The sequence below is a fragment of the Megalobrama amblycephala genome, linkage group LG2 (assembly GCF_018812025.1).
Source record: "Megalobrama amblycephala isolate DHTTF-2021 linkage group LG2, ASM1881202v1, whole genome shotgun sequence".
Classification (NCBI taxonomy): domain Eukaryota; kingdom Metazoa; phylum Chordata; class Actinopteri; order Cypriniformes; family Xenocyprididae; genus Megalobrama; species Megalobrama amblycephala.
The window spans coordinates 49,083,183-49,133,676 of record NC_063045.1 but is presented as its reverse complement, the minus strand read 5'-3'; the positions used below and the strand labels follow the sequence as shown (position 1 = coordinate 49,133,676).

At 36.4% G+C, this 50,494-nt stretch overlaps 8 protein-coding genes across 9 annotated transcripts; 6 read left to right on the top strand and 2 right to left on the bottom strand.

The window, feature by feature from the left end:
* Positions 1-5,268: 5,268 nt before the first annotated feature.
* On the bottom strand, positions 5,269-7,176 carry LOC125262911 (olfactory receptor 6N1-like). Its single transcript, XM_048181754.1, has one exon. It carries the CDS (start codon positions 6,567-6,569, stop codon positions 5,589-5,591), a length of 981 nt encoding a protein of 326 aa, XP_048037711.1. The 5' UTR covers positions 6,570-7,176; the 3' UTR covers positions 5,269-5,588.
* An 8,338-nt stretch (positions 7,177-15,514) lies between these two features.
* LOC125261198 (olfactory receptor 4D11-like) lies at positions 15,515-17,797 on the bottom strand. Its single transcript, XM_048179802.1, has one exon. The coding sequence runs from the start codon at positions 17,432-17,434 to the stop codon at positions 16,457-16,459; it is 978 nt and encodes a 325-aa protein (XP_048035759.1). The 5' UTR covers positions 17,435-17,797; the 3' UTR covers positions 15,515-16,456.
* A 487-nt stretch (positions 17,798-18,284) lies between these two features.
* LOC125261186 (olfactory receptor 13C2-like) lies at positions 18,285-21,706 on the top strand. Its single transcript, XM_048179798.1, has 2 exons — positions 18,285-19,612; positions 19,842-21,706. Exon 2 carries the CDS (start codon positions 19,847-19,849, stop codon positions 20,834-20,836), a length of 990 nt encoding a protein of 329 aa, XP_048035755.1. The 5' UTR covers positions 18,285-19,612; positions 19,842-19,846; the 3' UTR covers positions 20,837-21,706.
* A 2,171-nt stretch (positions 21,707-23,877) lies between these two features.
* LOC125262909 (olfactory receptor 1082-like) lies at positions 23,878-26,242 on the top strand. The gene is made up of 2 exons (XM_048181753.1): positions 23,878-24,286; positions 24,611-26,242. Exon 2 carries the CDS (start codon positions 24,646-24,648, stop codon positions 25,603-25,605), a length of 960 nt encoding a protein of 319 aa, XP_048037710.1. The 5' UTR covers positions 23,878-24,286; positions 24,611-24,645; the 3' UTR covers positions 25,606-26,242.
* A 1,398-nt stretch (positions 26,243-27,640) lies between these two features.
* LOC125262908 (olfactory receptor 1082-like) lies at positions 27,641-32,806 on the top strand. 2 transcript variants are annotated; one of them, XM_048181751.1, is made up of 2 exons: positions 27,641-30,913; positions 31,578-32,806. In XM_048181751.1, the coding sequence occupies exons 1-2, from the start codon at positions 30,575-30,577 to the stop codon at positions 32,556-32,558; spliced, it is 1,320 nt and encodes a 439-aa protein (XP_048037708.1). In that variant the 5' UTR covers positions 27,641-30,574; the 3' UTR covers positions 32,559-32,806. The 2 variants fall into 2 exon arrangements, with proteins under 2 accessions (XP_048037708.1, XP_048037709.1); XM_048181752.1 differs by lacking the exon at positions 27,641-30,913 and having other exon boundaries at positions 31,397-32,806.
* Positions 32,807-36,230: 3,424 nt separating this feature from the next.
* LOC125262907 (olfactory receptor 13C2-like) lies at positions 36,231-38,471 on the top strand. Its single transcript, XM_048181750.1, has 2 exons — positions 36,231-36,361; positions 37,386-38,471. Exon 2 carries the CDS (start codon positions 37,417-37,419, stop codon positions 38,374-38,376), a length of 960 nt encoding a protein of 319 aa, XP_048037707.1. The 5' UTR covers positions 36,231-36,361; positions 37,386-37,416; the 3' UTR covers positions 38,377-38,471.
* Positions 38,472-42,956: 4,485 nt separating this feature from the next.
* Positions 42,957-44,736, top strand: LOC125262906 (olfactory receptor 51E2-like). Its single transcript, XM_048181749.1, has 2 exons — positions 42,957-43,010; positions 43,204-44,736. The coding sequence occupies exon 2, from the start codon at positions 43,231-43,233 to the stop codon at positions 44,227-44,229; it is 999 nt and encodes a 332-aa protein (XP_048037706.1). The 5' UTR covers positions 42,957-43,010; positions 43,204-43,230; the 3' UTR covers positions 44,230-44,736.
* Positions 44,737-46,743: 2,007 nt separating this feature from the next.
* LOC125262905 (olfactory receptor 1496-like) lies at positions 46,744-49,144 on the top strand. Its single transcript, XM_048181748.1, has 2 exons — positions 46,744-46,787; positions 46,994-49,144. Exon 2 carries the CDS (start codon positions 47,021-47,023, stop codon positions 48,026-48,028), a length of 1,008 nt encoding a protein of 335 aa, XP_048037705.1. The 5' UTR covers positions 46,744-46,787; positions 46,994-47,020; the 3' UTR covers positions 48,029-49,144.
* The last annotated feature ends 1,350 nt before the right edge of the window (positions 49,145-50,494 follow it).

Sequence of the window (50,494 nt, the reverse complement as noted above, 5' to 3'; positions counted from 1 at the left end):
AAGAGAAAAACACGACAATGGACAGCGAACTTGACCAGCATTTGTGCGAAGAGATTAGAAAGTAACCACATTTGTACAATTCATGTTTGAAAGAGTACAAAGACGTGTTTAGGGCGGCAAATTCATGGAGGGGGATAAGTAAAATATGGGAAAGGATGCACTTCTTTTCTTCTCCGATCATGCCCAGTGAATGTCACGTTGATGACACGACTCAGTGCTGCTCTCCGATGTCTGGTAGAGCATAGAAAAAAACTGTACTGCGCATGTGATAAACGCGGTCATAAAGCGGTCATAAGTATACCCGCGGCTTAGTCAGAACTCAGCCTGTTTCTTGCTGGAGGAGAGGAGAGCGGTGCCAGTCGCAGGGGAGCCGTAAACGAGCAGCTCGTTAAGTGGTGACGTCGCTCTGAAAAGTTATGGAGTAAATGGATTGTGAAAAAAATGAGCTTGAAAACCTCGAAGTAGAAAATCGACAAAGGTTAGCAAAACGAGAAGCAGAAAATGCTGAAAAACTGAAAGCATTAGAACTGAAAAGAAGAGAGCTAGAACGTCTAGAAATTGTAAAGAAAATGAATGCTGCCAAAGCACGACTGAAAGTATATGAGTAAGAAATCAACTCAGACCTTCTACATGACAATGCTAAACAAAGAAAAGCTGCTCCTAAGCCAGTAATGCCTGAACTTCAGCTCACACCATCACAACCCACTGCAAAACTGCAACAGTTTTCTGCTCCACAACAGACCATAAGGTGGCAGCTTACAACCAATGCCACACAAGAAGATAGCACCACAGCACTGGCTAGAGCGTTAGCAGAGTCTATTAATATTAGCTGTCTACCAGTACCAGAGCCTACTGTTTTCAATGACGACCCTCTCAAGTACAAAGATTGGAAAATGGCCTTTCAGACACTAATAGACAGGAAAAATATTCCAGTGAATGAAAAGATTTACTATCTCCGCAAGTATGTTGGCGGACCAGCCAGAAGAGCTGTCGAGAGTTACTTGCTGGGTACGGATGCAGTGTTCTTGCGATGCAATGTTTTTGTCCGGAGACAGGAGTAACAACTGCAGATTATGAGTTACCTGCGGTGAGTCCTACATAATGAATCCACCAACACGATACAGCGAATGCCGGTGGTAAACACTCGTGTTCCAATACTCGTGCATGGGTTTTGGGAGGCCTTCCCTCGAAAGGAGGGGGGGTTGTTCTTACGCATGTGCTCATTTCAAAAACTCAGTAACAGTCTTTGGTTTCTTAGTCGACGAAAAGATCCTCTTTATCACCTTTAACAGCAAGATGGAATAGGAAAGTCATTGAGCAGCATGGTTCCTTTCCAACATTTAGTAACTTTGTCGAATTCGTCACGAGAAGCCAAGATAGCGTGCAACCCAGTAACGTCACTCCATGCACCCAAGGGAAGTGACTCAGAGAAGGTTAAGCCTACAAAGACTCGAAGTATCGGAGCTAAGGTGCTGGCAAACGGTGCAGAAGAGAAACCATATACAAAGAAATGTGTCTTCTGTGAAAGATTTAACCATAGTGTTCACACATGTCGACAGTTCATGGACAAGCCAATAACGGAACATATCAAGTTCATACAAACAAAAGGACTATGTTTTGGATGCCTTAACTCTGGACACTATTCAAAGAAATGTGGAAAGAGAAGTGTTTGTGACACATGCAAAGGAAAACACCCAACCTGTTTACATGAGGAACGGGACAAGGAAATCCGAAAGAACAAAGAAAGTCACAAGGAACAAAAGGAAAGCAAAAGCATAAAAGACACAAAGGAAATCAAACAAAGTAAAGAAGCACCAAATGAGACAATATCACACTGTGTAGTCCAAAACAACAGCAGTAACCTCACATCCACAATCAGTTCAGTTTGGTTATCCACAACAACCAACCCAGAAAACGAAATCCTGCTGTACGCCCTTTTAGACAGTAAGAGCGACACCACATTCATTCTACAAGAAAAGGTAGATGCTCTGGATTCTGAAAAGAGACATGTACAGTTAAAGCTTTCTACGCTGTCAACCAGAGATACAGTCATTCCAAGTGAAAAGCTGTCTGGGTTACAAGTCAGAGGCTTCTATTCCTCAAAGAGAATCCCTCTTCCTGTAACCTATACAAGAGAGTTTATTCCTGCCAATCTAAATCACATCTCCACTCCTAAGACAGCAAGAGCATGGCCCCACCTAGAGCACCTTGCTGAAGAGATCGCCCCTCTCATAGAATGCGATGTTGGCCTTCTCATAGGTTACAACTGCTCACAAGCACTGTTACCCAGAGAAGTTGTGTCAGGAAAAGACAATGAGCCATTCGCACAAAGAACAGACCTGGGCTGGACAATAGTCTGTGGTGCCGACCCTTGTGCTGATTATGGTGATGCTATTGGAAGCAGCCACAGGATTATTGTCAAGGAAGTGACACCCAGTCAGTCATCAGATCAGTTGCCAAATGAAGTCCATTACATTTGTTGCACACAAGTCAAAGAAGTAGTCACACTACCAGATGTGATTAAAGTCCTTGAGTCTGACTTCAACGAAAGAAAGGTGGAAGATTCTCACTTCTCCCAAGAAGATCTGCACTTCATTTCTATAATGGAAGAAGGAGTAAAAGTGAAAGCAGACGGACATTGTGAGTTACCTTTGCCATTTAAAGAGGACAGGCCAAGTCTGGCAAACAATAAGAGCTGTGCAGAACACCGATGTGTCTCAAGAAAAGACATGAAAGAGATAAACAATATCGTAATGACTATACAACATTCATGAACGAAACAATAGAGCGTGGAGATGCAGAAAAGGTCCCACCTGAAGAACTGAACAAAAGCCCTGCCTGGTACATTCCGCACAATGGGGTGTACCACCCCAAAATCCTGGGAAAATACGAGTAGTGTTTGATTGCTCAGCGAAGTATAAGGGCGTGTCATTAAACGATCACCTGCTCACAGGGCCAGAGCTAACCAACTCCCTGATAGGTATCTTGTGCCGGTTTCGCAAGGGTCTAGTGGCAGTGATGTGCGACATAGAACGTATGTTTCACCAGTTCAGAGTCAGAGCCGAAGATCAAGACTACCTCCGTTTTCTGTGGTGGGACAACGGAGATTTTCACTCAAGTCCATCAGTCTACTGAATGCGAGTTCATTTGTTCGGAGCCGCCTCTTTGCCGGCCTGCGCAAACTTTGGTCTCAAGTACATCGCGGCACAAAGTCAAGGCCAGTTCAGTGAAGCAACTATAAGATTCATCGAAAGAAACTTTTATGTGAATGATGGCCTTATCAGTTTCCACTCAGAAGAAGAGTAGCACCCACCAAGGTAACTACTGTGCCAAGACTGGAGTTGTCCGCAGCAGTAGTAGCAGTGCGCATAAGTGACATGCTCAAAGGAGAACTAGAGTTGGAAAACATTCAAGAATTCTTCTGGACGGATTCGCAAGTAGGATATATAAACAATGAAGCAAGGCGTTTTCATGTCTTTGTAGCGAACCGCATCCAGCGCATCAAGGAAAGTACTAAACCAAGACAATGGAAGTATGTCGCATCGGAAGACAACCCCGCCGACCAGGCGTCTCGAGGACTCAAAGCGAAAGAGCTCATTGCTTCCAACTGGTTTAGTGGTCCAAGTTTTCTCTGGCAAGATCAGCTTCCCAGTGGAGAGATTAAGGTGGGAGAACTTGACACAGAGGACCCAGAAATACGCAAGGTTCTTGTACACCACACCTTAACAACAGTGGATTCTCTGGCAGAATGTTTCCTGAAATTCTCCAGCTGGACAAGACTAGTTAAAGCTATTGCAAGACTTACCAGATTTGTAAAGGAGTTTAAAGGCTCAATAAAGAGAACCAACAAAGCTACAAGTCTCAAAGAAAGGCAAGAAGCTGAGCTTACAATCATTGTTACTGTATAAAGATTAGTCTTCTCCAAAGAAATCAAAGAACTTCAGTCCCAAAAGGAGTTAATTTCTAAAGACAACGCAAGCAGATCGTATCGACTCAATCCCTTCTTGGACCACAAGGGCATCCTCAGAGTGGGTAGATTAGAGCATGCAATTTTACATCCACACATCAAGCATCCAGTTATCTTACCAAAGACCAGCCATATCACCAAGTTACTGATTGATCACTATCATCAGCAAGTGAGACATCAAGGGCATGGCATGACCATAAACGAACTGAGATCTAATGGCATATAGATTCTTGGCTGTAGTCAAGCAGTATATATATAATTAGTTGAATTTACTTAGAAATTATTAAAGTCATCATGGTGGATAGTGTTTGCTTTAGTTGTGCTCTTGACCTTGACTTTTAATGTTAGTGTTTCTTTGATTGCTGTAATTCAGTGTTTATAAGACACAGCTGTTATGATGAAAAAAGAGAAATACTGGAAGTGATCTGTTTACTGATGATATCGTCAAATATCCACAGATTTCATCCCAAGGTTTATACTTGATTAAGAGTGTAGTTTATCATTAAAAACAAATAAATATTGTTTTATAAGCGCTGAAACTATAGCAAGAGACTGAGCACTGTTGAGGACAAATATTTTTAAAATCATTAGGCAAAAAACATTTTGAACTACTTCTATGGCTAGACACACAGAGACATCAAGAATCAGCATATAAATCTCAACAATGGTGACATGCTTAATTCTGCTATGCATGCTGGGAGCCAAACTCATCCATGACTCCCAGCATGCATTGCAATATTAAGCATGTCACTGTTGTTGAGATTTATATGCTGATTCTTGATGAGGTACTCTGGGTTTGGGCTGAATTCTGAGCTTGGAGTTCTATTCCAGGACAATATGCCAAATACACATATTTCATACCCTATCTGATTATATGTAAGTGAAAATTGCAATCGTGTCTATCATTCAAATCACTTGATTAATATGACAAGCTGTACACCAAAATACATTTTAAAACAGAAGCATTTCGGCCACTGTACTTCTTTGGAATTTGAAGTGTCAATCAGAATAAAGTATTCTGGAGATCTGTGTAATTTATTATGTATATATATTATTATGTATAAATATATTATGTATGTATATATAGGCCTATATATTGTGTCTTATAGCTAGCTACATTTAGTTAGTTAGCATAGCTTGCCCAATATTGGGACACATTTGCAATGTTTGTTCCTTACACAAGGGTCCTCATAATCATCCATTAGCTGAGCAGAAAAGTGGTTCAGATCCCAGTGCACAAATGTTTTAATAGAACCAGTATATAACTTGTTTGGACTCAGGGACAACATCATTTTTGATTATTATGATTACTGATATTGTTTATGCTTCACATACAAAGATGGGATATACAATGTATCTTCAAACAGTTTTGTTTAACAGGTATTTGTAAATGCATAGAAATGATTTCTATTTAACATTACATTTTAAATTTTTTGCCAATACTGTCATTTTAAAAATAAGCAGAGCTCCAAATATTTTCCCTATTTTACTTTTACTTTATTTGAAAACAAACAATTTAATATCAGCATGTCTATGCTTTGGTTTATAGTATCTAACATGAGCAACAGCATCACAAAACACATGATCAAAACAAGCAGCAGCAACATCATCACAATCAGAATTAAGATGATAAAGCTATTGATAATGACTTTAAATGATTTGGTACTATTTTTTTGCGCAAGAATATATCTGCTAATCGTTTCCTGATCTCTTTAGTTCTGGTGCAATAAACAGTGGGGTTTATTAAGGGAGGAACTAGAGAGGCTACAATCACAATGGCGTTTCGCTCTGTTAAATTTAGTACAACTCCTATTCGAGTTAGTAAGCTAGACACAATCTTTGGTGCATAAAAACTAAGCAGGACAATGAGGTGACTCAAACAAGTGTTGATCAGTTGCTTTCTGCTTGAGTTGTTAGAGAGTTTGGTCACACTGTAGGCCAAAACAGCATAAGTGCACAAAATAAAGGGAAATTGCCCAAATATTGGCCACAGACTTAACATTGCAGGTAAGAAAAAATAGGGTTCAGGATTGACACAAGCAGCTCTGATCATGGAAGCATAGTCACAAAACACATATCTGATGACAGGCTGACAATATGGGACACTGTCTACCACTGATATCACAAAACCCAAAACAGCAAAACCAGCGATCCAGGTCACAAAAATAAACAGAAATGTTCGTGAATTTGTTACAATGCTGTGATACCTTAAGGGAAGCTTAACTGCAATAAGTCGGTCTATGGCCATTAAAGTCAGAGCCATGACCTCTGTGAAATCACCAACATGATAGAAATACGTCCTTGAGATACAAGAGTAGTATGAGACAGTTTTAATCTCAGCCAGCAGCACTGAGATCATAGTTGTGCTGCAGGTAGAGGAGAACATTATGTCAACAACAGCTAGATTACAGATTAATATGTACATTGGTTTGTGTAAATGTCTGTCAGTCATGATGATACACAGATTGATGCTGTTCCCAAGCAATATGAGCATGTAGGTTATTAAGATAAAGAATCCAAGGAGCTTTTGGTTCTGCAGGTGATCAAATCCAGTGATTATAAAACTGTCTATCTTGTTCACAGTGAAATTTTCATTTGCCATTTTCAGTCACCCAGCTCCTAACATACACACACAAATATTTTAAAAAATACAGTTAATACAGATGAAAAGATGAATTCATTTATAGCCTGAATGTACTTATATAAGCAAAGAAAAAAAGCTCCTGTGAAGGAAAATGGCAGAAAGATGGAGACAGTGTCTGTAACATGCAGGTGATGAAAACTGAAATTATAAAAGTATAGCTTTAACAAAAGTATAAAAAGAGTTTCATTCATTCTTAATAGAAAATAGAGAAAATAAAAATATTATGTAAAACAATTTAAGCTTGTTTCCTATTTACGACTTTAAAAAAATTAGAATTCCAAACAGAGTAGTTTACAATTGCATATAATACACAATCTAAGATGTTCCTCTTATCCAGTTCCAGAGAAGTGTGTGATGTCCTGCTTTTTATATTTTTATTCTGACAGATCAGTCATAGTTTCATAGCAACCACGATCAAGACCTAAACATAGAATCCCTGTCCAATCCCCAGCCAACACAGCATGGTGGGGCCCAGTTGGGTGTCACCTGGGCTGCCTAACTGGGGCCCAGACATTTTTGTCCACAGTTTCCATGGAGGCCCCACATGGGTTAGCCCAGATGAAATGAACACTGCTCAGTGTGCACACTACAGGCTGTTAAATGTAACACAGAAACATGCTGGAGTTAATGAGATAATTAGGTGATAACGAGCAGAATCACCGAAAGACAGAGAAACAACAAGAACTACAACTTCAGCCACAGCCTTCGATGAAATCAACTGAAGATAAAAGACATTAAATCTCTCAAGATCTGATTAAACATCTCCACAAACAGCATTACCAGCTTCACTTATTACTAACAAGATTGACTTTATTTCTGACAAACATCTACAAAAGTTGTTATTGAGAATTACCAGAGGTTTAGATGTTGATAATTTGTTGAAAATAAGTTGGTTTTGATGTCACCGTGATCGAGGTCAGTGCTTACTTCAGTTAGGCAGTTTGACTCTTAACTGTTTTAATGTTAGTGTCTTTTTGGCTGCTCTTGCTATTTGTTGTGGCAAGACAAACAAGAGACAATGTGATCATCATTTAGTGGCTTAATTCACTGATCTAATGACTGAGTTTTTTATGAGCAAAATGTCTTTGACTTTGCATTGGATCTCTTTGCATTGGATAATAACAATAAAAATGCTTTAATGAGAACATTTGAACAACAAATTGTTCACTAAACTCTTCAAACCTCTGCAAGATTTACTTACACACAGACATCAAGAATCAGCCTATGAATCTCAACAATGGTGACATGCTTCATGCCGCAATGCATGCTACTCCACAAACCACCAACAGAGCATATAAAATACCAAAAATAAAAATCTTTTTTTCAAAACGTCGCCAAGTAAAACGCTGCGTTTATATAAAACTGTCTTTTTACCACCACAACAAACGGGAAACCAGACTCCCAGACGCGCATTCCGACTTCGCCTCAGCGCCAGGAGCAAGTCTAACGAGCGCGGAAAAGGTGCAGGTGACAACGAGTGAGCTTCAGTTGAACAACAGTGAACAGCGGTCAAATGAGATCTTATCAGGCTATGTCGGTAAACCTCAGAAAAATTAACATGCCTGTTCAATCAGCCGTTATACTGTGCTCGTGGCGCGCACTCAAGAATTGCATGCGCAAATGCGCCGGCGCGCGCTGCACAATTATTTGATTATAGCTTAAATAAAGCGCAAAAGAAACTACGAACAATGACCGTCGTTGTTCTAAGTTAAGTCATGAAATTACCAAACATGCGATTAAAGCTGCCTTAAAACTGTGCATGGCATGCATGTATTGGTTTTAAAGCTATTGTTATCCAATTTGTTGGCCTTAAAACGTCTTAAAAATGCACATATATGTACACCAGGGAAACTACATTTTCTGACCTCGGTAATTATGAAACCCTGCGTACGGTCCAGCTTATATTCTATCGAATAAAATCTCAGGTAAACGTGTATTTCTACAAATGTGCGCACTTTTGGACTAAAAGTTTGTATGTGTGTGCACTGTGATCACAAATAAATGGGACCAAACTCGATTGAATGTAAAGGTTTGTGTCTCGTTATTCTATTAATAACTACCGATTGATTTTGCATTTCTATCAGAAATTAAGAATTATTAGTGTCATTGTAGATAGTGGTGCAAATATTTAAGCTAATACTTCAAATCTTAAGGTTAAATCAGATGATTTTTTGTAAAAATGTTTCTGTAACAGCTGCCAAAAATAGTATATAGCTCCACTGTGTTTTTTATAAAAAATAAATAAATAAATAAAAACATCCTCCCTCTGTTTTTTTCACAAATCGCACCCTAGCTGGTCTTATGTATTATATGTGCTTGACAATTTAATGTATTAAACTGTTGATCTTGTTACCGATCTATTAATTAGTGTTTTCACAATAGTTGGATATTCATATCCGCTACAAGAGCTCATTACGGTCCGAGCGAATGAACGCTAAACAAGGTCTGCAAATAGATCGGTGGAATAGAAAGGTAATATTGGTCATGACTTTGGCATGTAATTATTAAAGAATAAAACAGTAAAACAACATGATAGTCACCACAGTGGTAGGCCTACTTAATGTGAACATGTATAACAAGAATCGGGTGAAATTTACAGTAAACAGTTTCATTTTATTTATTTTTTATGAATTAAAAAAATATTTTTAGCGACATTAAACACCTACCACGCAACCTCATGTAGAGGCGCAATACATTTTAAGCATAGATGGCGTGACCGCATACAGGTCGCGGGGCAGGCGCGTATAGCCATGGCAGGTCGAGTGACACGCGCGTATATCTGTGGCAGGTAGCGGGGCAGGCGCATAAATCTGTGATAGGTCGACTGACAGGCGTGTTTATCCGTGGCAGGTCGCGGGGCAGGCGCATATCTGTGACAGGTCGACTGACAGGCGCGTTTATCCGTGGCAGATCGCGGGGTAGGCGCATATATCTGTGACAGGTCGACTGACAGGCGTGTTTATCCTTGGTAGGTCGCGGGGCAGGCGCGTTTATCCGTGACAGGTCAACTGACAGGCGCGTATATCTGTGAAAGGTCGACTGACAGGCGTGTTTATCCGTGGCAGAGCGCGGGGCAGGCGCATATATCTGTGACAGGTCAACTGACAGGCGCGTTTATCCGTGGCAGCCAGGTCGCGGCGCAGGCGGGTATAGCCGTGGCAGGTCAAGTGACAGGCGCATATATCTGTGACAGGTCGAGTGGCAGCTGCCACTAGCGGTGGCAGGTCGAGTGACAGGTCTCAGTGGCAGCTGCCCCTGCCACGCAAAGATTTTACCCCTACTGTCAGGAGGAGTGATGAATCTGCCCGGGAAAATTCACCATAACTTTACTTTAAAGTTTCGAACACAGCCTCAGTTAGCTAGTGACTACAGAGATGATCACAAGCATGCTAATAAGTTCACAGGTATTAGCTAGCTTTTTAGTTGGCTAAAGTTAATGGCCAGCAGTAAATCGCCTTATGGCCAGAGATCCGTGGTGTTTGCGTATCCTGTGCACTTTCGTCATTGGCGGAGCAGTCGGTCAATCCCACCTTTCCAGTAAAGAAGACTTGTGATTGGACTGTACGTCAGCAGACAGCAAAGCATTGGCCAAGAGCAGATGGCCCTCAATCCAGGCTTTTTTTTTTAAGTTGCGAGGTTGCGAAGCTTCATTTTCGCTCAGTCTGAGTTTCAGAGTTTCAGAGCAGAGCTGCGTGACAACCAAGCGGCAGCCTCCCCCAGTTTCTCGTGAAGCCAATACGGAAGTAAATTAAACTGCGATTCATCCACTGGCCGCTAGGGACAGGCTGCAAAAGGGAGCAGAATCTCATTGACCATAATGTTAAAACTGCCAAGTTTACAGCAGAAAAAAACATGTTTACACTCTGGTTCAAATTGTGTTTTGGTCTATACTGCTAATTTTGCCCTGACAACTCTGAGGGGGGTGAATTTTTTTTATAACTCATCCATTTAAATTATATTAAGCCTTAAAGTTCTGCATAATTAAGGGCGTGGTCACTTGAGTGACAGGTGGATTGGCGCTGCTGTCTGTGAGCCGTCATGTCACCTCAGCAGCTAATTTCAGCCACTGAATTTGGCATCTCAGCGTATTTGTGCCTTTTTTCTGGAATATTTTATACAATATATGGCTTGCTGCATACTCGAGACAGATGTCAGTCTGTGTACATGTGCTCACATGCGGAACACACGTTGTTGGATCGTCGTAGCATTGGCTAAAAGTTTTGTTCCTGAGATTTACTACAATGACAATACCAGGAGGATATACAACTCCGACAGCACTGCTTGGATATAACTAAAACTGCTGCACTATTTTGAAAAATTATACTTATGCTGAGAGAACATTTGAGAGTTATACAGATATCTGGTACCTATATATGTATGTATAGAGTTTTACATTATAAACGATGCTCAGATTGCATCCTTTCTTGAAGAACGATGATGGAGAGAAAATCATTCCGAAGATATAATGCAAACGATGGATAATATATAAAGATTTCATGGATTTAACGATTTCATGAACAAAAAGTAGTTTTTTTATGTTTTGAAATGGACATTTTACCCAAGTGCAACAGATTGGATTCATCTCGCGATCTCTATTTCATTAAAGGTATGAAGTTCCAGTTGATTTTTTTTTTGTTATTTGCACACCCCACACAAATGAATTCGCCTACTGGTGTTAGAGCATCTATAACGTTATCTTAAAAAAAACACTGTAGATTGACAGTAAACCTTTAGTACTTTCTAATGATATTGTTATCTTTATTAATATTTTAGATAGTATCTAAGATAGATATGCTAGGCGGGTGTGGTTTCAGCAACCAGTCGCATGGGCTCCAACTACATCCCGCCTCTTTGCCCATTTTCAGTTATCCGGGAGTGATGTGCGGTGACGCGCAGCTAAGATGGCAGCGGCCTCATTTTCGCATCAAAACTTCTGTTCAGAACTCTATGGGTGACGTCACGGACACTACGTCCATATTTTTTTACAGTCTATGGTGACAACGCTGCCACAAATCACGTGAGTCGCAAGCTCGCAACTGTGTGGGCGTATCTCCGCAAAGTGGGTGTTGTAAACTCGGCTCTGAAAAAATAGTCTGCAATAGGAGTGCAAATGTAATGTAATGTAATAACTTTCGCCCTTTCGAACCTCAGTTTTCAGAGTTTCAAAACTTTTTTTCACCTATTCGCACACCAGTTTTCAGATCACTATTTACAAGGTTTCAAATCTGGAAAACAAACTATACACTGGGAGAACAGTGACAAATTCGAAACTCTGAAAAAATGATTGCACAACACCATAAAAAAAAAAAGAGTGTTGCACTTCTGAAGAAGGAAAACTCAAAAACAAAATTATGTTTGCAGAGATTTTTTTTTTTTACCACATTGCAAGCCTGCAAAACTCTGTTTTCAGAGTTTCAAAACTTTTTTTCACACATTCGCACACCAGTTTTCAGATCACCATTTACAAGGTTTCAAACCTGGAAAACAAACTAATACAGTGGGAGAACACTGACAAATTTGAAACTCTGAAAAATTCTTTGCACTACATCGTAAAATTTTTTTTGCAGTTCTGAAGAAGAAAATTTCAAAAACAACATAATGTCTGCAGAGATTTTTTTTTTTATATTTTGCAAGTTTGCAAATCTTATTTTTTGATCTTGCAAAGCTTTTTTTTTTTTGCAAGATTTTGAGTTTTCAAACACTTAGTTTTAACCTTTCAGAACTTTATTTTCAGTTTTGAATCATAGCAGAATATTAATCCCATAGAGAAACACTGACACTAAAACAAGCAAGAGTCAAACTGCCTAACTGAAGTAAGCACTGACCTCGATCACGGTGACATCAAAACAAACTTTTCAACAAATTATCAACATCTAAACCTCTGGTAATTCTCAATAACAACTTTTGTAGATGTTTGTCAGAAATAAAGCCAATCTGGTTAGTAATAAGTGAAGCAGGTAATGCTGTTTGTGGAGATGTTTATTCAGATCTTGAGAGATTTAATGTCTTTTATCTTCAGTTGATTTCATCGAAGGCTGTGGCTGAAGTTGTAGTTCTTGTTGTCCCTCTGTCCTTCGGCGATTCTGCTCGTTATCACCTAATTATCTCATTAACTCCAGCATGTTTCTGTGTTACATTTAACAGCCTGTAGTGTGCACACTGAGCAGTGTTCATTTCATCTGGGCTAACCCATGTGGGGCCTCCATGGAAACCGTGGACAAAAATGTCTGGGCCCCAGTTAAGCCGAGTTCAGACGGCACGATTTTCAAAGTAGTCGGGTCACTGTTCTTTTCACACTGCATGATTATCTTGGCCAGCATTCAGTCGCTGCTGTGTTCACACTGCACGATGGATCGGCGACAGAAGGTTTCACACTGCATGACTTTACAATAGGAAGAATCGCCAACAACTTTGTCTGGCACGCAAATTACGTTTCACAACCAAACACACGGGAGATGTGACAAGGAAACAACGCGATATCACGCGTGCAAAACCGGAGTTCTCACTTGAGACTGGGATTATTATTAAAAATGGTAGAACGCAAGAAGCTTGCAATACAAATTGCCTGTGCGCTGATTTGCAGCGAAAAGAAGAATACGGAGGAGGAAATGGTTGGGGAGACGCAAGGAACAAGGATTGTGTGTTCTGCAACGAGTGTGGTCTATAACTCCTCCCCGAACTCCCCGCTGCTCTGTATCTTGCTCTCTCATTGGCTGTCGGTCATCGCCGATGTAGTTTTCAGTCAGAACACTTTTCACACAGCAGGATTTTGAATCGCCGACAGGTCCAGATATTTAGCATGCCAAATATCTCACGGGCGTCGGCGACTCGTCGGCGATTCTCTCAGATCGCATCTTTGCTCATTCACACTGCGTGATTGTCACTCGCGTGAACGAGCACCGATTTGCCTGTGATTTCGGGCATTTGTCGGCGATTTCTCAAAACCTGTCGGCGAGCCAAAATCGGGGCTAAAATCATGCAGTCTGAACTCGGCTTTAGGCAGCCCAGGTGACAGCCCAGGCCCCACCATGCTGTGTTGGCTGTGTCATAGAAATGCACAAGCAGTTATTTCATGTGATGAATTAACCTATGGTTTGTTTCTGTGAATGTCACTCTTCTGCTGTAATCTCTCTATATTTTTTCCTCCTTTACTTGTGGAACCAGAACTGTATTTTTTCTTTTGCTGTTGAATGTAAAAATATTTGCTATCATCCTACATACCTCTACATACATCTAGTTTACATATTCCAAATCCAAAAACGTGAAAAGGGTCCAGTAGGGTCAAATAAATTTATCAGACTAGACAGGGGTATCGCTTGATCCTTTTTACTGGAGCACAAACCCCAGTGAAATACCTCTGTGCCCCAGTAAAATATTATTGATAAATCCTTGTTTGACAATGGAGATTATGGTATACCAATCTGAGAAACATTTTCCCTGATAATATTTCAGCAATCATTGTTGTGTCTTTTCTTTTCACTGTTTACAATCAGAACTAATGATGCCAGATTCGCAAATAAATAACTCTAATCTGAGTTATCTGTGTTTGATCTAATCTGACAATTAATTCAGTTTAATTCACTCATGCACAGAACTGGTTTCAGCAATTTCTCACACTGAAATAGTGACTGGATACTTTATAAGAGATAAAACAAAAAGAGAGCTGCATGAGGTATTTACATACAATCCACAGTAGGAAACAAAACCTGCAAATGTCTTTTGTCATCTGTGAAGCAGCTTGACTCTGTATTTCAAAACCAATTTATTTAAATATATACATATTTTATAACTACTTATTTAAAGCTGCAGTCCGCAACTTTTTTGGTGTTAAAAATTTACAAAAATGATATAATGATAATGTACAACATTAATCCATTTTCCAAACTGTGTTTTTGTCTTATCCTGAATCATTATGGTACACTTATAATAAGTGTTTATATTCTGACTATTTCAGACCCGACTGGTAGGACCCGCCGCAGAGTATCACAGTAACTGCGTGACTCGCCATAGACTTACATGGAGAAAAGTAGCTCTGGCTAGAATGTTCCTCCGCAAGACACATGCAGTTCTGTTTATTAACCACTAGAGGGCCAAAAATCGCAGACAGCAGCTTTAAATATTCGGCCATTTTTTGATTGGGGTCTGTGTCCCAGTACTGATGACATGCTAGAAACGCCCTTGGTAGTGAAGCAGTTGCATTGCTATTTTCTTAGGGGCCATTTACTTGACACTGTTTTCAACTAAAAACAGAAAACTTTTATACATTTTGGTCATTCATTTACACAACAAATGCATTTTGGCAACCTTAAAATGCAAGCTTTTGAAATCGAGTTTCAAAGTTTAAGTTTTTGAAAACTATACCTTTATCATCTACATTTAAACAACAAAAACATGAATTTGTGAAAATGGTGACATCATTCGCATGCGTATTACACTGTAAAACGTAATTAGTTGAATTTACTTAGAAATTATTAAAGTCACCATCATGGTGGATAGTGTTTGCTTTAGTTGTGCTCTTGACCTTGACATTTAATGTTAGTGTTTCTTTGATTGCTGTAATTCAGTGTTTATAAGACACAGCTGTTATGATGAAAAAAATAAATACTGGAAGTGATCTGTTTACTGATGATATCGTCAAATATCCACAGATTTCATCCCAAGGTTTATACTTGATTGAGAGTGTAGTTTATCGTTAAAAACAAATAAATATTGTTTTATAAGCGCTGAAACTCTAGCAAGAGGCTGAGCACTGTTGAGGACAAATATTTTTAAAATCATTAGACAAAACACATTTTGAACTACTTCTATGTCTAGACACAGAGACATCAAGAATCAGCATATAAATCTTGACAACGGTGCCATGCTTAATTCTGCTATGCATGCTGGGAGCCAAACTCATCCATGACTCCCAGCATGCATTGCAGCATTAAGCATGTCACCGTTGTTGAGATTTATATGCTGATTCTTGATGTGGTACTCTGGGTTTGGGCTGAATTCTGAGCTTGGAGTTTTATTCCTGGACAATATGCCAAATGCACTAATTCCATACCCTATCTGTAAGTAAAAATTATCTGAAAACTAGTGAAAATTGCAATCATGTCTGTTGCTCAATTAACATAACAAGCTGTACACCAAAATACATTTTAAAACAGAAGCATTTTGGCCACTGTACTTCTTTGGAATTTGAAGTGTCAATCAGAATAAAGTATTCTGGAGATCTGTGTAATATATTATGTGTATATATATATAGGCCTATATATTGTATCCAAATAGCAAGCTACTTTTTCCATGTAGGTTGTAGAGTAGTTCTGTTGAGTAATTTGTGTCTTATAGCTAGCTACATTTAGTTAGTTAGCATAGCTTGCCCAATATTGGGACACATTTGCAATGTTTTTTCCTTACACAAGGGTCCTCATAATCATCCATTAGCTGAGCAGAAAAGTGGTTCAGATCCCAGTGCACAAATGTTTTAAAAGAATCAGTAAATAACTTGTTTGGACTCAGGGACAGCATAATTTTTGATTATTATGATTACTGATATTGTTTATGCTTCACATACAAAGATGGGATATACAATGTATCTACAAACAGTTTTGTTTAATAGGTATTTGTCATTGCATAGAAATGATTTCTATTGAACATTACATTTAAAATTTTTTGCCAATACTGTCATTTTAAAAATAAACAGAGCTCCAAATATTTTCCCTATTTTACTTTTACTTTATTTGAAAACAAACAATTTAATATCAGCATGTCTATGCTTTGGTTTATAGTATCTAACATGAGCAACAGCATCACAAAACACACGATCAAAACAAGCAGCAGCAACATCATCACAATCAGAATTAAGATGATAAAGCTATTGATAATGACTTTAAATGATTTGGTACTATTTTTTTGCGCAAGAATATATCTGCTAATCGTTTCCTGATCTCTTTAGTTCTGGTGCAGTAAACAGTGGGGTTTATTAAGGGAGGAACTAGAGAGGCTACAATCACAATGGCGTTTCGCTCTGTTAAATTTAGTACAACTCCTATTCGAGTTAGTATGCTAGAAACAAGCTTTGGTGCATAAAAACTGAGCAGGACAATGAGGTGACTCAAACAGGTGTTGATCATTTGCTTTCTGCTTGAGTTAGAGAGTTTGTTCACACTGTATGCCAAAACAGCATAAGTGCACAAAATAAAGGGAAATTGTCCACACATTGGCCACAGACTTAACATTACAGGTAAGAAAAAATAGGGCTCAGGATTGACACAAGCAGCTCTGATCATGGAAGCATAGTCACAAAACACATATCTGATGACAGGCTGACAATATGGGACACTGTCTACCACTGATATCACAAAACCCAAAACAGCAAAACCAGCGATCCAGGTCACAAAAATAAACAGAAATGTTCGTGAATTTGTTACAATGCTGTGATACCTTAAAGGAAGCTTAATTGCAATAAGTCGGTCTATGGCCATTAAAGTCAGAGCCATGACCTCTGTGAAATCACCAAGATGATAGAAGAACGTCCTTGAGATACAAGAGTAGTATGAGACAGTTTTAATCTCAGCCAGCAACACTGAGATCATAGTTGTGCTGCAGGTAGAGGAGAACATTATATCAACAACAGCTAGATTACAGATTAATATGTACATTGGTTTGTGTAAATGTCTGTCAGTCATGATGATACACAGATTGATGCTGTTCCCAAGCAATATGAGCATGTAGGTTATTAAGATGAGGAATCCGAGGAGCTTTTGGTTCTGCAGGTGATCAAATCCAGTGATTATAAAGCTGTCTATATTGCTCACAGTGTAATTTTCATTTGCCATTTTAAGTCACCCAATTCCTAATATACATACACAAATATTTCAAAATACAGTTTGCATAGATGAAAAAATGAAATCTATTAAAGCCTCAATGTACTCATAAATGCACAGAAAAAAAGCTCCTATGAAGGAAAAAGGCAGAAAGATGCAGACAGCGTCTGTGACGGCCAGGTGTTGAAAACTCTGAAAGTTGTAGTATAGTTTTAACAAAAATACAAAAAGAGTTTCTTGCATTTTTAAGAACAACAACAAAAAGAAGATATTATGTAAAATAATGTCTTGTCCTTTACTTCTATTTTACAATTCCAATTAGAGTACTTTAAAATGCCATATAATAAACCATCTGAGATGTTCTTCTCATCCAGATAAACATATGACAGAAATACTGCCTTTTATATTATATTGTGTGACAGATACGTCATGGTTTCCTAGCACCCGTGATCAAGCTAGTAAACCTAGGAGTTTAACAACATAGATAGTTTTTCCAAATATAGTTTGCAGTAAAACACATGCACACACATCTTGTAACCTATAATTTTTAAAGTGCACATTTATTCAGAAGTTGTAAGTATTATAATCAGACAATATATTAGGAGACCTGAATAGTTTCTCACACATGTATACAGGAGCCATATCTCAGTAACTATAGAGTCCTTTACATTTTAGGTTGAACCGTTTTCTTAGGAAAGTGATATTTTTCATAAATATATATATATTTTAATTAGGCAATCTGTCGCATGTTTTTTGTAGTGTTATAGAATTTATTATTCATTTTGTTGGTCATAACAATGGGTTGATATATTTGTATTTTTCAAACATAAACTATTTTAATTTAGCTAATAAAAAAGCAAATAGTAGGTTATTTTATGGCAGGTTCCATTGTGACAACTTACCCCATATACAGTAGTGTGACAACTATCTATAGTTGCATTATAATGCACTCAAATGTTTTAGTTACAGAAACATGGATTATGACAACATTAATTTCCTTGTTCACTAAAAGTGTGGGATCCAATATTAGTTTACAAGGAAATGTAAACTAGGCAATGTTTCAAATGTAATCCATGTTGCTATAGCATTAAAATTTTTAGTGCCTGCATTATAATCCATCAGCTATAAACAATATAGGGTTATTTGCAACTTGATGACATTGCACCATTAGAGTAGTGAAACCTCTGGAGGATAATGACCAAGACTGAGAATTAACTTGTTTTCTGTTATTTTTTTCTGTTAAGTTCCATGTGACCTCTGCCCCCTCTGTGTCTGTTTTCTTGTGTGTGCACTGCAAGTCACGCTCCACTTGTTTTTTCACTGTTGCTTTACACTAATGAGCTTTGAGACCCTAGAATGAAATCTCTCAGGTACCACATGTACCTCTCCACAGATTTCCCTGAGAAAACACGGTGCTATTAGTAGGATAATTAACACATCTCTAATCTCATTGATGATGCAACACTTGTTGATTACTACACATTCACATTCATACATACTTTGCTGTGGGTAAAGAAATCATGAACTTACTTTGTATGACTGAAACCTAAATTAACCTAACAGACACAAAATATCATGAATAAACTGGCTGTTAGATTAGTAATACTGTCATCAGCTTACAGGTAAAAAAAAACATTACTTATGACGCATTGCCACAGAACACAGTATATAATTTACTACAATAGCTATAATTTACTAAGAATGTACTATTTCAAAAGTTTTGAACATGACTTCCTCACTACTAAAACAACATGTAGCTGTAATTTCCATACTTTTTGAGGGCAAAGTGCACCCTTCACATTGTCCAGGTTGTAGATAGTAAAGACACTCTCCAGAGGCTATGAGTTTCCAAAATAAAGTCTATTTTATTTGGAATAAACAGTTAGAGTGAAAAGTGAAAGTGTACTGTACTGCAGTTAAAAACCTGCAAATCCAAATATCGCCTTTTTGTCTAAAATATTTAGAAGCAGCAGCACAACAACAGTTTTTCCTCTCTATGGATCATTAGCTGTATGTGACGTAGCTGATCATGCTATCAGAGCCATGATTGGTCAACAATCCAACAGCCTGGCATTCATATAACTATCAGTGGCATTTATACTGTAGTATGTAACAGCTCCGGGTCATTCAGTACTGCGTGCCTGTATAAGCAAATTTACAGGACCCTATTGAGCCGCTCTTCACCTTTCTGTGGGTATTTCATACTTGAACAGCATTGTTTTTAAGCGAGCATGCATGTTAAATCATAAACGTGTTTTTAGAATATAGAATGTCTATATGCTTGTAAGTTTGGCCTTTTTTGTTGGGATCCAATTTAGAGTCCTACGTATAATGTAGAAAATAATTAAATATATTATTATATGAAAATTGTTTCAGTAAGTCTTACAGTGTGTAATAAAATGTATTCTTTTCTACCCAGACAGCATGAATACAGGATCAGTGAGCGAAATCACCATGAATCAAGATTTTACTGAAAATGAAAATATTTCCATTCCATCTTATTTCTACATCAGTGGTTTTTCTGGTATACCTCGCATGAAATACTATTACATATTTCTGTTTTTTGTCTACATTATTACTGTGCTTGGAAACTCCTGCCTCATGTTTGTTATCATTATAGACAGAAATCTTCACACTCCTAAATATATCGCTGTCTTTAACTTATCACTGACAGACTTTTGTGAGAGTACCGCTGCAATCCCTCAGCTACTGGACACATTTTTGTTTGGTAATCAGTTGATCCCATATAAATTGTGCATGTCCAATATGTTCTCTGTTTTATTATTCCTCGCAATGCAGTCACTAACTCTAACTATTTTGTCTTTTGACAGATTAGTAGCTATTTGTTTACCACTGAGGTATCATATGATTGTGACCCATAGATCAATGCTTGTTATAATTAGTTCTTCATGGACACTAGTAATGTTGCTAACAATCATTGGAGCAATTTTCATCAGTAGTCTTTCTTTCTGCAGAGTTATTGTCACTGTTAACAGTTTCTACTGTGATCACGGGCCTATATATCGTTCTGCATGTAACAATAATTACCCAAGTTCTGTGATTGCGAATTTGTTTCCAGCAATAATCCTTGGGTTCCCAGTATTTTTTATTATCTTTTCATATACATGCATAGCTGTAACATTGTTCAGAATCACAACCCCACAAGACCGTCAAAGAGCCATAAAGACATGTACTGCTCATTTAATATTAGTGGCTATATTTTATGTACCCATCACTTTTACATATGCATTTTGGTCCTTTATAAACACTAACACAAGGATCATCAATCTCTCTCTGACCTCTGCGCTTCCTCCAATGCTTAACCCTATAATCTACACATTCATGACAGAAGAGTTTGTGGTGTCTGTGGAAAGACTTCTTAAAAGAAGATTCATATTCCCATCTTGGAAATAAATATATATATTTTTTTTTACCATTTTAATAACATTAATAGTTGTGTTTTTTTTCAGTGTGGATTTCTTCATGATGTTTCCAATAATTGGTGCAATGTTTCTTTTTATTTTAGAATGCATTTCAGCAATTTAGTATCAGGTATCACAATGTCAGCTTCATCTGACAATGTCTTTGTTCACCTTATTTGTACTCCAATATAATACTAATCATCATCTAATTTTTCTGCATTGCTTTGCCTCTGCTTAAAATTGGCCATATCATGATGAAAATCCTTTATATTCCCCTGCAGAATCTTATTGTTCTTGGACCCCACTTTGATTTAATCGACTTGAAGAACTTTTAATGGAAATGCTAATTAGAAATCCTACAAAATCACTTCATGATATATGTCGCCTCAACAATGTAAATATGAAAATTAATTCAAATTAAGTCATCAGGCAAACAGACTTTGCACCCCAACTTGAGATCAATCAAAACATTGCATTTGTTCAATAGGACATTTTCACAATTCATTAATACCTCAACCTTACTACAATTACATTCCACTTTTTATTTTTATGACAGTCAATTGAATGTAACAAAAGCAGAAAACTTTAGTTGAATTTGATCATTTTGACACTAAGTCTTTTTCTTTATCAATGCATAAATAATCTTAATGAAACACTATTACACCTATTAAAGATAAGTAATGTAATAAACATTGAGGGTCAAGTGTCTAATTTAAGGAAACACTAATCACTATAATGATAAAAACAAATAGTTTCAATAAAACATGAAAATTAATTTTCCATCACTAACATAACATCACTGGACCGTAAACAGATTGTATACTGTAAAAAAAAAAGTTAAGGTAAACCCAGATCATTTAAGTAAACTAGTTCTGTCATGTCAACTCTCGGAGTGTTTGGCATGGTGTAATATGACCATGCCAAACACTCTGAGAGTTGTCATGACAGATATGACAATGTAGATATATTTGGTCTTGGCGGAATAGATCTGCTACACTGCTGCTTTATTGCTGCTGCTGCTGCTGCTGATTATTGCTGTACGGGACTTGCTACTGCCAATACATACACGACACGCTGCTGTGAGCAAGTAAGACATGCTGCTGCTGTACAGTATAATGTACATGAATAACCATAGCAGATCTATACAGGTGGAGCTGGGGAAGGTGGAGGGTTTCTGAAGCACGCTGCACTGCTAAGCAATGCCAACTCATGTATTTAAAGATTAAGCATGCAAGCTCATTGGCTACTAATACAGCAGGAACCAATGTGAACCAATCTGTGACCTATAGATAATGATGCGATAATTAGCAGGTTGTGTTAAAGGACCTATTAGCCTGCCCATTAGAGTTTCATGCCAGAACTTTGTATTTATAGGATGGTTTTTTTTATTTTTATGAATCTTATGCAAATCGCCTTTCCTAATAATATGCTAGTTAGTTAGCAAGTTCCACGACGAATGTGGCTACAGTTAAAGGCCAGTTCACACTGCACAGATAAACTCCAACAAACACGTCTGTTGGAGTTTGCTGGATCAGGACGCAGCCTCCGAATTGAGACGCAGCTAGTGTGGTATGCATGTGATACCCCTGTCAGCGTCTGTTGCTGTTGGTCGGAGTTTGTTTTCACAAGACTGAACATGTTTAATCGGTGTTTGTCGTGTTGCAGAACATCTGAGCAGTGTGGTATGATTTTCCAACAAACTCTGACGTAATCTGACCTGGCCACGAACCGTTGCCATGATGATGAGGCAAGTCCCTTGCAAAGACTGCTGTTTGATAGTGCCGGCTCCTCACGAGCACACAAAGCACTGCAAACGTGACATCACAGCTTGTTCATTATCAAAATAATACAGTCGAACAAACATATATGTCGTCATTTCTATTTAGAACCTTCTCACTCTAATTCATAACTGCACTTTTATAATGAAAAATGCATTAAGGTGCATTAAGGGTGAACAGTAGCTCATTATTATTTAAAGGGACATGCACCGAAATGGGTAGCTGTGAACATAGTAAAGTAAAGTAAAAAGGGTGTTTTTTTACACAACCATTAAGAAATTTTAATCAAAGTATGTTATAGATTTTTCATGAAGACTCTAAAGAATCATACTACCTTGTGGAAAATTGGCATCCGTTGTCCCCTTTAATAGAAAAGTGCCTACTTTGGGAATGCCATGGATGTAACCAGTACCATCTTTTGGTTGGCTAACATGTATAAAGAAAAGCTATAATTAGCTATGTCCTTCAGAAGAGAAGTTAAATGGAGGTCCTGACTCTCTGTGGTCATTAAAAAATCCCAGGATGTCCTTCAAAAAAGAGTACGGTTGTAACCCCGACATCCTGGCCAAATTTGCCCAATGTCCATCATGGCCTCCTAATCATCCGCATATACTGATTGGCTTCATCACTCTGTCTCCTCTCCACCAATAAGCTGGTGTGGGTGTTCTGGCACAATATGGCTGCCATCGCATCATCCAGGTGGATGCTGCACATTGGTGGTGGTTGAGGAGATTCCCCCTTCCATATGTAAAGGGCTTAGAGTACCCAGAAAAGTGCTATATAAATGTAACAAATTATTATTAGCATTCCTATAACACCCGATGTACTTGTTACATCAGAAGAAGAATAGCGTCTACGCTAATATTAATCTCTCTGTTTATCCTGAGGTCTACCGTAGTCAGTCGGATCCGGGCCGTATCCAGATCAGATGGAGGACATGCATCGGGGGTAGCTGAACTGAGCTGAATGATGACATCACTGTTTTCTCCAGAGCCAATAGATGAATTAACTAAATTAATAACTATTGATTTTTACAAAGGAATGAATCAATACTGAACTTACTTAAGCTGGACAATGACACCATTTTCTTCTGGTGCTGCTGTGCAGTTATCACTGTAAAACTGCTTTGACACAATATGCATTGTAAAAAGCACTATAAATAAAGGTGACTTGAGTTGACTCCTTGGCTGAACTGCAATCATTGACAGTGGTTCCACAAGATTTAAACATCAAGGATGTATTAAACAGAATTGTGTTAACTCAACTGATCTTAGATGTTTCCAAATAACTTAATTTAATCAAGTTCGACCTACATTAAGTATTTGAGTAGAGATAACACGTTTCCATCAGGTGGAGATCATGTTTAAATCAAGTTCAGACAAAGAGTTTTTCTTTCAAAGAGCCAAAATACACAATAACTATGAATTGCCATGAGACTGTGTTGGCTGTAATTGTTGCATTTCTCTTCTTGTTTTTTATCTTTCCTTTAGTGATTATGATTATGCCAGTTCTGTGCAATGATTGGTCAACTGACAAGTCTGGAGAGGCCTGCCATTTGTATATGAGGGATGTATAGTTCAGTACATATGAGGTCAGAGAAAGTCTTTTTACAGCACTGTGTGCCTGTATTAGCTTTACTGTATTGTGCAGCTCTTCACCTTTCTGTGAGTACCCCCATAGCTAATGATTCTGAAATCTTGCATGTTATATACGAAATCTTTAATTTGTTTAATTTGGCTGTTTTTTAAGATGCATTTTAAAATATAATCGATTTTAGAGCTTGAAATATGTAATATGCTCATATTTTTGGTCTTGATTTGCAAGGATAAAGTATAATGGCAAAAAATAATGAATTATAATTGCTTAAGGTCAAATTGGAGTAAAAGTATCTATCTGACATTCCCATATTGCAATATTTGTTGTAGAGGAAAATAGCATAATGAAATCATTACTTACAACTCTGAATAATGTACTCATTTTCTTCCCAGACAGGATAAACACAAGATCAGTGTTTGAACTGACCATGAATGAAGATTTCGCTGAAAACAGGAATATTTCTATTCCATCTTATTTCTACATCAGTGGTTTTTCTGGTATACCTCACGTGAGATACTATTATATATTCTTGTTTTTTGTATACATTATTACTGTGCTTGGAAACTCCTGCCTCATGTTTGTTATCATTATAGACAGAAATCTTCACACTCCTAAATATATCGCTGTCTTTAATTTATCACTGTCAGACGTTTGTGAGAGTACCGCTGTGATCCCTCAGCTACTGGACACATTTTTTTTTGGGAATCAGTTGATCCCATATGGATTGTGTTTGTACAATATGTTCTCTGTCTTTTTATTTCTTTCAGCGCAGTCACTAACGCTAGCTGTTCTGTCTTTTGACAGATTCATAGCCATTTGTTTACCACTGAGGTATCATATGATTATGACCCATAGATCAATGCTTGTTATAGTTGCAGTCACATGGGCAGTGGCACTGTTTGTGATAATTACTGCTACAATTTTCATTAGTAGACTTTCTTTTTGCAGAGTTATTGTCATCATAAACAGTTTCTACTGTGATCATGGGCCTATATATCGTTCTGCCTGTAGCAATAATTTTCCAAGTTATGTGATAGGCAGATTGTATCCAATAATGATTCTCGGGTTTCCTGCATTTTTTATTATCTTTTCATATACATGCATAGCTGTAACATTGTTCAGAATCACAACCCCACAAGACCGTCAAAGAGCCACAAAGACATGTACTGCTCATTTAATATTAGTTGCCATATATTATGTACCCATCACTTTTACATATGCACTTTCGTCCATTATTAACACTAACACAAGGATCATCAATCTCTCTCTGACCTCTGCGCTTCCTCCAATGCTTAACCCTATAATCTACACATTCATGACGGAGGAGTTCATGGTGTCTGTGAAAAGGCTTCTTAAACAGAGAATCATATTCCCATCTCCAAAATAAACGTCTTTATCAACATTGTAATCACATTATTACTTTTAGACACTTTTCTCTTTTTTTTTTCTTTTTTCTGTGAATGTTTAGAATAATGTATGCTTCTATAATATCACAGGTTCTATAAAAAGCCAGACAACAGGTATCATGACCTCATTAACAAATTTTGAAACCACTAACAAACTACTGTAATGTAAGCCACAATTTACATTATGAAAAAAAAACTACAACAACAACAATAAAACAAATAATGTGAAGGTTAAATCATTGTTCTTTTAGTGTGAATTTCTTTTGTTCTGACATACATTGAAGTCTTTATTTTACAGTCTTTTCATGAATTATTTTTATCAAACACTTTCATTGTGAAATGCAAATCTTTTGCACTTAATCGTTTCAATAACACATGCATCACTACATTGGCAACTACACAGTTAATGTTTTTCAAACAAAACAACCTAAAGCACAACATCAATGTTTGCTGGCCCGTCCTCGATTGAAGCACAGGCACTACTCTTCAGCACAATGGTAACCTCACAAAAATCAGACAATACAGAAACACTTTAAATCCCAAGGCAAGGCAATTTTATTTGTATAGCACATTTCATACACAATGGTAATTCAAAGTGCTTTACATAAAAAAGAATAATAAAAATAGAACATAAGGAATAGAAATAACAGTAAAAACAGAGAATTTTGCTATCTGGATGGAAGAGCTAGGAAGTCTCAGGGAGTTTGTTGTTGTTGTTGTCGTTGTTGTTGTCCATCAGAGTGGATCTAAACGGATCTATCCATCAGAGCGGATCTGAATGGATCTTCCTCACACGACAGGACTGCTACCTGTTAAGGCACTTCAAACTGATAAACACAGTTTCAATCTCCCCTTTTGCCAAGACACCTCAAACTGCACCACACAGCCCTAATCCCCCTTCCGGAGATATCTTATCTATGCAACGCAGTTCAAATTTCCCCTTTGGAAATTTCCCCCTTTGGAAAGTGTCCTGACTGTAATCCAGAGATATCTTAACCATGCACTACAGCTTAAATTTCCCCATGGTTTGTCTCCTTATCCAAATTTACCAAATTTTAACCTAATCACTTTCTTCCTAATTCTCCCAGCTCTTTCAACCAGACAGCAATATTTAAAATACATTAAAAGTCAGAATAACAAGATGATACATAAAAGATATAAAATACATTAAAAATGAAATAAAAACAGGAAAAGGAATTAAAAGAATAAAAAGATAATACGTATAAAATAAAGTGCAAACAGTTCGGACATAGCACAGTGCTCAATCAGCAAATGCATATATAAAAAGATATGTTTTGAGTCTGGATTTGAATGTGGCTACTGTTGGAGCACACCTGATCTCTTCTGGAAGCTGGTTCCAGCTGCGGCTGGCGTAACAGCTAAAAGCAGACTCTCCTTGCTTTGAGTGAACCCTTGGTATTTCTAAATGACGATCCTGATGATCTGAGTGATCTGTTAGGTTTATATTCTATGAGCATATCTGCAATGTATTGAGGTCCTAGACCATTGAGTGATTTATAAACAAGTAACAGTACTTTAAAATCAATTCTAAATGCAACTGGAAGCCAGTGCAAGGACCTGAGGACTGGTGTGATGTGTTCATGTTTTTGGGTTCTGCTCAGAATCCTGGCAGCAGCATTCTGTACGAGCTGCAGCTGTCTTATGGTCTTTTTGGGAAGACCAGTGAGGAGCCCATTCCAATAATCCACCCGGCTGGTAATGAAAGCATGAACAAGTTTCTCTAAGTCTTGACTGGAGACAAAGCATCTAATTCTTGCAATATTTTTGAGATGATAATATGCTGATTTAGTTATTGTCTTTACATGGCTACTGAAACTCAGGTCTGACTCCAAAATCACACCAAGATTCCTGACTTGATTTTTAGTTGTTTGACCCCTAGAGTGAAGGTACATGTTCACTTTGAGAACTTCATCTTTGTTTCCAAATGCAATGATTTCAGTTTTGTCTTTGTTTAACTGAAGGAAGTTTAGACACATCCAATTTTTAATTTCATCAATGCATTGGCACAGGGAGTCAATGGGGCTGTAGTCGTTAGGTGATAGGGCTAGGTAAATCTGGGTGTCATCATTAAACATAGAACACTAAACACAAACAGATCTCAGATCTCAGCAGAGGATGATTACTACTAAACAACAGCTTCACTTATTAAAAACTAGTTTGACTTTATTTCTTTCATACATGCATAAAAATATTTATTGAGAATTAACAGAGGTTTAGATGTTGATGTCTTATTGAAAATAATAGTTTAGTTTGAAGTCACCATTATGGTGATTCTTGTTTTCTTTAATTGGGCTCTTGACTTATTAATATTAGTTTTTTTTCTGGCTGTTATAACTGTGTGTTTATAAAGTATGTTTTTTGTAACAAGGTGAACCAAGAGAAACTGAGGTGTTGTTGCCACTTGACAAAATTGTAATTTCTGATTCACTCTTAATATCCAAAGATTAAATCTCTGAATATATTATCTGTTAATTTCACATTGTTAATTATATCCGCCCTGTGATATTGTCGCATTAATGTTATGACACTCAAATACTGTAAAAGATTTTATAAAATCATTATGCAAAAAATGTTTAGAGCTGCGATCTTTTAGACACACAGGCATCAAGAATCAGTTTATGAATCTCAACAATGGTGACAATCAACAAACGAAAAGTTTATCTGAATTATTTGTTGATTGTCACCATTGTTGAGATTCATACACTGATTCTTGATGTCTGTGTGTGTCAGTGATTTGATAAGTCAAAACTGTCTAATGAGTTTAAAAAAACTTGAAATATCACAACATTGAAGGGTATCATGTGGTAGCATTCTAGGATTACAATACACAATAATGTAAAAATAAAAACTCATGCTAATGATTAGTGTTAGATTACGGCTCCTAAATGTCTCATCCCAGTCCTCTTAATTGGCAATTGAATAAACAATTACTCAGTGCTGAGGGAGAATATAGTCTCAGTTTATTTAGTAGAAGAGAGAATATATAGAAAGAGTACAATGGGTGTAGTATAGGTTTAACCAATGAGAGAGAGAATACATCATATAGCTCATGGTATAGGAATGTGATACATATAGAAAAACAAGTCTAAATATGGTCACCTCCCGGTCAGGTACCCAGGAGTTCCTTGGTATCCCAAAGACCTTCTCCTATGCTTGTAATACAAAAAGCAGGGACCATTCCCTGTCTCCCATTCAATCCTAGTAGAGCCTTGTTCCTTATATGGAAATGGTTCTGGTACATAAAGAAAACCATATGTTAAAACATAGGATACAACTTCAACAGAGGGCAAAGGGCCCTCTGTCCACTTTCCTTCAATGCCAACATAAAATCTATCAATTAGATTCTGGATAAAATCAGTGAACTGAACCACTACATGATGATTACTGTATTTCATCAATCATTAGTTAGCTATCATCACCTGATCACATTTTCTTCTGGCTCACCTTGCCTGTGTTATAAATTATGTCTGTAAGTCTAAATGATACAGTAGCTCTAAAGTTTTTCTGCATAATGATACTATAATTAATGTGAAATTAACAGTTAATATATTCAGAGATTTGACTTTGGGTGCTATCAGTGAATCAGGCCACTAAATGATGATTAGGGGGCCTATCAGATTGGTACACCCAGCGCAATGCGACGGCAGGCACGACACAAGTGTTTTTTTGCTAGTTTCAGCCTGACGCAGTTATCATTTTCACATCCAGTGCCCACATTGTTTAAATTGCATATGCACTCGCACCCATCTGTTCACCCATGGGCGCGCCTTTTCTGAAAACGAGGTGTGTTCAGGTGCATTGTTGATGTGTTGCTATTTTGAGGCAACTGAAAACGACTGTGCCATTGACTTTAGACTAGGTTTTTACTGGTCGTTTTTGCAGTCGTTTTCAGTTGCAGTATTTTTTTTTTTATTTAAAGGGCGCGTTAGTAATATGTGCCTATGGGCAGGTGCACAATGCATGGTCTTTGTGCATCACTGAATGAGCCAGTATGAACATGCCCAGACAGGTTATTAAACCAAACAACCAGTTCGAAATGAATTATGTTATTAACACAAAAATAAACATGAATGAACATCAGAAGGTATGTTGTTTCAACTGTGGAAAGTTGTCAATACACCATTTTTTCAAGTTCAAGTCCACCAAGGTTAATCTACTAATGATTCTCTACAGAAACTTTTTTTAGGCTGGTTGAAAGTCTCCTCATATCCTGATAGCAATCACTATGTTAAGCAGTCTAAATGTATTTTTATAAATATATATAATCTGTGGAAGATGTAGGACCATAAAATGTTCGTTCAATCATTGCATTTGGTCTGAATGAAACGATAGCATGTGTTCAGTCAGTGTGTGTTTGCATACCACTGCGCAGCCTGTTCTCGTAGACATCATTCGTCATCAGCGTGTTCACATACGCTGTGCAGACAGAGTGAGAATGGCAGGCAAACAGCAACAACCTAATTTTTCTTTAGTAGTAGTGTTACTCACTGTACTGTAAACTTTCCTCACCTGTGAATGACACATGATGTAATACAATAACGTTGTCTCTGGTAGTCTTGTTTCTGGTCTGTGTGTGTTCATGTGTTTTGGAGGACGCGTGGCTTTAGACGGCGATTTGCAGGGAGAAGGGATCATCAATGTTGCCTAGTTTGGCTACTTTAATACTGTTGCCGCGGGTTGAAGTGACCACAAATAACATGATATTTAGCCCCTGGAATGCAAATTTTACCAGGGGAACCCCACCAAAAATGCGGATTTTACCACCCAGAATGCGGTGGGGGACCGTCCCCCAAAATGCAATTGGGCTAGTTATTTTTATTAGTGTAATATAATCAGTAGAGTTTATTTTCTGTTAAGAACAATGAACTTTAAGTAGCTTATATTTGAGTAAAATTAACTTGTTTCATTTTGTAAATTTGTACAATAACTATGAATTGCCATGCGATTGTGTTGGTTGTAGTTGTCATGTTTCTCTTCTTGTTTTTCATCTTTCCTTTAGCGATTCTGCAGGTGCTAAGTAAAAGGCGCCCTTCGCATTTACTTGCAGCATCTCTGTGGATTAGTATGTGTGATCTGTGTCTGATTCTGATGTATCTGATTATGCCAGTTCTGTGCTATGATTGGTCAACTGACAAGTCTGGAGGGGCCTGCCATTTGTATTTGAGGGATATACTGTATAGTTCAGTACATATGAGGTCAGTGGAAGACTTTTTACAGCACTGTGTGCCTGTATTAGCTTTACTGTATTGTGCTGCTCTACACCTTTCTGTGAGTACACCATAGTTACTGAACCTGAAATCTTACATATTCAATTGAAGTTTTTAAAGATGTATGTTAAAATAAATTTGGTTTGTAATATCTAATATGCTCATACTTTTGGTCTTGTTTTGCAGGGATAAAAATTAAGGGTCCCACTTTATATTAAGTGGCCTTAACTACTATGTACTTACATTTAAATTAATCATTCGATACAATGCACTTATTGTGTACATACATGTTTTTACATTGTACTTATATTTTAAAAACACATGCATGTAATTATATCTGTAATTAATTTCTGTAATTACATTTATAATTACACTGTTGATCCATCCCTTACACCTTACCCCTACCCTTAAACCTACCCATACCACCAAAGCTTTCCCTGTATCCCACCTCAATAGCAGCAAAAGTGTTTTGCAATTCAATATGAACCCAATAAGTACATTGTACTTATTTTTTGATGTAAGTACATAGTAGTTAAGGCCACTTAATATAAAGTGGGACCAAATTAAGTATAATGGCAAAAAATAATGTATTGTAATTGCTTACAGTCAAATTGGAGTAAAAATATCTATGCAAGATTCCATTGTAGCAATATCTGTTATAGAGGAAAACAGCATAATGAAATAATTTCTTACAACTCTGAATAATCTACTGCTTTTCTACCCAGACAGGAGTGTGTGAACTGACCATGAATCAAGATTTCGCTGTAAACAGGAATATTTCTATTCCATCTTATTTCTACATCAGTGGTTTTTCTGGTATACCTCACGTGAGATATTATTATATTTTCTTGTTTTTTGTATACATCATTTCTTTGCTTGGAAACTCCTGCCTCATGTTTGTTATCATTATAGACAGAAATCTTCACACTCCTAAATATATCGCTGTCTTTAATCTATCACTGACAGACATTTGTGAGAGTACCGCTGTGATCCCTCAGCTACTGGACACATTTTTATTTGGGAATCAGTTGATCCCATATGGATTGTGTTTGTACAATATGCTCTCTGTCTTATTATTTATTTCAGCGCAGTCACTAACGCTAGCTGTTCTGTCTTTTGACAGATTCATAGCCATTTGTTTACCACTGAGGTATCATATGATTGTGACCCATAGATCAATGCTTGTTATAATTGGAGTCACATGGGCAGTGGCACTGTTTATGATAATTATTGCTACAATTTTCATTAGTAGACTTTCTTTTTGCAGAGTTATTGTCATCATAAACAGTTTCTACTGTGATCATGGGCCTATATATCGTTCTGCCTGTAGCAATAATTTTCCAAGTTATGTGATAAACAATTTGAACCCGATAGTGATTCTCGGGTTTCCAGTATTTTTTATTATCTTTTCATATACATGCATAGCTGTAACATTGTTCAGAATCACAACCCCACAAGACCGTCAAAGAGCCACAAAGACATGTACTGCTCATTTAACATTAGTGGCCATATTTTATGTACCCATCACTTTTACATATGCTCTTTCATCCATTATTAACACTAACACAAGGATCATCAGTCTCTCTCTGACCTCTGCGCTTCCTCCAATGCTTAACCCTATAATCTACACATTCATGACGGAGGAGTTCATGGTGTCTGTGAAAAGGCTTCTTAAACGGAGAATCATATTCCCATCTCCAAAATAAACCTCTTTATCTACATTGTAAATACATTATTACTATTAGACACTTTTGTGGTTTTTATTGTTTTTTTGTTTTTTTTCTGTGAATGTTTAGAATAATGTATGCTTCTATAATATCACAGCTTCTATAAAAAAAAGCCAGACAACAGGTATCATGACCTCATTAACAAATTTTGAAACCACTAACAAACTACTGTAATGTAAAAGCCAATTTACATGAAAAAAATAAATAAAATGAAATAAAACAAATAATGTGAAGGTTAAATCATTGTTCCTTTAGTGTGTATTTCTTTTGTTCTAACATACATTGAAGGAATGCACTGTGGCCAAGTAGCAAAAACAAGAGACAATAACAGTATTTGATTTTATGTAACCAGTTATAGTTATATAATAGTGATTACAAATAATATTGAATAAATGCATAACATACACTAAAAAAAAAAGAAAAAAAAAAAGAAAATGGTCAAATGACTGGCAGCAATGGCTGACAAACAAAACCTGCAAAATTAAAGTAAAATATCCTAATTTAAATAAAGTACAAATACTTTTACAGAATTTTTCATGAAACATTTTACAAAAAACAAAACAAAAAAGTCTTTATTTTACAGTCTTTTCCTGAATTATTATGATCAAACACCATCACTGTGGAATGTAAATCTCTTGCAGTTAATCGTTTCAGTAACACATGTATGAACTCACTGCATTGACAACTACACAGTTAATGCTTTTCAAACAAAACAACCTGAAGCACAACATCAATGTTTTCTGGTCCATCCTCGACTGAAGCACAGGCACTATATATATATATATATATATATATATATATATATATATATATATATATATATATATATATATTTTTTATATGTTGGTGTTCCATTTTATGTATATACAATTTGTTTAATCGACAATTTCTTTCCCCCCCCCCTCCTTTTCTATTTTAACCTCTGATTTACTGTAAAGCACTTTGGATCAACTATAGTTGTGTTAAATTTGTGCTATATAAATCAAATTTGACTTGACACTACTCTTCAGCACAATGGTAACCTCATAAAACTCAAGACAATACAGAAACCCTTTAAATCCCAACATAATAGAACATTAAACACTAACATATCTCAGCAGAGGATGATTACACAACTACAAAACAACAGCTTCACTTATTACAAACCAGTTTGACTTTATTTCTTTCATACATGCACAAAAGTATTTATTGAGAATTAACAGAGGTTTAGATGTTGATGTCTTATTGACAATAATAGTTTAGTTTGAACTCAGCATTATGGTTTTTAGTTTTTGTTAATTGGGCTCTTGACTTATTAATATGTAAATGTTTATATAGTAATAACTGTGTTTATAAATCATGTTTGTTGAAGCATGGTGAGCAAAGAGAAACCAAGGTGATGTTGGCCACTTGCTGATGATGTAATCTTCATCATCAATTGCTTAAACACATTTCTTGAAATTGTGCCTCCTTTCTCAAAACTCTAAACAGAAATCCATAACTTCTAACCAAATTCCCCAAACTTCCTATTTTCAGGTCAAAATGAAGCTCTAAACACAAAACCATTCAATCTTACTGAAAAAAACAAACTCATGCCTTCATACAAAACACACAAGCCCTCAAAAACACACACACTACAATATAGTCTTAGTGAGATCAATTCAAAACACTGTTACAAAAACCTCCTTTTGGCACTCAGGTATCATTTTACAGATCAATGTCTATCACAGTTATACAACATAAATAGAGCAGATATATGGTATATATATAACAGATACAGTGAAATTCAAGTTTTGAGAAAAGTTTATCTTCATTACACTGTAAAGAGATCTTTCAGTAGATGAAAAGCACTAGAAAAGAAGAGTTGAAATATTAAAGAATTGAACATAAATCACAGAACAGTAAAAAAAAAAAAAAAACAACAAAAAAACAATTCATCATCCTCGACCAAATTGCATTACAGTACTTGTAATGACCATATTTGCCATACTAGTTTCTTAGTCTTCTTCTTTAGACTTTCTCTCCCTTCCCTCAGTTCTTCAAAAATATGAAACATAAGAAGTATTTATGGCTATAAATCAATTTGACAATTATGCGTTTGAGGGCGAACAACATGTGCTCCAGTATTTACTATACATAGAATAGTGAAGTTTCTCTCATCTAAACTGCTGCTACTGTGTACTGTAATTATACTGTGTGTGTAAGTAGTATAAAAACCCTGTAGATGAGCCTGTAGACCCACTGCCCTCATGGTCATTCCTACACAAGAACACGGTCAACTATAGTGATTTGTACTTCATCAGGAACAAATGTCCTTTGACCCCATCCCCTATTTATCAACTATTTATATTATCCTGAGATTCTGATTGGTGTGTCATCAGTTTTGCTACTCAATGTTTACACATGGATAAATATGTGCCATTTGAATTCACAGTGTGACACTTGACACTTGTATCTTTGTTTCTAGAGCTGAATGAACCATTTGGGAAATTGTGTCAAATGAAGCAGTTATAGTGTGTTAGCAATTGAGAAAAACTATAATACCCAGAGGTTAAATCTCTGAATATATTACCTGCAATATTTTAGACACACAGGCATCAAGAATCAGTGTATGAATCTCAACAATGGTGACAATCAACAAATAAAAGGTTCATCTGTTTATCTGAATTATTTGTTGATTGTCACCCTTGTTGAGATTCATACACTGATTCTTGATGTCTGTGTGTGTCTGAATGATTTGACAAGTCAAAACCACCTAATGAGTTTACATTTTTTTTTTTTTTTCAAAATATCATGACATTTTTGGATATCATGTGGTGGTACTCTAGGGGTATAATACACAATAATATAAAATTAATAAGTTATGTAAATGATTAGATTCTGAATAAAATCAATGAATTTGACCACTATATGATGAATACTGTACTTCATCATCATTAAACCAACTTCACCTGATCACATTTTCTACATTATACACCCAGTGCAATGCGACACCAGGAACGACGCAAGTGTTTTTGCTAGCTTCAGCTCGACGCAGTTATCATTTTTACGTCCAGCACCCACGTTGTTTAAATAGCAAATGTATTCGCGCCCATCTGTTCGCCCATGGCGCATTCAGGCGCATTTTTGCCGTGTTGCTATTTTGAGGCAACTGAAAACAATTGTGCCATTGACTGTAGACCAGGTTTTGGCTGGTCAATAGTGCAGTCGTTTTCAGTTGTAGTATTTTATTTATTTATTTATTTTGTTATTTAAAGGGCTTGTTAGTAATATGTGCCTATAGGCGGAGTATACTCTGCTTGATACACACACATGGATGTGCAGCAGCACACAAACATGCCAAATATTAAAAATAAAAGGATTACAATGAAAAAGATTATTATTATGTACATAAAGATGCCTACATGTCATAATGGATAGTCATTGTATGTATTAGAATTACCTATTTGCAGTAAGGACGAATGAAGTTGGCTTATTATTAGGGCCTTATCATCAAGAAGTGTCCGACATCACCTCATGTTCTCTTAAATTCTAAAATTTAAGAATTTTAGAAAATTTAACCTTAAACATTATGGAGCACCAAATGAATAGCAGTATAAATCTTTCTCCTCTCTATGGATTAGTATCAGTGGCAGTGCCAGTTCTGTGCTGTGATTGGTCAGCTGACAAATCCAGTGAGGTCTGGCATTTGTAGTACAACTGATCGACTGAAGGATATATAGTTCAGTATGTAACAAGTCAGGGAAAGTCTTTTTTCACAGTGCTGTGTGCCTGTATACAGCAGAAGTCCTCTTCACCTTTTTGTGAGTACAAAATTTTAAAGATGTGTATTAACCTTAACAATCATAATAGCTTTTAATGTAAATCATTAGAACATTTTCTGTCTATGTCAATATGTTGCGTGCCTTAAAATATACAGTACAGTCCAAAAGTTTGGAACCACTAAGATTTTTAATGTTTTTAAAAGAAGTTTTGTCTGCTCACCAAGGCTACATTTATTTAATTAAAAATACAGTAAAAAACAGTAATATTGTGAAATATTATTACAATTTAAAATAACTGTTTTCTATTTGAATATATTTCACAAAGTAATTTATTCCTGTGATGGCAAAGCTGAATTTTCAGCATCATTACTCCAGTCTTCAGGATTATTTGATGAATAGAAAGTTCAAAAGAACAGTGTTTATCTGAAATCTAATCTTTTGTAACATTATAAATGTCTTTACTGCCACTTTTGATTGATTTAATGCATCCTTGCTGAATAAAAGTATTCATTTCTTTAATTTCTTTTCAAAAAAATAAAAATAAAAATTCTTACTGACCCCAAACTTTTGAATGGTAGTGTATAATGCTACAGAAGCTTTGTATTTCAGATAAATGCTGTTCTTTTGAACTTTCTATTCATCAAGGAATCCTGAAAAAAAAAGTACACAACTGTTTTCAACATTGAAAATAATCATAAATGTTTATTGAGCAGCAAATCAGCATATTAGAATGATTTCTGAAGGATCATGTGACACTGAAGACTGGAGTAACGATGCTGAAAATTCAGCTTTGCATCACAGGAATAAATTACTTTGTCAAATATATTTAAATAGTACACAGTTATTTTAAATTGTAATAATATTTCACAATATTACTGTTTTTTACTGTATTTTTAATTAAATAAATGTAGCCTTGGTGAGCAGACGAAACTTCTTTTAAAAACATTAAAAATCTTAGTGGTTCCAAACTTTTGGACTGTACTGTATGCCGTACAGAAATGCCATGCCATTTCAAATGATTTCTTATCACAATGACTAAACACACTTATTTCTGCCCAGACAGGATAAACACAAGATCAGTGATTGAACTGACCATGAATCAAGATTTCTCTGAAAACAGGAATATTTCTACCCCATCTTATTTCTATATCAGTGGTTTTTCTGGTATACCTCACATGAGATACTATTACATATTTCTGCTTTTTGTTTACATAATTTCTTTGCTTGGAAACTCCTGCCTCATGTTTGTTATCATTATAGACCGAAATCTTCACACTCCTAAATATATGTCTGTCTTTAACTTATCACTGACAGACATTTGTGAGAGTACCGCTGTGATCCCTCAGCTACTGGACGCATTTCTGTTTGGGAATCAGCTGATCCCTTATGGACTATGCTTATCCAATATGTTCTCCAATATTTTATTTTTTGCAGTGCAGTCACTGACTCTCGCTGTTCTCTCGTTTGACAGATTAGTAGCTATTTGTTTACCACTGAGGTATCATATGATTGTGACCCATAGATCAATGCTTGTTATAATTAGTTCTTCATGGACACTAGCAATGTTGCTAACAATAATTGGAGCAATTTTCATGAGCAGACTTTCTTTCTGCAGAGTTATTGTCACTGTTAACAGTTTCTACTGTGATCACGGGCCTATATATCGTTCTGCATGTAACAATAATTTCCCAAGCTCTGTGATTGCCAGTTTGTTCCCGGCGATCATCCTTGGTTTCCCGGTATTTTTTATTATCTTTTCATATACATGCATAGCTGTAACATTGTTCAGAATCACAACCCCACAAGACCGTCAAAGAGCCACAAAGACATGTACTGCTCATTTAATATTAGTGGCTATATTTTATGTTCCCATCACTTTTACATATGCTCTTTCATCCATTATTAACACTAACACAAGGATCATCAATCTCTCTCTGACCACTGTACTTCCTCCAATGCTTAACCCTATAATCTACACATTCATGACAGAGGAGTTCATGGTGTCTGTGAAAAGACTTCTTAAAAGGCGCATCACATTTTTACCTTGGAAATAAATTTAAATATACCATTAATTTTATATTCTCTGTTGTGAAGTTCATTTTTAAAACAGTTCTTTATCATACAATAAATGTCTTTTTTTTATTTTGAAGCACAAAATTGTCATTCATCATTTCTATAGGCATTTTAGTTTTTTTTCAATAAAGAGTTCTAAGCTTTAAATCAATTCAACATTTCTGACATTTAAAAACAAAACCCCATATTAAAGGTGAAGTGTGTAATTTCAATTATTTATTCATCTCATATTTTTTTTTTCTTGTGAGTTTAAAAAAAGGGGGATGTTTTTTTTTATTTGTGTGGGTGGCTCTCGTTGTAGAATATATGTGCATTAAATATGCAACAGTATTGTAATTTCACTCTTTTTCTGTAAAATAAATGTATTATTATTATTAAATAGTTCAATAAATATATTGCAGTACAATAGTAATATTATATATTTCTTTATGCATTTATTATTTTTTATACTTTAATGAACTAAAAATAATATTGTTTTAATAATAACAACTATTATTATTATATTGTATATTGTATATTTATATTCATTGGGTCCCATTGTGGATGAAGTAGAGAGATTAACTCCGTCTTGTAATGATCCATCTGTAATGTACACACAACAGCAACATGTAGTTTGAGAAGAACAGTGATTCGATGACTTTTAAAATCGTGTAGTGTGTTACCGGCATTAGTCTTGGAGTTTGTTAACTTAAAAACTTTGATTTAACTGATTGTCTCAATTTTTTTGAGTTCTACCAACTCTTTACACTGCCAGATCTGAGCCACAAGCAGGCCATAGCAATGCCACATGTCGGCCAAGAGCAAAGAAATAAATCAGAACTGGACCTCATCTGAGCCACAAAATCCTTCTATCCATCTTAGCATTAACAAGCAGAATCACTGAAGGAAAGAAGAGAACAGAAAAAACAGACCAACAGAAACACAAGAGGTACAACTGACTTCAGCCACAGCCTTAGATGAAATTAACTGAAGATAAAGGCAGCTGAGGATGATTAAACAACTCCACAAATAGGATTACAGCTTCACATATTACAAACCAGACTGACTTAATTTCTGTCATTCATCTACATAAATTCTTACTTAGAATTAACAGAAGTTTAACACTCTTGTTTGTTTCATTTGAAGTCACATTTGCAGTAGCAAAGAAAGCTGAAATGAGATCAGATGATGGTTTTATAATCATCGTAAAATAGCCTTGATCACTGATGTCATTAGAATGTAATAATTGTGTTGTGCCGTTAATACATTTATATTGCAAACTCTGTTTTATTGCAACATGAGATCACACTGTATGGGTTGAAATCATGTTTGATATTTACGATTCTTGATTGGGCTGCTTCTGACATAATACCCACGAAAACCAATAAGAACGAGCAAGCTTCAACTACCGGATGTTGCATGCTTCTTTAGCTTAAATTTGGCAGCCACAAACATGCCTCGAAAGTGGAGTTTTGAGACAGAAGATCACCCATGTTCCTTTTTTTCTATTTTGTTTTTTCACTCTAAAGCAGAATGTGTGGCAGGAGAGCCTGCTGACAAACTTGATTGTCCTCCATTTGTTTTTCTTCTCAAGTCATGTTTGATGTCACTTACATCACTCCAGTGAGAATATTCTTCCAGCATCACTCCATCACCACCTTTACCCAGCAGGCACAGGATGTACTCCACAGGATGTAGCCCCTCATTAATGGAACTAACGACTGAAGATGTTACAACTGACCTCAGCCACAGCCTTAGATCAAATCAACTGAAAATTAGAGAAGACATAAATTACTAACCAGACTGACTATTTCTGTCAGATATCTACAGAAGTTTTTTTCTGTGAATGTGCGAGACTTCCGATGTATTAGCTGCTATAGGGAAATAACGAGAAGAATATCAAAGTAAATTGTAAAACTAAGGTGGAAAGGCACGTACAAAGCGAGTGCTCTGTAAAAGAATGTGTATATGCACAGGCGCGTATACAGTCTTTCTTTACAAAGTGACATTGCCAACTGCTTGTCTTGCATAATACAACGTTTTTAGTTATTTGCGTGGATCCATGTGAATGGGGATAGTTTTGATAATGTTGTCATCTGTACAATGAAAAACCCTCCCTGTTTTTAGTACATCGTTGTTGTGTAAGTGTACCCTTAGTTTTTCTCTTGCTGCTGAAATTGTGTTAGCTGATGATGATTTTTTTGATAATGTAGATGTAATGCAGTTAATTTCAACTTAATAATAGTCTGTTATAGAATGCATTGTGGCATGAAGCATGTTACATTGTTGAGACTTATATTTTGGTGTCTGAGTGAGTCTAACAGGTGTTGCAGGTCAAAATGCTCAGTGCACAATTTAAAATTACTGTCTTGCTATAATTAATAATTATATAATTTGAGTGAATCCTAGTTGTCACCAGCCAGCTATATAATGATTATATCTTTATCAAGTAAACAACATCAGCAGCTTCTCTTTCCACAACAAACACAATCACAGCATCCAAAGTACAAATTACTTTAACAACTCAAGTGTCAAACTGCACAACTAAAGCAAATACTGACCACCATAATGGTGACTGAAATGAAGTCAGTTTAGTCTGTTTAGTCAAAAGTGCTGGTAATGCTGTTTATGGAGTTGTTTAATCCTCCCCTGCTAAGATCTTGAAAGATTTAATTCATGTGAGAAGATTTGGTACTGCACATTTATAAATTCATTGAACTAAGCCAGTGATCTCAAAAACCTTGATTAGCTGGATCAGGTGTGTTTGATTAAGGGTTGGAACAAACCTGTGTAGAGCTGAGGCTCTCAAGGAATTAAGTTTGAGAAAAGGATAAAACTTTATTTTGTTATAAATAAAAGAATTTTACATATAATGCTATTTTGTTTGCACTCTATTTTTTTCATTATTATTTTTAATGTTTTTGAAAGAAGTCTCATAAAGCATGCATTTATTTGATCAAAAATATAGAAAAAACAGTAATATTGTGAAATATTATTAGAGTTTAAAATAATGGTTTTCCTTTATTATATACTTTAAAATGTTATTTCTGTGATGCAAAGCTGAATTTTAATCAGCCATTACTCCAGTCTTCAGTATCATATGATCCTTCAGAAATCATTCTAATATGCTGATTTATTAACAGTGTTGGAAACTTTGCTGCTTAATATTTTTTGGAAACTTTGATACTTTTTTCATGATTCATTGATGAATAAAACTTTAAAAAGAACAAAATTTATTCGAAATAGAAATCTTTTCTAACAATATAAGCATTTACTATCACTTGTTGTCAGTTTAACACATCCTTACTGAATGAAATTATTAAGTTTGCTTTCAGAAAAGAGAGAAAAAAAATCTCATAACAAAACAAAACCGTCAACCATTGAAATCTCATAAAGTAACAAAACTGACCTTCATTTAAATCTCATAATGGAACAAAACCGACCATGTTTGAGATCTTACAAAGGAACAAAACCGACCGTTACTGAAATCTCTTAACGAAATGCAACCAACCGTTGTTGAAATCTCATAACGGAGCAAAGCTGATCGTCCTTGAAATCTTTTAATAGAAAAAAAGAACTTTCATTGAAATCTTGTAACCAAATGAAACCAACACCGAAAACTAACAGTCATTGAAATCTCACAACCAAACGAAACAGTCATTGAGATCTCTTAACTGAACAAAACCTGCTGTCAACTGCAAAATCTCATTAAGAAACAAAGCCGACCGTCATTAAAGTCTTATTAGGAAACAAAACCAAGTGGCACTGAAATCTCATAATGAAAAAAAAAAAAAAAAAAGAGAGAGAGAATTATTTAAATCTTGTAAAGGAGCAAAATCGACTGTCATTGAAATCTTAGAATGGAACAAAACAGATAAAGGAACAAAGGAAAAAAAACCTGCCATCATTGAGATCTCATAAAGAAATAAAACCAACCATCACTGAACTCTCGTAACGAAACAAAATTGACCATCTTTGAAATCTCGTAATGGAAAAAAACGACTTTTACTGAAATCTTGTAATGAAACGAAACAGACCATCATTGAAATCTCATAACAGAACAAAACTGATCGTCATTGAGATCTTGTAATGAAACAAAACTGTCTTTGAAATCTTGTAACAGGAGAAAACCAACCATCATTGAAAACTGACAGTCAATGAAATCTCGCAAACGAACAAATCTGATGTCACTAAATTCTTTTAGGTTTAATTATCTCACTTTATTTAGCTGAGTTTTAGGTGCACAAAGTGTTTATTTGAACAGTGTTTAATTTAAATGAACAAATATTCTGTTTAGTGGAATCAAATGAAAGTTCACATATACTCACATTACTAACACAGTATAAATAATTTGGTTTGAGGCAATTTACAGTGAATGTACTGTTTATTTATTTATTTTTTGTTTACAGATTATCTATGTTTTGAAAGTACTTTTCTGTTTTTTAATAGACATTCTCTGGAAACTATTGCCAGAAAATACAAAGATTTTGCTATATTTTCATAGATTTACTCCTGCCCTCTCTTCTTCAAGTCCATAGGGAGAAGGGATGATCCATGAAAGTCCCAAGCGAGACTGATTTAATATAAATGTGTCTGTTACTCGTAGAATATTGTCATTCTGACAGCTTTGGAGAAGGTAGAGTATAAACCATGTGCTTCCTCTGTTTCTATCTAATGAATTTACCACAAAGACTAAACAGTTTTATTATTAGTTTAATATTATTGTCAAAGAACATTTAAGACTGTTTATTCATTAATGTACTGTGACTGGTAATTAAATCATTATTTGAATATTCTCTGTGCATTTCCATAACAGTTTTTCTTTACAGGTCACAACAAGTCAGACAGCAGCTATCATGAGCTCCATGCAATCAGACTCCACTGCAAATGTGACCTTTGTTCGTCCTGCAACATTTTTCATTAGTGACTTTTCTGATGTCCCACATGCAAAATATTACTATGTGTTCTTATCTTTGGTGTATGTTGTGACTGTTTTAGGGAATTCATTTATCATGTGTACCATTTATTTGGCCCGCAGACTTCACACAGCCAAATACATTGCTGTTTTCCATCTGGCCCTTTCTGATCTGTGTGGAAGCTCGGCTTTGATTCCAAATATCATAGAAATGTTTTTATTTGATCATCAGGAGATTTCATATGAATCGTGCTTAACAAATATGTTTTTTGTGTATCATTTCATGAATCTGCAGTCTTTGACACTACTTGCTTTGGCTTATGACAGACTGGTTGCTATTTGTTTTCCTCTACAATATCATGCCATTGTAACCAAAACAGCCATGTTTTTGATCATAGGCATTATGTGGATTGTGTCTGTAACATTTTTTTCTGTTCTTGTAGGTTTAGTGACTAGAATCTCTTTTTGTAGGTCTAATGTACTTAATAGTTATTTTTGTGACTATGCCCCAATCTGTAGACTAGCTTGTAATGATAATACGATAAATATTTTGATGGGTAAAATTTCTTATGGCCTGCTGATTTGCACACCGCTGATACTGATCGTCATCTCATATTTCTGCATTTCTTTGGCTTTGCTTAAGATTGCTCATGGTGCTGAACGGATCAAAGCCATAAAAACCTGCACCTCACATCTCATGTTGGTGGCAATTTTTTATCTCCCTGTTTTTAGCAATATAATTGCATCTGTAACAACACCTCTGCATCCAAATGTTCAAATAATTAACAATTCCCTGACACAGGCGATACCACCTATGCTGAATCCCATCATATACACTCTAAAGACAGAGGAGGTCATGCAATCCATAAAAGAACTGTACAAACGAAGCACAGTGAACACTACCAGAAAAAGAGAAATGAAATGCAGTAGGCTAAATTAAAAGTAACTACAGGATCTGATCAGTGTGTGAATAAGAAACGAGGTGCATTTTGCCTTCCACAATATTGGCGTTAGTTGACTTTCATTACCTGCCTGAAAGAAAGATTTACTTGTACGTTGATTATAAATATTTGACTGGTTTCATCAACTGTGATCATTTAATAAATAATTTAACAGAGTTGATTGATTCTGTATGTAGATGTTGTAAGTAACACATTGGGTCATAAACAGGCTGTTTAAAGCCTCTGGGCTTAAGAAAGTTGCTTTGTGATTGCTTCCTTTATTCAAAACAATGCAAAAATAATTTCAGTCTAAAATTAAAGCTTTAAAAATATTCACATTTTTTATGCAGTGACTAAGTAACAATATGTCACTTTGCATTACATTTGCTTTCCATATAACAAATGTTTTAAAAAATATATTCTGCATAATGTTTGTTATCCTTATGAACCGAAATCTTCACACTCCTGAAAATATTGTTTGAATGAACAGTCTTGAATATGTAATTTGCTGGCATTTGTTTGAGTTCTGCTAATTGTGACCTTCAGACAGTTTGTAAATTAAATACTGACAGCTTATTATTATTTTTTCCTCGAGATCCCAGACCATGTAATGTGGGTATGCTTTTCTATTTACAAAAATCATTATATTAGGCCTTGTTTATTTATCAAAAGTACTACAGTAAATAACTACAAGCAATTACAAAACCCTATCACATACTCCACAGTATAATGCCAAATAGCAGTGTTCTGCCCACACAGTAAACAACACAATGGCATACACAGACATTCCACCCTGCAAAAACACATTTCAGGAAGGCAGCACCATACCACTCCATGGACAGAAAATATGTTATGAAAGAATATTACTATAATATAATATAATAATGTAATGTAATGAAAGTGCACAACGAAGGCGATACTCAAGGGTCTTTTAATCTAAGAAGCAGAACATTAAACTGTAGAAAAGCATGGAGGAAACATAAGAACACACTGACATCAAACAATGCAAGACAAGAAACAAACAGAAACTGAGGGAACTGCAATTAGGCCTATATTACAATGAGAACAGTAACTGAAATATGACGTAATGAGACATTCTGTAATGAGAAGTTTGTGGGGACTTTAATAGGGGCATTAATTGGAAGCAAATAAAAAAAAGAGAAGCTTTCTGGACAGTGGCACTGTTGCTTTACTCCTGCCCCTTCAGAAACCATAATCAGAAACCATAGTAACAAACAAAGACGATGACATTGGCAGCCAGGGGTACGTTTCCCAAAAGCATCATTAGCCAACTAACATCGCAAGTTCTATCATTACTAACATAGTTCAATGATTTGGTATTTCCCAAAACCACAGTTCAAATGAACATTCGCAAACTTGTGTGGTTGGAACGACAGCTCTCAAGCTGTGGTTAGAAGCATAGCTTCTTGTTTTTATGACATGTGGACTTAAAGGTGCTCTAAGCGATCCTGGGTGGAGTAACTTCCTGTTGACGTTCGAAGTGTTGTCAAACAAAACAGAGGCTAGCTAGACCCTCCCTCCTCCTCCTCCTCCCCCTCCCCTCTGTGCTTCCAGAAACAGTCATGAACGCGCATTTAAAATCATTCTTTTCGTTATTGGCTGGAGCATGTTTATTATGTTTCGTGGTCCAGGCTGCACCAGGTAGTTTTTGTTGCCGTTTTCGGAGCTTGTGGCGACTACAGAGACCGTGTAGCTAGCGGATAGTGAGGAGATGTTTGCTGTATGTGACAAAAAATGTTTTGGCCTAAAAACGCATGACATCGCTTAGAGCACCTTTAATAAATAGTTATCTTGAGCAAGATAAGCAAGCTCACAGTAAGTACAATGTATATCTTTTATTTCGAATATATACAAATGTCATTTACATATTTTAGTTTGTCAAGAGATTTTAAGCACTGTTTTTGAAGAGTGCGCATGTGCGTACGTGCTGTATTATGTAAGAACAAGCCTATTATAACTGAGAAAAATGAGAATTAGTCCTCAGATGCCATGTCCATAATTTATAGCAAAAATCTAGCAAGAATTCGATTTCCAACGGATTAATTTAAAGAAGTTACTACTCCACCACTTGCATTACATCATTTACCAATGTGGCTGAACGACAGGTTTGTGACAAAACTGTTTCGGGAAACAGTCATGACTAGCTAATTGATTTGTTCAACGATGGATCGTATGGTAGTGAACCAGTGAGTTACGTCATTGTACAGGAAATGCAAAATGCACAAACGCAGAACAGTGAAAACTAAACCAAACAGAACATGACATGACCTTGCATTTAGTTTTAAAATCAGTTGTACTTAATTGAAATCTTACATAATTAGGCCTATAATATAATGAAAAGAAAAAAAAAAAAAAAAAGAAAAAAAGAGGAGCTTCCTGGACAGTGGCACTGTTGCTTTACTCCTGCCCCTTCTTGCTCGAGTCTATAGGGAGAAACGTTGCTTTATCAACTAAAGTCCCACGATCAAGACAATGATCTATTATAAATGTGTCTGATAGCTGGCAGAATAATGAGACTCTGGCAGCTTAGTAAAAGGTTGAGTTTAAACCATGTTTTTTTCTCTTTTCTCTCTAATCCTTTTACTACAATGAGCAATTACTTTTTTAATATTAGTTCAACTGGGTTATATCAAAAAACATCTAAACATTTTTGTCTATAAATGCACTGTGAATGGGAAATGAAATCATTATATGAATATTCTGTGTTATTGAGTGTATTTCTATAACAATTCTTCATCACAGGTCACAAAAAGCCAGACAACAGCTATCATGAGCTCCACGCAGTCAAACTCCTCTGCAAATGTGACCTTTGTTCGTCCTGCAACATTTTTCATCAATTCTAATATTCCACATGCAAAATACTACTATGTGTTCTTGTCTTTGGTGTATGTTGTGACTGTTTTAGGGAATTCATTTATCATGTATATCATTTATTTGGCCCGCAGACTTCACACAGCTAAATACATGGCTGTTTTCCATCTGGCCCTTGCTGATCTGTGTGTAAGCTCGGCTTTGATTCCAAAAGTAATAGACACATTTTTATTTGAGCACCATGACATTTCATATGAAGCATGCTTGGAAAATTCATTTTTTGTATATCATTTCATGAACGTGGAGTCTTTGACACTACTTGTCTTGGCTTATGACAGACTGGTTGCAATTTGTTTTCCTCTACATTATCATGCCATTGTAACAAGAAAAACAATGTTTCTGATCATAGGTGTAATGTGGATTTTTTCTGTGACACAGTTTTCTGTACTTACAGCTTTGGTGAATAGACTCTCTTTTTGTATATCGAATGTGATTGATAGTTATTTTTGTGATCATGGCATCATCTATAGACTAGCTTGTAATGATAATTCTATAAATATTCTGATGGTAAAAATTAATTTTGGTCTCCTGATTTGCACACCGCTGATACTGATCTTCATCTCATATTTCTGCATTGCTCTGGCTTTGCTTAAGATTGCTCATGGTGCTGAACGGATCAAAGCCATGAAAACCTGCACCTCACATCTCATGTTGGTGGTAATCAGTTATATCCCAATTTTATGCAATCATATTGCATCCTTTACAACACCTATCCATCCAAACACCCGGTTCATTAACAATTCCCTGACGCAGACAATACCACCTATGCTGAATCCCATCATATACACTCTAAAGTCAGACGAGGTCATGCAATCAATAAAAGAACTGTATAAACGAAACAAGGTGAACACTACAAAAAGAATGAAATGTAGTAGGAGAAATTCAAAACAAAAATTACAGGTTTGAACCTAATCATCTGTGATCATTCAACAAATATCTATTTTAACAGAGTTGACTGATTTTGTATGTTTGATTTTGTAACAGAAACTGTGTTGTAAACAGGCCAAATATGTTTAAAACCTCAGCAGAGCTGCTTTGTGATTGCTTCCTTTGTTTGATAACAACATATAAAAAATTTCAGATTTAGAATTTATTCTGCATCATGTTTGTTATCCTGATGAACAAACATATTCACATTTCAGAATATATTGATGTCTTGAATGAATCTTTAGCTGGCATTTGTTTGAGCTCTGATGACTGTGACCCACAGACAGTTTCTGAATTAAATATCCAGGGATTGACTTTTTTTTTTGTTTGTTTTTTGAGAGTGATCCTAGAAGTTGTAATGGAAGCATGTGTTTCAGGGAACTAAATTATTATCTTAGACTTTGTTTATTTAACAAAACAAAAGCAAAAAACCCAAAAAACACTATACAGAAACCCAGAATACAGTATACATGGTAAAACACAATAACATACCAGACGGAATGCAACAACTAATTGATAATGAAAAGTCTTGATTACACTTGTCTGTGCACTGTGCATGAAGAAAGTCCATGAGTAACATCAATTTACAGCAGTTACATTGGTTCTATGGTACATTTATGGAATGTGTGATCACGGCTCTCTCCCCTCTAAAATGAGTGGAGCTGATCATGTTTAATTCAGGAAGTCTCAAGTTTAACCATGACAGATTCCTGCTTATCAAACACCCAGAATCCCCTTCTTAGGAAATGGAGTGGGCTTTATTGTCACATGGTCCCACCTTTTGCAGGGGGAATCTCCCAGCCTGTAATTTACTTTCCCGCTGAATTTGAGCCAAGAGTTTTCTGTCTTTGAGCGTTCTCAGGAAACACTCAGGCTGATGGCTGTGGCCTTAGCAGTGTGCCAACTGGGACTGATTGATGTTCTCACCCAGCACGGACGGCACCCCTTGGAAAACCCTTTGAAGTGTGTTTATAAGACTTGTGAAATAGTTGTCAAATTCATGAGTTCACACTTACATATAATTAAGTAGAGTAAAGGTTATGCATATTTGGTGTGCTGTCCGGGGGTGGGGGCACTTGTTGTTAATTGAGTTGATTAACTAAATGTGCCTGTGTTGCCTCCGATGGGAGCAGCTCACAGCGCCGACCGGACGGGCCCTACTGGCTGATGAACGAGGAGCAGGCATAATTTGGAACGTCAGATCAGGAGGGTTCTTGCTGCTTCTTGAGAGGAGCAGCTCGTGGCATCAGACGGGTGAGCCCTACTGGCCGATGAATCAGGAGCAGCGTGATTTAAGCCGCCTGACTAGGTGGGCCTGTGTTGCCTCTGATGGGAGCAGCTAACAGCGCTGGGCTGACAGACCCTACTGGTCAACGAACGCTACCAATCGATGGACGGGGAGCAGCATGGTTCAAAAAGACAGACAGAGAGGGCCCATGTAGCCTTCAACGGGAGCAGCTCACGTCGGGCGAGTGGGTCCTATCGGGTGATGGCAGGGTGAAGGAATTTGGAACACCCGGCCAGGAGAGCTCTTGCAGCATCTGACGGGAGTTCAGTACTCACGGCATTGGACAGGTAAGCCTCGCCGGATGGTAGGGATGTCCCGATCAGGTTTTTTTGCCCTCGAGTCCGAGTCCGAGTCCGAGTCATTTGACTTTGAGTATCTGCCGATACCGAGTCCCGATCCGATACTTCTATAATACATCAAAAAAAGAATAAAGAAGAGCGAAAAAAAAACAAACAGATCCAGGACGTTCCTTATTTTTTATTTAATTACAAACAGAGCACTTCTGTGAGGTAGCTTGAACAATCAAGTAATAAATAACATAAATTGTTCACTTCACTTCACTTTAGTGCAACAGTAAATATAAAAAAGGCTAATATAAAAACAAATATATTTGGTTTGATTTGGGTATGCTGCAGTCTGTGTAATAACTAAAATAATGTTTATATATATATATCATATTTTCTGGCTAGTTTACTTTAGTTTTTATAATACACCATACTTTAACCCAAACTGAATAATAAAAAACAAGTTTAAATAGGTAAATCTTCTATTATTATTTTTGATTCTTAATTTTCTTTTCTGTCATACTCAAATTCTTGTTAAAACACATTAGACATGCGTATTGTGTGCATTTTGAACACTTTTTGTGTGAAATTATATTTATTTTGTCCATCAAAAGTGTGCTTTCACTTTAATTACGCGTCAGCAGCGCAGCGTGTGTCTCAATCAGCTCCCTAGTTCAGTAGTCAGGGCACTGATCAGGGTATCAGCCACATTCACTTTCATTATATACTGATTCATGACCTAGGGAGCTAGGGAGCTGATTGAGACACAGGGATAGACTTGGTGCCGAGACGATCGCGGCACTGCTGCTTACGCGACGCTCCTGCCTGACGCTTTACGAGCTGCTCCTGCTGCCTGTGTGAATGCATCCGTTG

Coding starts and splice junctions, on each gene's coding strand:
- LOC125262911 (XM_048181754.1), bottom strand. CDS start 6,569: ATGGCAAATGAAAATTTCACTGTGAACAAGATAGACAGTTTTATAATC.
- LOC125261198 (XM_048179802.1), bottom strand. CDS start 17,434: ATGGCAAATGAAAATTACACTGTGAGCAATATAGACAGCTTTATAATC.
- LOC125261186 (XM_048179798.1), top strand. CDS start 19,847: ATGAATACAGGATCAGTGAGCGAAATCACCATGAATCAAGATTTTACT.
- LOC125262909 (XM_048181753.1), top strand. CDS start 24,646: ATGAATGAAGATTTCGCTGAAAACAGGAATATTTCTATTCCATCTTAT.
- LOC125262908 (XM_048181751.1), top strand. CDS start 30,575: ATGAATTGCCATGCGATTGTGTTGGTTGTAGTTGTCATGTTTCTCTTC. Junction 30,914..31,577: donor GTGCTGCTCTACACCTTTCT/GTGAGTACACCA, acceptor TTTTCTACCCAG/ACAGGAGTGTGTGAACTGAC.
- LOC125262907 (XM_048181750.1), top strand. CDS start 37,417: ATGAATCAAGATTTCTCTGAAAACAGGAATATTTCTACCCCATCTTAT.
- LOC125262906 (XM_048181749.1), top strand. CDS start 43,231: ATGAGCTCCATGCAATCAGACTCCACTGCAAATGTGACCTTTGTTCGT.
- LOC125262905 (XM_048181748.1), top strand. CDS start 47,021: ATGAGCTCCACGCAGTCAAACTCCTCTGCAAATGTGACCTTTGTTCGT.